Source organism: Cajanus cajan, chromosome 1, assembly GCF_000230855.2.
Source record: "Cajanus cajan strain Asha chromosome 1, NIPB_CcT2T_4, whole genome shotgun sequence".
Classification (NCBI taxonomy): domain Eukaryota; kingdom Viridiplantae; phylum Streptophyta; class Magnoliopsida; order Fabales; family Fabaceae; genus Cajanus; species Cajanus cajan.
The window spans coordinates 43,841,866-43,913,693 of record NC_138517.1 but is presented as its reverse complement, the minus strand read 5'-3'; the positions used below and the strand labels follow the sequence as shown (position 1 = coordinate 43,913,693).

Genomic DNA, 71,828 nt, shown 5'->3' with positions numbered 1-71,828 from the left:
GGAATGCTGTTGAGGTCCCGGTGCCTCCAAGGTCAGATGCGCCAGGCTTGGATCCTTCCACTGCCGAGCAGGGGGCGCCTGCTTCTGCTTCTGCCGAGGTCCACGGTAAGGGGCCGAGTTTTGAAGTCCCAACCTCTGTCGCCACCGGCCCGAAACGGGCTTTCGGCACTCGCGAAGGATGGTTGGACTCTTTTATTTGTTTAAAAATATGGATTGCTAGAATGACTTATTCTCAAACTGAGACCTCGTCAAACGAGCAATTTTATTAAAAGGCTCACCAATCCATGTTAATCCCAAGCGGGACCCTCCATGGACTAGCGGTTTTCATAAAAAGGAAGGGTTCATGGAGTCGCCACCAATGTTTTACTCAAAACATTGGAAAAAGAGATTTAAGGCAATCGATTCAAAAATCGACTTCGGCCATTACAACCAGAGTCGGGTAAGGGAGTCGGTTACGCGTGGGGAAGGTGTTAGCACCCCACAGCGCCCCTTTCGGGTTCCCTATGACAAGATTATTTAAAAATAATAGTGCGAAATTACTAAATTACCCCTATTTATTCTAAGCAATTATAAATTAACTATCTACATGATGACAGTTAAATATACACACAGAAAGCAGTAAAAGGAAGGTCTTAAGAAGAAACCTTTGAAGCGTGCTTTTTATATATCAAGTAAAACTGGGAAGCTTTTTGGCGTTCCCTCGCTCTACAAGCCCGCTCGCTCCCTCCTAGAAAATTTTAACTATGGAAATCCGGAGGATTTCCCTTCGACTAAGTTCGAATCTCCAAGCTAAATGCTCGGAATTCCAGAACTTCGTCGGATCGACTCCCAGAGAGATTTCTAGGGCAGAACACTGCTCAAAAACCCCAGAATACTCAAGGAGGGAGTCAAAACTCAGTGTAAAAGTGTGAAATGACGTCCCATTGACGTCATATTTATAGGGATGAGGCTCAATACGGTTTATGAGGGTCAATACGGTCCGTATTGAAGTTTTGAACTACAATACGGCCGTATTGAATTCAATACGGCCGTATTGAAGTTCAAAAACCTCAATACGGCCGTATTGAAGTTCAGTGCAGCCGTATTGAGTTCAAAAACCTCAATACGGCCGTATTGAAGTTCAGTGCAGCCGTATTGAGTTCAATGCAGCCGTATTGAAGCTCAGAAACTTCAATACGGCCGTATTAAACTTCTGGGAGGTCGTATTGGGCTTCATTCCCTCCACTTTCTTATTTTTTGCTACTCTAAGACCTCTAAACCTACAGATTGTCATCCTAGGGTCTTCCAGGGTCTTCCAGGAGTCCTTCCGGGTGACTTTCCTTTGATCTTCGAGAGTCTTCGAGTCTTATTTCCGACCCGGACAATTTTAGGGGTCTACAGCTGCCCCCCCTTTACTTAGTCGGACGGCCTTTTGGTGTACCGGCTGACAAGTAAAGGAGTTGACCCAATTGTCCGGGTGATGTGCCAACCTTCTGACTTGTAGCGTCTTCCGGTGGAAAATTGTTGAGTAGCCTCTCCAGGTTGTTGCATACCTCGGCGCTTCTGACAACCTCGGTAGCTAAGTTTACCCTCTCCAGGGTCAACTTCACTCGACGCCCGAGCCGGAAGTTGAACACCAACGTGCCTCTGACGACGCTGATGGTTGAGTACCGCCTCTCCAGGCCTAGCCTCACTCGACGCCCGAGCCGGAAGCTAGACACCAGTGTTAACATTACCGATGATTGAGTACTGTCTCTCCAGGCTCTGCTTCGGTTGTTTCTGACGACCTAGGCAGCTAAGTTTACCCTCTCCAGGGTCAACTTCACTCGACGCCCGAGCTGGAAGTTGAACACCAACGTGCCTCTGACGACGCTGATGGTTGAGTACCGCCTCTCCAGGCCCTGCCTCTCAACATGAGGTAGTTGAGTATCGCCTCTCCAGGCCCTGCCTCTTAACATTCGGCAGTTGAGTATCGCCTCTCCAGGCCCTGCCTCTTAACATTCGGCAGTGTGAGTTTACCCTCTCCAGGGTCTGCGTCTTAACATTCGGCAGTTGAGTTTACCCTCTCCAGGGTCTGCGTCTTAACATTCGGCAGTTGAGTTTACCCTCTCCAGGGTCTGCGTCTTAACATTCGGCAGTTGAGTTTACCCTCTCCAGGGTCTGCGTCTTAACATTCGGCAGTTGAGTTTACCCTCTACAGGGTCTGCGTCTTAACATTCAGCAGTTGAGTTTACCCTCTCCAGGGTCTGCGTCTTAACATTCGGCAGTTGAGTTTACCCTCTCCAGGGTCTGCGTCTTAACATTCGGCAGTTGAGTTTACCCTCTCCAGGGTCTGCGTCTTAACATTCGGCAGTTGAGTTTACCCTCTCCAGGGTCTGCGTCTTAACATTCGGCAGTTGAGTTTACCCTCTCCAGGGTCTGCGTCTTAACATTCGGCAGTTGAGTTTACCCTCTCCAGGGTCTGCGTCTTAACATTCGGCAGTTGAGTTTGCCCTCTCCAGGGATTTGAGATGATTTTTTTGTCTCCACAGTCCACGATGCTGCTTCGACGGTTTTTCTGATTTTGTGCCACTGAGGGCTGGATAACGCAGGGATCCGTCTAGGGGATGTGCAGTCATTCATAGGTTCCTGTGCCCCAACTTGCATTGCATTGTTGGTACCCATGGGGAATTTCTGACTCCTTGGGGTGTAGACACAGATGCTCTCTCTCTGAGTTGAGCGATGCCTTATGTTTGGCTGACGTCCTTTTGACGTAGGTGGAGTATCCCGGTTGTCCTTATTCAGGCGACTCTTTTTGTTTTCCTGGTTTTGTTGCCTCTGTGTAGGCTATTATCCGCTGGGGATTTTGTCATTAATTTTGATTAGCCTCTTCTATTAGGCAGATCATCTTGACGCTTGATGTTTGGCTGAAAAGCCAGATTCCGCTTGGGGAATTGTTATTGATCTTTTGGATTTTTGCTTTTTGTAGGAATGCCTCTGAGTAGGCGAGTGGGGATTTAAAGTTTATATATCCCAGAGTATTATTTAGAAAGCCTCTTCAGGCTTAGCTTCACTCATCGCTTGAGTTGGAAAGCTACCTTCCACTGAGGAAGTCTAAGTCCTTTGACTAGACATACTGCTTGGGTGATCGTGCTTCCATTGGGAATTTTGTCGATCTTGCTTTGATAGCTTTCACTGGGGAATTTGGCCCGTGAGTGGAAGCTGAGATATCTCTGGGGAGTATTATTTCGGCGAGCCTCTCCAGGCTCAATTATTCTGATAGAGTATTATTTAGGCGAGCCTCTCCAGGCTCAGTTATTCTGAGAGAGTATTATTTCGGCGAGCCTCTCCAGGCTCAATTATTCTGTACGATGAGTTGCTTTTCTTGTTCAGCCTAAGAATGCAAGCTGAGATGTCCTTTGGTGAGTATTATTTTGGCAAGCCTCTCCAGGCTCAGTTTTGTTGGATTTTTCTGTATTTTGCCTTTTTGTTGGCTTTTTCTGTGTTTTTGCCTTTTTTGCTGGTTTCGGCTTTTTCTGTATTTTTTTTGTTGATTTTGGCTTTTTCTGTATTTTTGCCTTTTTGTTGGTTTTGGCTTTTTCTGTACAGAAATGTCTCTGAGGAGTATTATTTTGGCGAGCCTCTCCAGGCTCAATTATTCTGTATGATGCTGTTGATTTTCTGAATTTCTTCATTTTGTTTGCTGCTGTCATACACAAGCAATTTTTCCTATTTTCTATTTTATGTAATTGCCTCATGGTAAGGTCTTTAAATGTGCAACTAATGTGTGTGATGCACGCGATGCAAGTTTTTATTTTTGTTCTTTTATTTAGAAAAGTGAATGGCTCTCCCTATCCTCTTCTTCTTTGGAGGAGTTTCTGTCATCGACGCGAGGGAGGATTTTTGTGAGCCTTTTATGCAGAAGATTATGGATTTTATAGGAACCCCTCCAATTTTCTTTATTGACCGATTATTAAGGAATTTCATACAATTTTTTAGAAATACCAATTTAGAGGCATAATCACATGGTCAAGAGAGGAAAGAAATGAATAAATATTTTATTAATATTCACAAGTGTTTTTACAGAAAGATATACAGAAGGAATTTCTGAAGAATGGCTGGCCAGGGTAGGCTATATACATTTTTTGGCTTAAACAATTATATCTGTAATTGTCGCTCTTCCCGTTCCCTTAATCGCTTCGGGTGAGATGCCTGAGCCAGGAGTGTAGATGCTGCAAGACGCTCGCTTCTAGAAGATAATCACTTGAACCGCCTTTCGGTTTTCGATTCAAGTGACCGTTGCTTGCTTATCTTATACATCTTATTCTTTTGCCCCTAACTTTTGCCTAGGACGTGTCCTAGCGGGGATAATTTTGCCTTTATTTTGCCTAGTACCCTTGTACTGGCGGGCTTTTTATTTTGCCCTAACTTTTGCCTAGGACGCCCTTCTTGGGTTTTCATCCTAGCGGGCCTATGCAAGCAACATCTTCAAGCATAGTACTTCTTTGCCACGTCAGTGTTGACTGGGTATCGAAGTTCTTCTCCATCCATGTCTGTGAGGATCAATGCTCCTCCTGAGAAGGCTCGTTTTTCCACGTATGGTCCTCCGTGATTTGGGGCATACTTTTCGATTTTGTCCTTTTGAGTTGGTAGCAATTTCTTCATTACCAACTCTCCCTCATGGTAGACTCGAGGGTGGACTTTCTTGTCAAAAGCCTTTTTTGATCTTCTTCTGATAGGCTTGACCATGGCATATGGCGTTCAGCCGTTTTTCTTCAATGAGGTTCAACTGGTCATACCGGCTTTGAACCCATTCTGCTTCGGAAAGTTTTGCTTCCATGATTACCCTTAGGGAAGGTATTTCGACTTCGACGGGTAGCACTGCCTCCATCCCATAGACGAGGGAGAATGGAGTAGCTCTTGTAGATGTGCGTACAGAAGTCCTATAACCATGGAAAGCGAAGGGTAACATCTCGTGCCAGTCCTTAAATGAGACAACCATCTTTTGCACTATTTTCTTGATGCTCTTATTGGTTGCCTCGACTGCCCCATTCATCTTTGGCCGGTATGGGGAAGAGTTATGGTGTTGGATCTTGAATTCTTGGCACAGTTCTTCCACCATTTTGTTGTTCAGATTAGATCCATTATCAGTGATGATTTATTTCTCCGTGCTTCCACTAGATTATCCTAAAATCTTTTGGGACAAGAGAGAAAAGAAAAGAAAAATATTTTTGTTCTGAAGTTTGTGTTTTAGAGGAGATTTATTTTTCAAAAATGGTTTTTGTAAGAATGGATGGCCAAGGTAGGCTTATGTGTTTAGGCTTGTTTGATTAAACACTTATGAAGTTAAAAAGTCGTGTTGTGATTCGACAACTTGGATAGCTTTCCTTGAACCTTTCTTTTTGAATTCGGTTCATGGTACCATCATGGATTTATTTTTGTTTTTTGATTGTCCTTATTTTTGCCTAAAACACCCTTTTGTGGCGTTTTAGCGGACCTTTGTTTTTGTTTATTTTTGTAACCCTAACTTTTGCCTAGGTCACCCTTTCGTGGGATTCCTAGCGGGTCTTTTGCTCTTATTTTTGCGCAGTCCCCTTTTTTGAGTTTCCTGCCGAGCTTTTTTTATTTTGAAAAATTTCTTTTTACCCATGATGGCACTTGTCAAGGCCAAGGGAAGGTGCTCCAAGTTGTCACACACACCTCCACATAAAAATGATGTGGGTTTATTATTATTAAGATGATTTTAACCTCATTCATGTTTATTCAAACAGGGTTAAAAATAATGTGGTTTAGAATTTTATTATAAGCAAGAAAAGAAGCAATGAAGAATGATTTTATTATAATCATAGCGGAAACATGTGTCCTTATTTCATCACTGATATGGGTCCCAATGTTGACCTCTTATATCTTTCGGCCATGCCCCAAATTCACAGTCTCTAATTTCTCTTGACGAGCTTCTTAATGTAGCAATCTTTGCAGATCCGGAGAAATGGTCTCCTCATCACTGTCCAACTCAACCCATTTATCCTCAACTTTTGGATCCCGGTCAGAGCGAACAATTACAGACACAATTATTTTATTGGTTCTGTTTAGGTTTAGAATTATTAATGTTAATGGGGAAAGAGAGAAAAGAACAAAAAAGAGAGAAATGTGAAAAATGCCTCTTTATTGATATGTATTAAAACTGTACAAAAACCCTTATTTACATGAAAAGGTTCTCATGATCTCGGGTACTGATCATGAGTCCCTAAAAGAAAAATATGAAGGGGCCCTATCGTGGCTTATTCTTCTCTCTAATCCTGCTTTGGCCGAGGATTCTTGCTCACGTCGGGCGCTGTCGAATCGAAGGTGACCCATCCGGCATCAATAAGGTCTTGGACCTTGTATTTGAGAGCTAGGCATTTCTCTGTTGAATGCCCTGGTGCCCCCGAATGGTATAAACATTTGTCTTGCGGTTTGTACCAATAGGGATGAGGTGGGTCAACCTTCTTTAGTGGAACGTAAGCTAGAAGACGTGCTTCCACTAGCTTCGGCAGGAGGTCGCTATATGTGGTCGGAAGTTTATCAAACTTCTTCACAGGGTTGAATTGCGACTTTCCTGACTTCGAAGTGGAAGAAGATGAGGAAATGGTTATGGCGCTGACTCTTCTCTCCTTCTTCTTCCCAAAGGTCTTCTTAGCTTTAAATGATTGGGAATGTTCAGCTAGCTTCCCACATTTCAGCTCTTGTTCCACTCTTCCTCCAACATGATGGGACTCATGGTCATTGTGCTCAGCCCCGTGTATGTTGTGGTGACGCATGAGTTCCATCATTTGCGCCATTTGCTCCTTGAGCTGTGAGAGCTCGGCTGTAAGCTTCTTAATTTGTTCCTCCAATGCGTCCATCTTCTTGATTTTCTGCGCGCGCGTGAGGACAGAGAGATGACCAGCCACTTTCTAAAAATGAATATTTAATCTAATTAATTTATGGGATGAATACGCTCTTGACATGAGCTTGATAACCCTCCATTTTTAAGGTGCTGCCCTTTTAAAATGGAATGTTACCACCCTCCTTGACTTATGATCTCTCCTTAACGGAGAATCTCGATAATTATGGGTCTCTTTTACTCATGTCAAGAGGTATTGGTGAACCTAGAATGCATGGTTTATGAGGATGCATGATATCTTATTGGTAATGATGCACATGCTCCTCACTTTTATTATATTTTCACACATGGTTTTTCCTCTCATGTCATGGTTTTTTCATGCATGGGGATTATTCTTTAGACCTTATCACGAGGTTATTTATTAATGCACAAACAATTGCACATAAGCATTTACACAAACAATTCACTCATCCACGAACAGTCACGAGCGAATCACGAGGTAGGGGTTTCCTGCAGAAAGGTGCATATTCAAGGTGGTTCTAACTGTTCTCACCGGTCTGAGGCCCCCAAGGTGCCCCCATTATAGGGACCCAATTCCTCTCGTCGTAAGCCGATGGAAAGCTCCAACGCACTGTCGGACTCGAGTTCATGGTTATCACCTTGAGTGATGTTTTCCGACAACGGTCTACGGGCACCTATAGACCCATTCGACAACCGGCCGTACTAACATCCACTCCCTATGGCTTACCACTCATGCCCCCGGGTATAGAGGGAACTGTTGTGTGCAAAGGTTTGTGTGCAGTTTTTATTTCAAACAATTGCAAAAATTTAAACATAAAACAGTTATTTAAAGCCAAATAGGTAAAACGTGTTATTATACAAGCAAGGGGTAATAAAGTAATTTTAACTATTATTTGTTAAAAATAATCTGTCACTAAATGGGACTGACTCTCGAGGCTTCCCCAGTGGAGTCGCCATCTGTCGCCACCGGCCCGAAGCGGGCTTTCGGCACTCGCGAAGGATGGTTGGACTCTTTTATTTGTTTAAAAATATGGATTGCTAGAATGACTTATTCTCAAACTGAGACCTCGTCAAACGAGCAATTTTATTAAAAGGCTCACCAATCCATGTTAATCCCAAGCGGGACCCTCCATGGACTAGCGGTTTTCATAAAAAGGAAGGGTTCATGGAGTCGCCACCAATGTTTTACTCAAAACATTGGAAAAAGAGATTTAAGGCAATCGATTCAAAAATCAACTTCGGCCATTACAACCAGAGTCGGGTAAGGGAGTCGGTTACGCGTGGGGAAGGTGTTAGCACCCCACAGCGCCCCTTTCGGGTTCCCTATGACAAGATTATTTAAAAATAATAGTGCGAAATTACTAAATTACCCCTATTTATTCTAAGCAATTATAAATTAATTATCTACATGATGACAGTTAAATATACACACAGAAAGCAGTAAAAGGAAGGTCTTAAGAAGAAACCTTTGAAGCGTGCTTTTTATATATCAAGTAAAACTGGGAAGCTTTTTGGCGTTCCCTCGCTCTACAAGCCCGCTCGCTCCCTCCTAGAAAATTTTAACTATGGAAATCCGGAGGATTTCCCTTCGACTAAGTTCGAATCTCCAAGCTAAATGCTCGGAATTCCAGAACTTCGTCGGATCGACTCCCAGAGAGATTTCTAGGGCAGAACACTGCTCAAAAACCCCAGAATACTCAAGGAGGGAGTCAAAACTCAGTGTAAAAGTGTGAAATGACGTCCCATTGACGTCATATTTATAGGGATGAGGCTCAATACGGTTTATGAGGGTCAATACGGTCCGTATTGAAGTTTTGAACTACAATACGGCCGTATTGAATTCAATACGGCCGTATTGAAGTTCAAAAACCTCAATACGGCCGTATTGAAGTTCAGTGCAGCCGTATTGAGTTCAAAAACCTCAATACGGCCGTATTGAAGTTCAGTGCAGCCGTATTGAGTTCAATGCAGCCGTATTGAAGCTCAGAAACTTCAATACGGCCGTATTGAACTTCTGGGAGGTCGTATTGGGCTTCATTCCCTCCACTTTCTTATTTTTTGCTACTCTAAGACCTCTAAACCTACAGATTGTCATCCTAGGGTCTTCCAGGGTCTTCCAGGAGTCCTTCCGGGTGACTTTCCTTTGATCTTCGAGAGTCTTCGAGTCTTATTTCCGACCCGGACAATTTTAGGGGTCTACAACCTCTACACCAGCAACCTCGGCACCGTCGTCTAGCCAGGCGAAGGGGGCTCGAAGAACCTAATACCTCACCCAGCGCTTCGTAAAGGGCTCTTCCCAGGTGCAGTTAGACCATGTGAGCGCCTCGGAGGACGTCAGTTCTTTGTGGAGTGCGGGGGTTGTCGCCACCCGCCGAAACGGACCTTGGCAATCGCGACGATGGTCATGACTCGTTTTAATGTTTTGAAAGTGGTGGATTGCTAGAACGACTTATTCTCAAACTGAGACCTTGTCGAGCTAACAATTTTATTAAATGATTCACCAATCCATGTTAATCCCAAGCGGGACCCTCCATGGATTAGTGGTTTTCGTAAAAAGAAGGGTTCTTGGAGTCGCCACCAATGTTTTACTCAAAACATTGGAAAAAGGGATAAGGCAATTGATTTTCGCAAATCAACCTTGGCCATTACAACCAGAGTTGGGTAAGGGAGTCGGTTACGTGTGGGGAAGGTGTTAGCACCCCACAACGCCCCTTTCGGGTTCCCTATGACGGATTATTTATTAAATAATAGCGTAAAATTACTAAATTACCCCTATTTATTATAAGCGATTATATATTAAATATCTACATGATGACGAATTTAAATATGCAACAATCAGAAAGCGGTAAAAGAAGGGATTTTTAGAGAAGAAACCTCTTGAAGCGTGCTTTTTATATATCAATGAAGTTTAGGAGGCTTTTTGGCGCTCCCTCCCTCTACAAGCTCGCTCGCTCCTTCCTAAAAAATAATTTTTACTATGGAAATCAAAAAGATTTCCCTTCGACTAGTTCGAATTCTCAAGCTAAATGCTTAGAACTCAAGAACTTCGTCGGATCGGCTCTCGGAGAGATTCCTAGGGCAGAACACTGCTCAAAAACCCCAGAATACTCAAGGAGAGAGTCCAAGAAGTGTGGAAAAGTGTGGAATGACGTCCAAATGACGTCCTATTTATAGGGATGAGGCGCAGTACGGCCCCTGGGTTCAATACGGCCCGTATTGAGTTTTTGTACTTCAATACGGCCGTATTGAATTCAGTACGGCCGTATTGAAATACAGAAACTTCAATACGGCCGTATTGGTTTCAGTACGGCCGTATTGTAGTACAAAATGTGCAGTATGGCCGTACTGAACTCCAAGGAGGCCGTATTGAGCTCCAAACCTCCCACTTTCTTATTTTTGGCTACTCTAAGACCTCTAAACCTACAGATAGTCATCCTATGGTCTTCTGGGAGTCCTTCTGGCTGACTTTCCTTTGATCTTTGAGAGTCTTCGAGTCTTATTTCCGACCCGGACAATTTTAGGGGTCTACAGCTGCCCCCCCTTTACTTAGTCGGACGGCCTTTTGGTGTACCGGCTGACAAGTAAAGGAGTTGACCCAATTGTCCGGGTGATGTGCCATCCTTCTGACTTGTAGCGTCTTCCGGTGGAAAATTGTTGAGTAGCCTCTCCAGGTTGAGTATTAGTCGTCGCCTCTCCAGGCTCATGCATACCTCAGTGTTTCTGACAACCTCGGTAGCTGAGTACCGCCTCTCCAGGCCCTGCCTCTCAACATTCGGCAGTTGAGTATCGCCTCTCCAGGCCCTGCCTCTCAACATGAGTCAGTTGAGTATCGCCTCTCCAGGCCCTGCCTCTCAACATGAGGCAGTTGAGTATCGCCTCTCCAGGCCCTGCCTCTCAACATGAGGCAGTTGAGTATCGCCTCTCCAGGCCCTGCCTCTCAACATGAGGCAGTTGAGTTTGCCCTCTCCAGGGTTTTGCCTCTCAACATGGGCAGCTGAGTTTGCCCTCTCCAGGGTTTTGCCTCTCAACATGGGCAGCTGAGTTTACCCTCTCCAGGGTTTTGCCTCTCAACATGGGCAGCTGAGTTTGCCCTCTCCAGGGTTTTGAGATAAGTTTGTCTCCACAGTCCACAATGCTGCTTCGACGGTTTGTTTTTCTGATTTTGTGCCGCTGAGGGCTGGATAACGCAGGGATCCGTCTAGGGGATGTGCAGTTACTCATAGGTTCTTGTGTCCCAACTTTCCATTGCGTAGTTGGTACCCATTGAGGAATTTCTGTTTCCTTGGGATGTAGACACGAAGATGCTCTTTCTGATGTGAGCGATGCCTTATGATTGGCTGACGTCCTTTCGACGATGGTGGAGTATCCCGGTTATCCTTATTCGGGTGACCCTTTTGATTTTCCGGTTTTGTTGCCTCTGCGTAGGCTGTTATCCACTGGGGGATTTTGTCGTTTTGTTGTGATTAGCCTCTTCTGTTAGGCAGATCATCTTGACGCTTGATGTTTGGCTGAGAGCCGGATTCCACTTGGGGAATGATTATTTGTCTTTTGTGATTTTTCTTTTTGAAGGAGTGCCTCTGAGTAGGCGAATGGGGATTGAAGATCTTATGTATCCCAGAGTATTATTTAGAAAGCCTCTTCAGGCTTAGCTTCACTCATTGCTTGAGTTGGAAAGCTATCCTCCACTGAGGAGGTCATAGTCCTTTCGACTCGGATATTCTGTTTAGACGATTAAGCCCTCCTTGGGGAATCTTGCTGATCTTGGTTTGATAGCTTTCACTGGGGAATTTGGCCCATGAGTGGAAGCTGAGATATCTCTGGGGAGTATTGTTTCGGCAAGCCTCTCCAGGCTCAGTTATTCTGTACAATTGGGGGAGTATTATTTCGGCAAGCCTCTCCAGGCTCAATTATTCTGTACGAGTATTATTTCGGCAAGCCTCTCCAGGCTTAGTTATTCTGAGAGAGTATTATTTCGGCAAGCCTCTCCAGGCTCAGTTATTCTGAGAGAGTATTATTTCGGCAAGCCTCTCCAGGCTCAGTTATTCTGTGAGAGTATTATTTCGGCAAGCCTCTCCAGGCTCAGTTATTCTGAGAGAGTATTATTTCGGCAAGCCTCTCCAGGCTCAGTTATTCTGAGAGAGTATTATTTCGGCAAGCCTCTCCAGGCTCAGTTATTCTGAGAGAGTATTATTTCGGCAAGCCTCTCCAGGCTCAATTATTCTGAGAGAGTATTATTTCGGCAAGCCTCTCCAGGCTCAATTATTTTGAGAGAGTATTATTTCGGCAAGCCTCTCCAGGCTCAATTATTCTGTACAATTTGTTGGGTTTTCTGTATTTTTCCTTTTTTGTTGATTTTTGGCTTTTTCTGTTGGAGGGATCTCAAACACACTCACAGATGAAGTATGCAGAGGAATGAAGATGTTGTGATGAATGAGAATGGACCAATACGGGCCGTATTGAATTCAATACGCCCGTATTGGTGTGGACGTTATGGCCAATGCTGCTGTATTCATTTCGGTACGCCCGTATTGAGTTGAAAATTTGTTCATAACCCTGATTTTAGTACGGGTGTACTGAACATGATACGGGCGCATTGTTTTTTCTGAAGTTTATATTTTTTTGTTTTTTTGTTTGTTTGTTTTGTTTTTTCAATAAACAGAGAATAAGTGATCTTCCAGTACACCTATCATCTGTATGCATGTATGCGGTATGATGCACCTAATTCTATTTGATTCATTTTTCAAAAGAATTAACCGATGCGTTTCTCTGTTTGAGTTTTGCCATTCCTCCAGACGGGCTGTGCGCTGCCGATTTACATAACCGAGGAATGATGCGTGTTATATCAAGATGGGCGTCATCAACCCAGTGATTCTTCCCTTCCTTTAGAAGACATGTCAACCCTCCTATTGACCACTATATCTCCATGTTTCCACTAGATTATCCTAAAATCGTTTGGGACAAGAGAGAAAAGAAGGGAAGGATATTTTTCGAAAGTTTGTGTTTTAGAGGGGTTTTATTTTTATTTTGAAAAATGGTTTTTGTAAGAATGGCTGGCCAAGGTAGGCTTATGTGTTTAGGCTTGTTTGATTAAACACTTATGAAGTTAATAAAATCTTGTTTATTGACGTTGTGATTTTGACAACTTAGATAGCTCCCCTTGAACCTTTCTTTTTTGAATTCGGCTCATGGTACCATCATGGATTTCTTTTGTTTTTTGATTGTCCTTATTTTTGCCTAAAACACCCTTTTGTGGCGTTTTAGCGGACTTTTGTTTTTGTTCATTTTTGCAACCCTAACTTTTGCCTAGGTCACCCTTTCGTGGGATTCCTAGCGGGTCTTTTGCTCTTATTTTTGCGCAGCCCCCTTTTTGGGTTTCCTGCCGAGCTTCTTTTATTTTAAAGGATTTCTTTTTATCCATGATGGCACTTGTCGAGGCCAAGGGAAGGTGCTCCAAGTTGTCACACACACTTCCACATAAAAATGATGCGGGATTATTGTTATTAAGACAATTTTAACCTCATTCATGCTTATTCAAACAGGGTTAAAATAATGTGGTCTAGAGATTTATTGCAAGCAAGAAAAGAAGCAATAAGAAATAATAAAGAATGATTTTATTATAATCATAGTGGAAACATGTGCCCTATCTAGGCTCGGGGGTCGGGCTGTCCCCGAGGAGTAATCTCTAATAGTCATCAGGTCTATACATCCCTATTGGAAGGAGAAGAGCACTTGATGACGACGACCGGCCTTGACGCTTGTGAACCGGCCTTCCTAAAGATCTGGCTTAAAGAACGTCGAGAAGGATCTTGGTTCCTCTTCGTCCTTTGATCTTTATTAGGGTTGTATCCTAACCCTTGTTTCCCCGGATTATCCTTGATAATGGGTAGCTCGGGAATTCCTTGGGAATCCTTGCCAAGTCCTTGTCCGGGCAAGTATCCGTTCTTGGTGAGCATGGAGGCTACCTTTTTCATTTCTCGGGGAAACGTTTCAACATTGGCAATTTCCAATGCTTGGAAGGCGGTTTCTAAAGCTTCCTCCGCTGTATCCACATAAGGTATGATGGATGGCTTGCTGATGAGTATATCGTCTTCAGCTTGTACAGTCACCAGCTTGTCACCCACAATGAATTTGACTTTCTGGTGGAGCGTAGAAGGAACAGCTTTTGCGTCATGAATCCAAGGTCGGCCGAGGAGACAACTGTATGCGGGAGTAATGTCCATCACTTGGAATTCGACATTAAAGATAGTGGGTCCAATTTGGATTGGAAGATTGATCTCTCCCACCACTTCTCTTTTAGAACCATCGAAGGCTCGAACGATCATGTTGCTCGGGCGCATTTGGACTCCCTTGATTGCCACTTGATCAAGAGTTCTTTTAGGCATCACATTCAAGGAAGATCCATTATCCACCAAGACTTTTGCGATGTGATATTCCTTGCACTTTACAGAGATGTGCAAGGGCTTGTTGTGATATGGTCCCTCAGCGGGGATCTCTTCATCGGTGAAAGTGAGGTGATCATTAGCCGTGATGTGACTAACGATCCCCTCAAACTTGTCTTGGGAGATAGTGTGCGACACATATGCCTCGTTCAAGACTTTCAACAGAGCTTGCCGATGCGGTTCGGAGCATAGGATCAACGACAACAGAGTAATCTTTGATGGCGTCTTATGAAGTTGATCCACGATGGAGTACTCGCTCTGTCGGATATACTTTAACAGCTCGTCAGTCTCCTCCTCGGATTCTTTATTTTCCTCGGTTTTCTCCTTTTCTTTTCCTTTATTCTTGGGAGCTTTATCATGAAGATCTTCGGGAGTGTAGATCCTGCCACTCCTAGTCATGCCCCCAAGTCCAGCGATGTTAGAGATATCGCTGTCGGCAGAAGAATGGATGTCGTATATCCATGGCACAGCCTTATTTGATTCGTAGGGAAAAGGCCTTGGAGTAGTGATCCTTAACGGTGTTGGACCTTCCCCTTTGTTCGTCTTGATTACCAACAACGGAGTTGATGTGCGTTCACTTGGCGCGGTTGTTGGCTTACACTTAATAACAAATGGCGTGCGATCCATTCTGAACATACGCATCGCTTAATTCTTTCTTTTTATTACTGTTATTAGTAAATTACTAGGAGGGATGTATGAAATGCAAACCTAGATCCCTCCATGATCTTTGATAAGAATGCATGATATGAGATGATGGCGATGAATATGCATGCATTGTGTTTATTCAACTAAGCATTATCATGTTTTTAGGATGTCCCTAAGATGATGCATGATATTGCTTGGTTTGGATAAATAACCCTTTTTTTCTTTTTTTTTGGGTATTTTGTTTTTTGTATTTTTTTGGGTGAAAAGGGAAACTACCTACATGAATGTGATGATGGTAGATGTTAACACCATGTAATGGAAGATTCTTATTCCTATTTATTCTTTTTTTTTAAAAGGAAATGTTGTATGTTTAAAGAAATGCAATGTATGCTCAAACAATTTCACATAATCAATGCACAAACAATACACTCATCCACGAACAGTCACGAGCGAATCACGAGGTAGGGGTATCCTGCAGAAAAGTGCATATTCAAGGTGGTTCTAACTGTTCTCACCGGTCTGAGGCCCCCAAGGTGCCCCCATTATAGGGACCCAATTCCTCTCGTCGTAAGTCGATGGAAAGTTCCAACGCACTGTCGGACTTGAGTTCATGGTTATCACCTTGAGTGATGTTTTCCGACAACGGTCTACGGGCACCTATAGACCCATTCGACAACCGGCCGTACTAGCATCCACTCCCTATGGCTTTCCACTCATGCCCCCGGGTATAGAGGGAACTGTTGTGTGCAAAGGTTTGTGTGCAGTTTTTATTTCAAACAATTGCGAAAATTTAAACATACAACAGTTATTAAAAGCCACATAGATAAAACATATTATCATACAAGTGAGGGGTAATGAAGTAATTTTAAACTATTATTTTAGAAATAATCCATCACTAAATGGGACTGACTCTCAAGGCTTCCCCAGTGGAGTCGCCATCTGTCGCCACCCGCCGAAACGGACCTTGGCAATCGCGACGATGGTCATGACTCGTTTTAATGTTTTGAAAGTGGTGGATTGCTAGAACGACTTATTCTCAAACTGAGACCTTGTCGAGCTAACAATTTTATTAAATGATTCACCAATCCATGTTAATCCCAAGCGGGACCCTCCATGGATTAGTGGTTTTCGTAAAAAGAAGGGTTCTTGGAGTCGCCACCAATGTTTTACTCAAAACATTGGAAAAAGGGATAAGGCAATTGATTTTCGCAAATCAACCTTGGCCATTACAACCAGAGTTGGGTAAGGGAGTCGGTTACGTGTGGGGAAGGTGTTAGCACCCCACAACGCCCCTTTCGGGTTCCCTATGACGGATTATTTATTAAATAATAGCGTAAAATTACTAAATTACCCCTATTTATTATAAGCGATTATATATTAAATATCTACATGATGACGAATTTAAATATGCAACAATCAGAAAGCGGTAAAAGAAGGGATTTTTAGAGAAGAAACCTCTTGAAGCGTGCTTTTTATATATCAATGAAGTTTAGGAGGCTTTTTGGCGCTCCCTCCCTCTACAAGCTCGCTCGCTCCTTCCTAAAAAATAATTTTTACTATGGAAATCAAAAAGATTTCCCTTCGGCTAGTTCGAATTCTCAAGCTAAATGCTTAGAACTCAAGAACTTCGTCGGATCGGCTCTCGGAGAGATTCCTAGGGCAGAACACTGCTCAAAAACCCCAGAATACTCAAGGAGAGAGTCCAAGAAGTGTGGAAAAGTGTGGAATGACGTCCAAATGACGTCCTATTTATAGGGATGAGGCGCAGTACGGCCCCTGGGTTCAATACGGCCCGTATTGAGTTTTTGTACTTCAATACGGCCGTATTGAATTCAGTACGGCCGTATTGAAATACAGAAACTTCAATACGGCCGTATTGGTTTCAGTACGGCCGTATTGTAGTACAAAATGTGCAGTACGGCCGTACTGAACTCCAAGGAGGCCGTATTGAGCTCCAAACCTCCCACTTTCTTATTTTTGGCTACTCTAAGACCTCTAAACCTACAGATAGTCATCCTATGGTCTTCTGCGAGTCCTTCTAACTGACTTTCCTTTGATCTTTGAGAGTCTTCGAGTCTTATTTCCGACCTGGACAATTTTAGGGGTCTACAGGGGTTACCTTGGAGAAGTTCTTCTCCCGTTCCTCGCTGAGCACGACTGATCAAGCTATGATCGAGTCGGCTGGGACGGTGGAAGGTCTGGATGTCGCTGAGGTATTCTTGCAGAGAAGCATGGCCATTGTGGATCACTGGAAGCACAAGTGGTCCAAGCAGCAAGAGGACTTGGCGAAGCTGAAGGGCCGGGTTCAACCTTTGAAGGAGGAGGCCAAGGCTTTGAGGGACGAGAATAGGTCCTTGGAGGCTGCCCTTGGGGATGCCAAGCTGCAGAGTGAGGCCGAGCTCCAAGCCACCCGGAGGGAGGTGGAAAGAGTCCAGAAGTCCTTGGAGATTGCTCTGAGGGCCAATGAGACCTACGCTTCCCAGGTGCGCGAGCTGCAGGATCTTGCCAACTCCTCTCGAGCTCGGGTACGTTTTTTGGAGAACGAGGTGCGTCTTTGTGACGAGGTGCTTCTTAGTGGCCAAGTAGAGGAGAATGCCGCTTTGAGGGTGGACCTCGCAAAGCTGGAGGAAGAAAAGGCGGGGCTGGAAAAGAAGCTTGAGGAAACCGAGCGGGCTGTTATGGTCGAGCATAAGAGGGGTTTTCTCAAGGCAACTCGTCAGGCGAGGCTACTTGCACTGGGGTTTGACTTCTCTGCCATGCATGTGGAGAAAATGGCCCGCTTTGGGAAGCTGGTGAAGGAGGACGACCTCGAGGACAGCTCAAGTGAGAATGCCTCTACTTAGGCCGCTTTTGTAATAGTTTGGCATATTTTTCATTCCTTTGAATTCGCGTACTGAACTTATAAAAATGTTGTGTATACATTGTTTTCTTGCAATTTCGACAGTTATTTTGTTTTTCGAACTTGTGTGTTTTGTGCTTGTGCATTTTGCACTTTTCCGGGGCTCAAATTTGGCCTGATGTGACTGATTTGTTCTTAGGCTCGAACTCAACCTTTAGAATGTCGTAAATTGTACCAAGGTCCGAATTCGACCTTGGCTTTCAGGAGAGATAGACCGTGTTAGGGTTCAAACTCGACCTCGATCTGTCGTAGGGTAACATTTATTAAGGTTCAAACTCGACCTCGAGCTGATGATACCGAGGTTCAAACTCGACCTTTGGTTGCTCATACCGAGGTTCGAATTCGACCTCGGGTTCTAGTGTGATATAAATATCATTGCTCATACCGAGGTTCGAATTCGACCTCGAATTTTAGTATAATATGAATAACATCAAGGTTCATACTCGACCTTGGGTTTTGGTGCAGCGTATTCAGGGTTCGTACTCGACCTTGACTAAAAGCGAGATAAATTGTACCAAATTTTGAATTCGACCTCGGTGTGAAGTAAAATAAGTTGTGTCAAGGTTCGGACTTGACCTCTGTTTAGCATAAAACATAAAATGATGCGAGACTAAGAAAATGTGAATGGAATAGAATGAGTCATTTTATTGATTATTTGTATGTGCCTCGTTAAAAACCCTCTAAGCCAAAACCCATTTTTCTGTTTCTTGGGATAAAAGACTGAGGCGGGAAAAGAGTGCACAGCTCATTCGTACAAAACTAACTGAAGTAAAACTTGAGATGCGTGGCATTCCAAGTTCGCGGTATGGACTTTTCGCTGAGTTCCTCCAGTCGGTATGCTCTGTTTTCCAAGTCTTCTACAACTCGAAATGGGCCACCCCAGGTGGGTGCGAGCTTTCCATCTGATGTGTCTTTCCGAGCTTCACCTAGCAAACGCCACACCAAGTCGCCAACTTGGAAAGAGCGAGGCCGCACTCGCGTATTGTATCTTTTGGAAGCTCGGAGCTTGTAGGCTTCTTCGTGGATTTGAGCTTCGTCTTTGAGCTCATCAACTAGGTCGAGGTCGGCTGCTAACTCTTGAGCATTCTGTTCACTGTTGAAGGCTTGGCGTTGGTGCGATGTCTCTCTGACTTCCACTGGGATCATTGCGTCAGCTTCGTAAGTTAGCCTGTAAGGCGTTTCTTGCGTTGTTGACTAGGGGGTACAATGGTATGCCCAGAGGATGCTAGGAAGTTCCTCAGCCCATTGCCCCTTGGCGTTCCCGAGGCACTTTTTGAGTTCTCGGAGTATCACCTTGTTAGCTGCTTCGGCTTGGCCATTAGTTTGCGGATCTTCCACTGAGGTCGGAAGATGCTTTACTCCGAGTTCCCGAAGAAAGTCTTCGAAGTCCTGTGCGATGAACTGTTGGCCGTTATTAGTAACAAGGGAATGGGGTATCCCGAACCTGCATACGATATTCTTCCAAGTGAATTTCCGTATGTTCTCAGTGGTGATCTTAGCGAGTGGGCATGCCTCGATCCACTTGGTGAAGTAGTCGATAGCCACCAGGAGGAACTTGAGCTGACCCTTTGTTGGGGGGAATAGTCCTAGGATGTCCATTCCCCACTGGGAAAAAGGCCATGACGACATCATCTGGTGAAGAGTTTCGGGTGGTTACCGATGTGAGTTGCCGAACTGCTGGCATTCTTTGCACCTTTGTACATAATCTTGGCAATCTGATTTCAAAGTGGGCCAGTAGTATCCTGCTCGGAGTACTCTGTTCGCCATTGAACGTGCCTCGAATGCATGCCACATATGCCTCGGTGGATCTCCTCGATGACATAGGCTGCCTAGGGTGCAGTCAAGCACTTGAGTAGTGGGGTGGAGATGCCGTGCTTGAACAATTCGTCACCAACGATCACGAATTTGGCCGACCTCAACCTCATCTTTCGAGCTTCATCCCTATCTGTGGGCAAAACTCCTGCCTTCAAGTAGCTCTAGATGCCTGTCATCCATCCCTGTTCCTCACTGTCACTAGTGTTGACGATCTTTTCGTCTAGACTAGGTGAGTGTAAGGTCTCCTGGATGATGGTCCAATGTTGTCCAGGGCATTTGGTGCTGGCGAGCTTTGAAAGGAGGTTGGCTCTGGTGTTTTGTTCTCGCGGTACATGCTGTATGGTGAACTCGTCAAAGGACGAGATCTGCTGTGATGCCATGTGGAAGTACCGTTGTAGGAGAACGTCCTTGGCCTGATACGTTCCGCTGAGCTGCTCTACCATGAGTTTCGAGTCGCTGTTGAAACTCACTCTCCGAGCTCCGAGGTCATGAGCCAGCCTTAGCCCCGCGAGAAGCGCCTCATACTCAGCCTGGTTGTTGGTCACCTTGAAGCTAAACTTGAGGGATTGCTCTAAAGTGACTTGGTTTAGTCCTTCCAATATGATACCTGCACCGCCACCCTTAGAGTTGGAGGACCCGTCAACGTGTAAAGTCCATACTTGTGGTTCCTTGGCAGAGGTGGGCGTGAGCTCGGCTACGAAGTCGGCCAGGCATTGAGCTTTCAAGGCGCCACGACTTTCGTACTGGATGCCAAACTCGGATAACTCGACCGACCATGCAATCATTCATCCGGCGAGCTCCGGTGATGGAAAATTTGTTGGAGACCCGGATTGATGTTGAGTTTCCTTCAAGCTCCTCCCTAGATCTTGAACTCCTTGATTCTTCCTATGCTTGATTAAGGTCTCCTATGGAGGAGGAGGCCTTATGACCACCACGGTTGGTGGAGAAACTCTCCCAAGAGGCGCCACTCCTTGTTGTAGAGATAAGCCCCTTCAATTCTCACCACACTCTTCTATGAAGGGATAAGAGAATTGGATGCACTCAAAGAGGTTTAGGGACTTTTGGAAGAGATAAATCTGAACTCTATTCAGAATATACAATCTCAATTACATCAAAAGTGTTTTACAAAGAAGGAAAAACGAAATTATAGGAGTAGGAAGCTTAGAGAGTAAGCTAGTCTTAACCATGGTTCACTAGGAACCATGGTAAGTTCTAGCTAACTACTCATGGTCTAGAGGCTTGGAGAGCAAGCTTCTCTCTTAGCTTGCTTGGTAAGCTTGCTAAGGAGAAGCTTGTGCTTCAAGCTTCCAAGCTTGAGAAGCACCAAGCTATTTGGCCAAGTGTGAACACAAGTGTGAACACAAGTGTGAACACAAGTGTGAACACAAGTGTGAACACATCTAGGTGGGCGGCTCTTTGGAATTATTTCACTCCAATCACGTTTTAAAATTGTTAATTTGGTTTAGTTAGGTTCATCCAATGTGAATGGAACCTAGCTAAATCAAATCTATGAAAAATTAGGAGTAAAATGAGTCCAATATGTAAATTTTAGCCTAGGACCACCTTTTGGCTAAATTGCTAGGAACACTCTCTAGCTTACTAGAGACACTCTCTAGTTTGCTAATGCCACTCCTATTCCTACTACTAGAAAACTAAGAAAGAGTGTATTTCTAGGTTAGGTTAAATGGAGTCAAAGTGCCCAAGTAACCTACCCTAGAAACAATATACAATAGCTACTAGAAAGGAAATAAAGTGTCTCACAAATACAAAGGCAAAAATACACCTATACAAGTATCTACTATATACAAGGTACAAGAAAACAACTATACAAGTATGTACAATGGAAACTTAAGAGACTAATAAGAGGAACTATAATCAATGCTCATGATGAGCAAAGGTCTTTGAAGCACCTCCTCTTTAGAAGTCTCCTCTAGCTTCCTAACCATGGACCTAGTTAAAGGCCCAATGGTCTTCATAGGTGAGCCTCCTTGGATCAACCTTCGCCTTTCTTGGTCTTACCTCTTCCAAATGGATCCTTGGGGATTAGATTTCCATCATACCCTCCCCCTTCGAAAGGATTTGTCCTCAAATCCCGTGGCCCTTCCACAAGGATAGCATCACCTACAAAAATAAGAAGCAAAGCATTAGTAATAAAATATGCATATAATACATGTGGAAAGTGCACCCTGTGAGGAATCCCTTCTATAGTCCTACCAAGGGTTCTTAGACTTGGATGGATGGGTTCTCTAAGCATAAGAATAGGATCCTCACTATAGTGTAGTCTAAGTGTAAAACTAAATCCTAAAAATGTTAAAGTACTAAAACTATAAGAAACTAGTGAAGTACTCCTACATACTAAGGTATCTTGCCTAAAGTACCCTATGTAGTAACCTAGGCTTCTACAAGAAAATAAAGTGAATATAATAAGGAAACTACCTAGACAACCCTTGATCATATTATATGTTAGATACATCAAGGAAGAGGGTGTAAAGAGTTTAGAAAAGTCATAGAATCTAATTTGGTCTTGAAGGGAAGTAGTAAAATTAAGTTCAAAGAAGTTTGAACTTCCCTTAAGATCAAAAGTAGAAAATAAGACACTATGAGATGTATCTAATAAACAATATAAACCAAAGGTTGGGTGCTTTATTAGAACAACTAAAGTAAGAGAAGTCCTAAATAGACAATGGCTGTCTACTTTGGGCACCACCAAAGTAGTAGCATAAGAAGTAGAACTAGGTGAAGTCCACTTCTTCTTCACAAGACTAAGAACTTGAGATCCATTATTTTCAAAAATATTTAGGTTGTGGATCTTAAGCTCTAAGGTTGTGGCAGCAGTAGGAAAAGAGCTAAAATCTTTATGAAGAAGAAAAGTCTTTTTGCAATCATTTTGAATTAAAAAGTGACTTTCCTTTTGCATAAAATTTTTAGAGGAGACACTATCCTCCTTACTCTTTTCCAAGAGTAGTGTCTTTTTTGTATTGAGAAGGTAAAGAGGTTGTTCATGATTTATTGAAAATTGACTTCTAGGAACAACTTCTTTGGAAGGGACACTTTCTTCCAACTCTATAACCTTCCCTCCCTCCTTCTCAAGACTTAAGAGGTTTTGTTTTTTTTCTAATTTTTCCTTTCTTTTTTCTTCCTCAAATTTCTTTTTCATGACTTTTTGATCCTCTAACACTTGGGAAGGTGTAAGAGGAATCAAAGTATGTTTCTTGCCTAGATGGACTAGGCGAATTTTGTTGCTAACACCATCATGAATTGCTTTTCTATCATGTTGCCATGGCCTTCCAAGTAGAATGTGACTTGTATCCATTGGAATGACATCACAGAAAACTTCATCTTGGTATTTTCCAATGGAGAAAGGCACACTTACTTGTTCCTTAACTTTTATAGGTCCATCCTTATTAAGCCATTGAAGTTTATAAGATTTAGGATGGGCTATAGTAGTTAAGTTAAGTTTATCAACCAACCGTTGACTTACAAAATTGTTACAAGACTCACTATCAACAATGAGAGAACATGTTTTCTTGAAAATTTTGCATCTAGAATGAAAAAGGTTCTCTCCTTGTGATTGATCTTGTTCTTTTAATTGGTTGGTTAATAACCTTTGGGAAATTAATAGATCACCCTCACATGGTGTTTCATATTTATGTTTATGGGACCTAGAAGGTCCATGACCCTTATTGGCATGGGGTTTGCTAGTCTCACCCCCCACCATAAGCTTATTCAACAACTCTTTTATGGTTTCATTGTTTTTTTCTTTTTTGATTTCTTTTCTCCTAATATATTCCCTAAGTTTTCTAAGCTCATCTTTAGTGCTTTTATGACTCTTAGGAGAATATTTACCATGCACACTACTATCATGATAATGATCACTCATTTTTGCAAGAGAAAAGGTTTTCACAAATTTTAAAAGAATTTGCAAAGTGAGTGATAAAGATTTTCACAAAGAGTTTTTCTTTTTGGTGTAATACTAAGTACTTGGAGGTCTAAGTATACAAGTTGCACTATCAAGGGAGGTGAGCTACAAGGAGCCACTTAATAACCAAGCCTTTTCAAGTGGAAATTACTAAACCTCCTTATACTTTTCTTACAAAACAAATTTTTCACACAAACAAGTTAAGTAGTTGTGTGTGTGTGCACGAAACCCCTAGTAGGCAAGGAAGCCTTCTAAAACGAACTTAGTAGCTAAACAAGTAAAAATGAAAGCAAGTAAAGCATATACTAGTCGTAGGGTCCTAATGTGGAAGTCCAAGTGGCACTTGAAGCTTTTTGGGACACTTCCACAAGTCTAAACGAATTATGAAAGCAATAAAGCTAGGCGTGTCCTAATGGAAGCCCAAATGGCACTTAAAGCCTTTGGGGACCCTTCCACATGTACTAACCGAGTATATTAGACTTTATTTAGAACTATTTAGGAAGTGGTGGAACTTAAACAATGTTCCAAACAACCACTCCTAAATGTAGGTTTGTATACAATAGCAAAATTAAACAAAACTAACCCAAGGTAGGGTTAATGAGTTACAAGACAAGGAAACTAAACAAAACAAAATCTTCTTGAAGAATTTTCCACCAAGGGCAGCTAGGACAGGTTTGGAACAGCCTTGAAGTCAAGGGGAAGCTTCCCAAATTGGTCTCCACCAAGCCTTCACCAAGTTAGCCAAATCCGTCACTAATGGCTTCAAATCCGTCACTAGTTTTGTTTACAAATCCGTCTCTAATTTGTGACCTAAAATAAAAACAAGTCTTGGCTGCAAAACAACAAACAAATTAGCCTATCCAAAGGTGTTTCACTCAGGTTGGGTGTACCTCAATCTCCTTCAAGTATAAACTCCTTTGAGATGATCCAATATGTCTCAATTAAGCCTTCCTTCCAAGTGTGATGGCTTGAAGAAAAATTATGTCTCACAAGGAATAGCAACCAAACAAGAGAGAATAGAGGCCAATGAATGAAAACTGAAAAGCACAATTTAGAAAAGGCTATACTCTAATAGGAATTAGTGTGACAAAACAAAGAGAGCCAAGAAGACACAAAGCAACAAATAAAGGCAAATTTCAAAGGCTAGCACACAAAGGATTAAACCTAAGAATGGTACTAGAATGAATTACAAAAACCAAAATAAAATTTGTGCAATTGTTTTGATGATTTAAAAGTCTTTTTCCAGCCACTGGACAGCAAGCAAACCTCACAAAAATTCACACAAAAATTCAAGGCCAAGTGCTACAAAATTTGTTTTGTTTTCACTTTGATTTTTCTAGGTTTTCTCTTTTGTTTTCTTTTCTTTTTCTTTTCTTTTTGTCTCTTTTCTTTCTTTCTCTTCTTTTAATACAGAGAATAAGCACTTCAAACAGAGGCCAAACAATTAATAAAGAGGTTTCCAAGTGGTGGAGAAAAGAAGAACAAGAAGAGTAGAAGTGTAAGTGTACTAGTCAAAAATTTCAACACAAATTGTTACTAGTTTTAGTACTAGTTTGTTCACTTTTTTTTTGTACACTTTAATTTTCGTTTTCAATACACTTCTACCTCTATTTTCTTTTGTCAAAACAAGCACAAGACACACAAGGAATTGCTGGTCACAAATTGCTAAGAAACTATTAGCAAAAGAAGTTCACAAAAATTGACTCTAGAACATGTTAGGTCTAATAACATGCATTGGAATCTTTTATGAGCACACTAAGATTTATTTAATGTTCAACCAGCAATGACACAATTCAAGAACAGAGGTTAACACATTAATATTCAAAAAGAAAAAGGCACAACAAGGATTTAATGACAAGTAAAAGAACTACACATGACTCTAAGACAAAACTAGTAGATTAAGAAATGTAAAAAAAAGCTTGTAATCTTGTTTCTTTTTAGGAATTTCTTTTTGACCGAATATTATAGGAGTCCAAAGGAAGATATAAGCAGTCCTAAAACAATCAAAAAGACATACAAAGAACACCTAAAGGCACATACAAAGATTGATTCACAAGAAATTATAAAATGAATCAAGAAAAGCAAGACAAAGTGAGTGTGTTCTATAGATTTATAGTTGTGACACAAGAACCACTCAAGGCACACAAACACAAGACTCAAAAAGGAAATACATGGAGGAACAGTACAGACACATATACAATATGATATTGACCGAACAAACACAAGACAAAAAGCATAGGAACGAATTTACCAAGGAGACCTAGCTCTTGATACCAAATGATGGAAAACTTGTTGGAGACCCGGATTGATGTTGAGTTTCCTTCAAGCTCCTCCCTAGATCTTGAACTCCTTGATTCTTCCTATGCTTGATTAAGGTCTCCTATGGAGGAGGAGGCCTTATGACCACCACGGTTGGTGGAGAAACTCTCCCAAGAGGCGCCACTCCTTGTTGTAGAGATAAGCCCCTTCAATTCTCACCACACTCTTCTATGAAGGGATAAGAGAATTGGATGCACTCAAAGAGGTTTAGGGACTTTTGGAAGAGATAAATCTGAACTCTATTCAGAATATACAATCTCAATTACATCAAAAGTGTTTTACAAAGAAGGAAAAACGAAATTATAGGAGTAGGAAGCTTGGAGAGTAAGCTAATCTTAACCATGGTTCACTAGGAACCATGGTAAGTTCTAGCTAACTACTCATGGTCTAGAGGCTTGGAGAGCAAGCTTCTCTCTTAGCTTGCTTGGTAAGCTTGCTAAGGAGAAGCTTGTGCTTCAAGCTTCCAAGCTTGAGAAGCACCAAGCTATTTGGCCAAGTGTGAACACAAGTGTGAACACAAGTGTGAACACATCTAGGTGGGCGGCTCTTTGGAATTATTTCACTCCAATCACGTTTTAAAATTGTTAATTTGGTTTAGTTAGGTTCATCCAATGTGAATGGAACCTAGCTAAATCAAATCTATGAAACATTAGGAGTAAAATGAGTCCAATATGTAAATTTTAGCCTAGGACCACCTTTTGGCTAAATTGCTAGGAACACTCTCTAGCTTACTTGAGACACTCTCTAGTTTGCTAATGCCACTCCTATTCCTACTACTAGAAAACTAAGAAAGAGTGTATTTCTAGGTTAGGTTAAATGGAGTCAAAGTGCCCAAGTAACCTACCCTAGAAACAATATACAATAGCTACTAGAAAGGAAATAAAGTGCCTCACAAATACAAAGGCAAAAATACACCTATACAAGTATCTACTATATACAAGGTACAAGAAAACAACTATACAAGTATGTACAATGGAAACTTAAGAGACTAATAAGAGGAACTATAATCAATGCTCATGATGAGCAAAGGTCTTTGAAGCACCTCCTCTTTAGAAGTCTCCTCTAGCTTCCTAACCATGGACCTAGTTAAAGGCCCAATGGTCTTCATGGGTGAGCCTCCTTGGATCAACCTTCGCCTTTCTTGGTCTTACCTCTTCCAAATGGATCCTTGGGGATTAGATTTCCATCATCCGGCTTCCTCAAGATCTGCTTGATTGGGTAGTCGGTCTTGATGACTACTTGGTGACTCTGGAAGTAGGGTCGAAGACGCCGAGCCGCGGTAACGAGTGTCAGTGCCAGCTTCTCGATCATTTGGTACTGTTTCTCCGTGTCTTGACTCGGCTGATGAAGTAGATTGGCATTTGTACTTTCTGGTGTTCTTGTACTATGACTGCACTGATGGCGTTTTCTGCCACGGCCAAGTAGAGGAGGAGGTCGGTTTTGTGATCCGGCCTCTGCAAAATTGGTGGGGTCGTGAGAAAAGCTTTGAAGCTCTTGAAAGCTTCTTCGCATTGGTCTATCCTCTTGAAGTTTTTTGGCTAGCGTAGCAGGGTGAAGAAGGGCCCTGCCTTGTCTGCCAACCTGGGGATAAACCGGGAAAGGGAGACCAACCTGTCTGCCAGACGCTGGACATCTTTCACGGTCTGGGGACTCTGCATCTGAATGATGGCTTTACACTTTTCTGGGTTGGCCTTGATCCCCCTGCTAGTGATCATGAAGCCGAGGAACTTACCTCCCTGGACACCGAAGACGCATTTTTCTGGGTTGAGGCGCATGTTGTGTTTCTTGATCTGGTTGAAGACCTCGGCGAGGTCGGCAGCATGACCCTCGGACGAGGTGGTTTTGACCACCATGTCGTCAACGTAGACTTCCATGTTCCTTCCGATCTACTGGTGGAAAACCTTGTCCATCAGCCGCTGGTAAGTAGCCCCTGCGTTTTTGAGACCGAATGGCATCACTCGGTAGCAGTAATTGGCGTGATCGGTGATGAAGGATGTATGCACCTCGTCAGGTGGGTACATCATTATCTGGTTGTACCCGGAGTAGGCATCGAGGAAACTGAGGAGGGCGTGCCCGGATGCTCCGTCGACCAGCCTGTCAATGCTCGGCAAGGGGTATGAGTCCTTGGGGCATGCTCTGTTCAAGTCGGTATAGTCGACGCACATCCGCCACTTCCCTGAGTTATTTTTTACCAGCACCACATTTGCCAGCCATGTGGTGTACCTGACCTCACGGATGAAGCCAGCGTTCAACAACTTTTGTGCTTCGGTGATGATGGCTTCCCACCTCTCGCCATCAACTTTCCTCTTTCTCTTGGCCACTAGCTTTGCCTCCTTGTGAATTACTAGCCTGTGACTGATGAAGTTGGCATCTATGCCTGGCATGTCGGCACTGGACCATGCAAAGAGGTCGACGTTCTTGAGGATCTCAACTTTCGTGCATTGCCCTGGGAGTTTTCTGATCTGGAGATCATCGAGCTCGTCGATGGGACTCGGTCGTTCGTCGTGGGAATCGAACCTCGGGTCGAGGTCAATGATCTCCCCGTGGGTGATGTGAGCCACTATAGGAGGATCACTCTTGCATCGCTCGCCAAACGAAGAGATTTTTAGACTCTCGGTGTAGCACTGCCGAGCTGTCTTCTGGTTTGCCTTAACAGAAATAATGTTCCCACCACTCCCTGGGAATTTCATAGTGAGGTGTGGGGTGGACACCACTGCTCCGAGTTGATTCAAGGTTGGCCTCCCGATGATTATGTTGTAGGAAGTGTTGGCTTCCACGAGGAGGTATCGGACCATAATCCGCCTTGTGTCTGGAGAGGTCCCAAAGGTTGTTAATAGGTCCACATATCCCCGCGTGTGCACTCGCTCTCCTGCAAAACCGACTAGGGGCTCTGTGTGAGGTTGAATGAGAGAGTGAGGGATGTCTAACCTGAGGAACGTCGGCCAATATAGGACGTCAGCCGAGCTCCCTTGGTCAATCAGTGTCTTGTGGACCTCCAAATTAGCTACCTCCACGGCGATGACCATGGGGTCATCCTGGTTGGGGCTGATGCCAGCGTAGTCGTCGTCGGTGAAGGTGATCAGCGGTGAGCTTTGGTGCGAAACCACCTGCAATTGTATTGATTACTCCCCGTAGGGGAGCTGATCATGTTTCCTGGCTTACCTCGGCTTGCACTGCTCCGTCGGCATTTTGCTGAGAGCTAGAGGGTTGGTCCATGCGAGCTCCCGAACCACGTACTTTGCCTCGTCCTCGCCCACCATAGCCTCCTCGGTGACCCTGCTGACGTTGGACATATTGGGCGAGGTGGCCCGCCTGGATGAGTTCCTCAATGCGGTCTCGGAGTGTGCAGCACTCTTCAGTGGTGTGACTGTGGTTCCTGTGATACCGGCAGTGTTTGGACTTTTCCGCGCTGTTGGGAGTATGACCTAGTGGTGGCTGGGTGAGCAAGTTGTTGTTACTGGCCTCCTCTAGGATGTGAACTCTGGGCGTGTTCATAGGAGTGTAGAAGTCGTATCTCCCCCCCTTTCCTGTCCTAGCTGTTTTCTTGAATTGGCTGTCATTGGTGACCTTCATCTTGTCTTTGTGGCCACTATCAGGCTTTGCTTGTGATTTCCCGCGAACCTGGTCGCGGAAGGCAGAGTGTTCCTCCATTTGAATGTACCCAGCATCACAGGCGCGGAGCTCGTCCATGTCGCGAGGAGCCTCACGGCATAGGCTGTCGACAAACAGTCCGGGCTTGAGAGCAATGAGCATGGCATGCAGGGCGACTTCAGGGTTTAGATTTCGGATTTTGACCGAGATGTTGGCGAAATGCTCCATGAATTCTCTTAGTGACTCATCGTCACCCTGGCAGAGGCTAGCCAAGGCGGCCGATGTGACATGGTGGGGTCAGCTGGTGGCGTATTGGGCCGTGAACTGTCTCACCAGAGTATGGAAGTTGTCGATGGACTCAGCTGGCAATTGGGTGTACCAATTAAGTGCGGCCCCTTTGAGCGAGGTCGAAAAAACCCTACACAGAATAGCATCATTGTTAGTGTAGAGGTTTACCTGTGTTGTATACAGGTCGATGTGCTCATCCGGGTCCGTCGTGCCATCGTAACGGTTGAGGTGGAGAGGCTTCCATCCGTATGGGAGTGGCACCTCCATGATGCCATCCACAAAAGGATGACGACGGAAGGTTGCTTGACCCCCCGTGACATGAGTAGGGGCCTTGCTGACTTCATGGGCTGACTTGTTCGTCGGTGCATGAGACCGATGTGTGGCAGGTCGTGGAGTCGGTGCCCTAGTCGTAGTCCAGGGTTGAGAGACCGAATGCCCTTCTTCCTCGTGAAGGTTGCTCGCTTGAGGAGGGTGATCAGAAGGGCGTCGAGGGAGTTGGGCGCGAATCTGCTTATTTTCGGTGCATAGTGCCGCTAGGTCAGCTTCATTAGCGGTTCGCATCGCTGCTAGGTCGGTTTCGTGCTTGGCACGCATGTTTTGCAGATCAGCGTCGTGTTGTTGCCGCATCTGTTCGACCTGGTTGATCAGTCTTCTCAATGTGGCTTCGTTATCCATGGTAGTCGTGTGATCTAGGTCGTCTATTGTGCGTCTGCTATGGCTTCTAGTGCAAACCATAAGCGTGGCCGATAACAGTTGTCTTGATCGGCCCCACGGTGGGCGCCAAATGTTCTTACCGGGGATCTGAGGTAGAGTTGATCCGCTGGGTAAGGTCGGTGAGCCTCCTTCACTAGTACGCTTGATGTTCCAAGGTGAGGGCGGTACCTGCAAAAGAGACTCCGATGTTAAAGTTAGGGTTTGTGTGAATATGAGTCTCGTATAAGTAATGCACGTACCTTGGTGTGAATTAGGGTTTCGTTGGGCCTTGGGCTTGAGATCAGTTATGATCTGATTAGATAGCGGATCTTGTCTAGACCGAGATCTCCCAGCGCATGTCCGAGGTCGTTCTGCGCTGTGATACCGAGCTCGAGCTCGGCATGGCGGTATGGATAGTACAATTTCATATTTTGATGGATCCTATATGTCTCATGAGAAGTAATTGATTCATATTTTGCTTGTTTACAATTCTTGTGAATCAATTCTGTTTGTGCTTTTAGGACTCTTGTTCTTGTGCATTTTTTTTTGTTTGTTTGAGTCTCTCAATTCCTTAACATGTGTCCGTGATTGTACAACATTCATATTGCATTAGTTTTATTTTTGAATCACTTGTTTTGTCATAGAAGTCATGTGTAGTCATTTTCATGTTGAAAATTCCTAGACTAGCTTGTTGACCTAATTTTTTGTGTGTTGTTTGTGTCCGGAATTTTTTGTGTATTTTTCTTTTTGAATCTGAACCTTACCTATATGTGCTTTTGTTTTACATATTTGTGTTCATAATTTGCTATTAGTTCTAGCAAATTTCCTAGAGTTAGGTTTCTATTATGTCTTGTTAAAAGTTTTGTCAAAAAAATTACTAAACACTAATTCCTATTAGGTTTCCTTGAGTCTTATTGTGTGGCTGAAACTTTTAACAAATTTTATGCATTAGAAACAGAGGCAAAACAGAGGTGTATGTGTTCCAAATGCATGAGAAAAACAAAAGAAAATAGTGCCTAAAAATTTGACCTAAAAATACTATAAAATTGTGATGCACTAGTGAAAACATGCTTGTGAACACCTCTTGTTTTGTGAAAATATTTTTGCTGCAGTTTTTCTAGCCTAAGGCCGAGACCTATAACTGCTCAAAAGGCATTTAAACTCCTGATTAATCAAATAAAAAGAAGTGAAAAATATTTTTCAAAAAGAAAAGAAAGAAAATAGTAAAAGAAAAAGCCAAAAGGAGTGAAAAATTTGTGTGAATTAGCTCTCGGTTTTGGTGAAATCTTTGCCTATTAATTTTCAGTCCAGCCACATATTTTGTGTCTTAATTTTATTTCTAATCTTAGCTTTGTTTTTGTAATCCATTTTAGTGCCTTTGATAGGTTATCCTTTGTGTGCTAGCTTTCTAAATTTGCCTTAATTTTTGCTTGTCTTTTTGTGGAACTCCTTCTAGTTTGTCTCATTTCATTCTACCAATTGGTATAGCCATTATAAATTGTGCCTTTTCAGTTTTAGCACTAATATTCCAGCAATTGAAGGTGGTTGAGTGCTTCTTAAAAGGTGTAGGAGGCAAAGTCAAAGGAAGTCAACTTGAAGGCTTTGGTGGTTGCTTAGGGAACTTGTTCTCTCTTGGTGGAAGGTCTCTTGCAAACACCTAGAAGTAACCAAAGTCAAGGTTGCTTCTAAAAGAAGAGTAATACACTTGTGAGGGCTGCATGCTTGGTGGCTGAAATTGGAAGAGAAGGAGCACCAAAATTTTGAAAATTTTGTGAACTTTAGAGACCAATTTTAGTGACGAAAATTTTTGTTACTAAATCTATTTTCCTTACAAAATCTGTCTCTAAAATTTGTTTCTAATTAGTGGTTAATTTATTTTCTTTGAAATTAAGTGCAGTCACTAAATTTCATTTGATTGTGAATTTACACTTCATTTGGTGTGAATTTACATTTCACTTAAGTGTGAATTTGCATTTCATTTGGTGTAAATTTGCATTTCATTTTTCTTGTAAATTTTCAATTCTCCTTTTTTTTTTTGTACAAGGCCTTTATTAAGGAGTGTCTTGGAGTGCCTTTGGTGTATCTCCACCTCTCCTTAAGTGTTCTAATATTAAAACCGTGTAGTACTTGTGAGAGGGTCCTTGAAGGTCTTTGGTGCCTTTTAAGCTCTCACATAGGTTTAATTGCTTTCAACGCCTAGTTTATGTTTTCTTGTCTTTAAGATTTCAAGCAATTTATGTTTTAAGCAATTTTTGTTTTCAGCAATTTAAGTTTTCAAGCAATCTATGTTTTCTTTCCATTTATGTTTTCAAGTATTGATTAATTGTACACTTTAGGCACTTGCTTGTTATTTTTCTTTGAAAAATATATTTGTGAAAATTGTTTTGTGCAAGGCAAACGTACAAGGGGGTTTAGAGATTTTTACTTGAAGAGGCTTGGTTATTAAGTGGCTCTTTAGTAGCTCACCTCCCTCCATAGTTTAATTTGTACTCTTAGACCTCTAAGTGCCAAGTCTAAGCACTTCAAAAATATTATTTTCTTAAAATCTATTTTTGTGTGAAGAGAAAAATCTTGTTGTTTAAAATGTCTCAACAATCCAACTATAGTGGAAGTGATAGCTCTCCTAAAAGCATTTCTTACTTAACAAAAGAGCTAAAATCACTTAAACTATGGAAAAAGTAAGAGGCCTTTCAAAAAGAGAAGGAGAAAATTGAAAGAGAGGCCAAACTTGCTATCCTAGATGAGAAGTTGAGAATTCTTAAACAAGAAGAAGAAAAATTGAAAGAAGACATGAGAAAACACAAAAGAAGAAGACAAATGAAAATCAAAAGAAAAGAAGAAATAGAAAAAAAGAAAGAACTTTGTGCAGGGAAGAGTAAAGAGGAAGAAATATCCTCTAAAGGATTTGTGACTAAAGAGAATTGTTTTAGTACTAAAAATCCTATGAAAAAAATTCTCTTTATTCATAAAGATCTTAACTCTTGCCCTCATTCTGCCACTAGCCTTGAGGAGGAGATTCATAAATCCATTATTTTTAAAGAAAAACAGTCTCAACTTCAAGATTTGGTGAAGGAGAAGTGGACTTCACTTAGTTCCACTTCTCATGCTACTTTCTTGGTGGTGCCCAAGGTAGATAGCCTTCCTTTGTGTAGGAATTTTCCTACCTTAGTTGTTTCAATAATGCACCCAATTTATGGAATATATTATTTGTTGGATATAAAATATGAACCTTCAAGGTTCCTTGTGACAAATTCTTTTCATAACTATCCAACAAATAATATAATCCAAAATTGTTTAGGAAATTTCTTAGTAGTATTTTCCTTATTTTCTAGGAAATGCCTAGGATACCACATAGGGTATTTTAGGCAAGATGTTCTAATTTTTAGGATTAACTCTTTAGTGTGGTATAGTTTTAGTTTTAGCACATTTTTAGGATTTAGTAATATATCTAGTATATGTTTAGGAGAGGATCCTAATCATCATATTAGAAGGTCTAGTATAATTGATTTCTTTAGGTTCCATGAAAGGATTCCTTCTAGGATATACCTTTCACATTTATTTGTTGAGAATATCACCTCTCATGAATTTTATTATATATTTGTAGGTGTGGCCAATAATCATGAAGACCCTCGAGATTTGAGGTCAAATCCTTTTCAAGAGGGAGGGGATGATAGACTATGGCCAAGGCCAAGGAATCCAAGAAGTGATATCTTAAAAGAACCAAGAGGAATGAGATGATCTTAAAGACCTTTTTCATATATTTTGTACATAGTTCCTTTGAATAGGTCTAATTTTACCTTTGTATTTGTGAGGCACTTTACTTGCTTTTAATTAGTGATTGTATATTGATTTTAGGGTGGGTTACTTGGAGAGTTTAACTCCATTTAACCTCCTTAGTTGATACATTCATTTTCTATTTTTTCAGTAGGGAAAGGGGGTGACATTTAGCAAAGCTAGGGAGTGTGTTTAGAAATTGGGCCTGAGTTGGGCTTAGGCAAAATTTTGCATATTAGACTCATTTTACTCCTAATTTTTCATAGATTTGATTTAGCTAGGTCTCATCATCATTTGATGAACCTAACTAAACCAAATCAACAATTTTTGAAATAATTCAAAGGAGGAAATGGAGCCTTGGCCGCCTAGCTCACTTGTTTCTCTTTGGCCGAAATTTCTATGCTACTCTTCTTGGTTTTTGAAGCTTCTCCTCCAAGTTTCTAAACCTTGGTAGGTTAGGCTGACCTTACCATGGTTCTTAAGTGAACCATGGTCAAGGTTAGCTTCTCCTACAAGTTTTAGAAACCATGGATGGTTAGCTACACCTTACCATGGTTCCTAGTGAACCATGGTTAAGGTTAGCTTCTCCTAGAAGCTACCTCTCCCTGTAAATTCGTAAATCCTTCTCTTGTAATCACTTTTGACATATTTTGAGAAATAGAATTTAGAATTATCTCTCATTTCAAGAGTCCAATTTCGTGGAGAATCTCCTTCTCCTAGAAGCTTCACAAAGGAACTTCTCCTTTGTGCTTGGTTCCTCAAGTTTCTCTCCTTCAAGAGAAACCGAACCACCTTGGGAAGCATCTTCAAGCTTTTGAAGCTTAAACTCATCCAAATCTTCCATTGGCGTGAAGAACCTCAAGAGAAGAAGGGACTTAGCATGGTTCAACTTGAAGAACATCAATCTTCTCCAAGTAGTTCCATCAAGGTAGAACGAGGCCAAACTTCAAGCCACTAGGAGAGATCTGGTGAGGGTCCAGAAGTCCTTGGAGATCGCCTTGAAGGCTAATGAAGTCTACGCCGCACAAGTTGGCAAGCTTCAGGAGCTCTCCACCTTCTCCCGAGGCAGAGTTCGTTCCCTTGAAGACGAGGTGTCGATGCTGAAGGCCGAGCTGGGGCAGGCTGCTGAGAAGCGTCTCTACGAGGAGGTGCTTCTCAGTGGCAAAGAGGAGGAGGTTGCGACTTTGAAAGCAGACCTTGACAAGATGGCTGATGATAAGGCGGACCTGGAGAGGAAGCTCGTCGAGACTGAGCGAGCTGTCTTGCTCGAGCACAAGAAGGGTTTCGTCAAGGCAGCTCGCCAGGCACGGTTGCTTGCACCCGGAGTCGACCTCTCCGCTATGCATGTGGAGAAAAAGGTGTGTTTCGGGCGACTGGTGAAGGAAGACGACCTCCCGGACAGCTCGAGAAATAACGCCTCTACCTAAGCCGCTAGGCTTTGTAATAGCGTAGTTTATTCTGCTTATTTCTTTTTTCCTTTTGGATTTATGTTTTGAACTCATGGAGTTGTTGTGTATATATTGTTTTGTTGAGTTTGTGTCTTGTGCTTTTGATGGTTCGTCTTTGACCTTCATTTTTGCACTTATGTTTTTGTGCTTTTTGGGGCTCAAACTTGGCTTAGCGTAAAATACTTCGTAATATGGTTCGAACTCGACCTTGGCATAAGGTGATCTGTACCGAGGTTCGAATTCGACCTCGACATAAGGTGATTTGTACCAAGGTTCGAATTCGACCTCGGCCTAAGGTGATCTGTGCCAAGGTTCAAATTCGACCTCGACCTAAGATAGAATAATTCGCATCAAGGTTCAAACTCGACCTCGGCTTAAGATAGGATAATTCGCACTAAGGTTCGAACTCGACCTCGTGTAAGATAGAACAATTTATACTGAGGTTCGAACTTGAGCTCTGATGGAGTTCACTTGGAGAAGGTTGATGTTCTTCAAGTGCTCCATTCTTAGGACCGTGAATGTTCTTGAGGTCAAGACTCCAATGAATCTTTGAAGCTCCTTGAAGTGTTCTTCAATGGAGAAGAGGCCTTGAAGTGGTTCGATTTTCCTTAGCTTGCATAGGAAGCTTGAGGAACCAAGTCAAAAGTAGAAGAACTTTTGAGAGAAACCTTAGAGTGTGGGTTCTCTTCGGTTTTGGAGACTCTTGAGTGAGAGAGAAAATCTGATTTCTATTCTCAAAATATTCAAAAGTGAGTACATGAGAGGTAATTACAAATATATAGGGAGAGGTAACTTCTAGGAGAAGCTAACCTTAACCATGGTTCACTAGGAACCATGGTAAGGTAAGCTTGTAGGAGAAGCTAACCTTGACCATGGTTCACTTAAGAACCATGGTAAGGTAGGCTTAACCTACTAAGGTTTAGAAGCTTGCAAGGCAAGCTTCAAAAACCATGAAGTGTAGCTAAGAATTTCGGCCAAGGAAGACAAGTGAGCTAGGCGGCCTTGGTTCACAATTTGCTCCATGAATTAATTTGAAAATCCTTGATTTGGTTTAGTTAGGTTCATCATATGATGATGAGACCTAGCTAAATCAAAGCTATGAAAAATTAGGAGCAAAATGAGTCCAATATGCAAAATTTTGCCTAGGCTCAACTCAGACCCAATTTCTAAGCACACTCCCTAGCTTTGCTAAATGTCACCCCTTTTTCCCTACTGAAAAAAAAATACAAAATGAATGTATCAACTAGAGAGGTTAAATGGAGTTAAACTCTCCAACTAGCCTACCTTAAAATCAATATACAAACACTAGAAAAAGCAAATAAAGTGCCTCACAAATACAAAGGCAAAAATAACCTATACAAGAGACTATGCATAAACTGTACAATATACACAAGTAGAACTAGGCCTTCTCTTTATGATAGAGCATTCCAAGTGAAGAATACCTTGGGCTTGACAAGCCCACTAGTCTTCACAAGGTCCAACTCTTCCTGTATTCTTCTAGCCATAGCTCTGGTAACTGGACCCTTGGCCCATGGTCTATCATCCCCTCCTTCTTGAGAAGGATTTGTCCTCAAATCTGTAGGTTCATCTTCCTCATCATATCCTGCAAAGGGAATAAGATCACTCACATTAAAAATGTTACTTACTCCATAATCACTGGGAAGATCTAACCTGTAAGCATTATCATTGATTCTTTGGAGGACTTGAAAGGGACCATCTCCTCTTGGGTTGAGTTTAGACTTCCTTTGAGAAGGAAACCTTTCATTTCTCAAATGAAGCCAAACCCAATCCCTTTCCTCAAAAATGAGGTTTTTCTTTCCTTTGCTTCTATCCAAAGCAGTTCTCTCATTTTGTTGTTGTATATGAGTTTTAACCTTCTCATGCAGTTTCTTAACAAATTCAGCCCTAGATACCCCTTCTTTATGAAAATAATGAGAAGAATCTGGTAGGGGTATTAGGTCTAAAGGAGTAAGAGGGTTAAAACCATACACAACCTCAAAAGGTAAGATTTTGGTAGTCTTATGGACTACCCTGTTATAAGCAAATTCAATATGTGGCAAGTACTCATCCCAAGACTTATGGTTACCCTTAAGGACTGCCCTTAACATTGCAGATAGGGATCTATTAACTACTTCCGTTTTCCCATCAGTTTGTGGGTGACAAGTAGTAGAGAAAAGTAGTTTAGTTCCTAGCCTACTCCAAAGAGTTTTCCAGAAATGGCTAAGGAACTTGGTATCCCTATCTGAAACAATTGTTTTGGGTAGACCATGAAGTCTAACCACTTCCTTGAAGAAGAGCCTTGCTATGTTGCTTGCATAATCTATTTTGTGGCAGGGTATAAAGTGGGCCATTTTACTAAATCTGTCCACTACCACAAAAATCGAATCCATGCCTCTCTGGGTCTTGGGCAAGCCCAAAATAAAATCCATACTAATATCAACCCATGGAGAGTTAGCAACAGGTAAGGGTGTATAGGTGCCATGAGACATTACTTTAGACTTTGCTTGTAAACAAGCTATGCATCTAGAGCAAAACCTCTCAGCATCCCTTCTCATATGGGGCCAAAAGAATTTTTCTTTTAGAAAACTTAGAGTCTTTTCAACTCCAAAGTGCCCCATGAGTCCACCCCCATGACTTTCTCTTATAAGGAGTTTCCTAATAGATCCTTGGGGTATGCAAATTCGTCCTTCCTTATATAAGTACTCCTCAGAAATATAGAAACCTCCTTGTGGCTTAACCAAGCATTGGGTATAATTTTCACTAAACTCTGAGTCATTGGAATATAATTCCTTAATGTGATCAAATCCCAAGATTTGAGATCCAAGGGAGATCAACAAAGTGTGTCTCCTAGAAAGGGCATCAGCCATAATATTATTTTTCCCTTTCTTGTACTTGATCACATATGGGAATTGTTCCAAAAACTCTACCCACTTAGCATGCCTTTTATTAAGTTTGCCTTGACCCCTCAAATAATTAAGTGACTCATGGTCACTATGAATGACAAACTCCTTGGGAATAAGGTATTGTTCCCAAGTTTGAAGGGCCCTAACCAAAGCATAGAGCTCTTTGTCATAGGTAGGGTAGTTAAGAGAGACCTTTAAGTTTTTCACTAAAATAAAAACTGGGTGCCCACCCTGTAACAAAACCGCCCCTATGCCAACTCCAGAGGCATCACATTCTAACTCAAAAGTTTTTGAAAAATCAGGTAGAGCTAGAAGTGGTGCATGGGTAAGCTTATGCTTTAAGGTTAGGAAGGCATTTTCTTGTTTCTCTCCCCATATAAATTCCACATTTTTCTTGACTAAGTCATTTAATGGGGAGGCAAGTGTGGAGAAATTAGGAACAAATCTCCTATAGAAGCTTGCCAAACCATGGAAGCTCCTAATATCTCCAACACTTTTAGGAGTGGGCCATTCTTGGATGGCCTTGATTTTCTCGGGGTCCACATGAACCCCTTTTTTACTAATGATAAACCTTAGGAATACAACACTATCTACACAAAATGTACATTTCTCTAGATTTCCAAAAAGTTGATTTTTTCTAAGAATATTGAAAACTTGCCTTAAGTGTCTTATGTGATCACTTAGGCACCTACTATATATGAGAATATCATCAAAATATACTACAACAAATTTACCTATACAATCCCTTAGAACATGATTCATGAGACGCATAAAGGTACTAGGAGCATTGGTGAGTCCAAAGGGCATCACCAACCATTCATATAATCCAAACTTGGTCTTGAAAGCGGTTTTCCATTCATCACCCTCTTTGATTCTTATTTGATTATAACCACTTTTAAGATCAACTTTAGAAAATATAATGGCTCCATGAAGCTCATCTAACATATCATCAAGTCTAGGGATAGGATGTCTATACTTCGCAGTGATGTTGTTGATGGCTCTACTATCACAACACATTCTCCACTTGCCATCCTTCTTAAGAACCAACAACACTGGAACAGTACAAGGACTTAAGCTTTTTCGAACCCAGCCCTTCTCCAACAATTCTTGGACTTGAGACTCAATTTCTTTTGTTTCTTGGGGGTTGGTCCTATAGGCAGGCCTATTAGGTAGGCTAGCCCCAGGCACCAAATCAATTTGATGTTCTATTCCTCTTGAAGGAGGAAGGCCCATTGGACCCTCAAGAGGAAATAAATCATCAAACTCTTTTAAAAGTGTTTTTACCCCCTTAGGTAAAGTCTCATGTCCACTAGATGTGGCAGTGCAAGAAAGAGTTTCTTTACAGAGAAGGATATAAGAGGGTTGTTGAATCAAGAGGGTTTGTTTGGAAATTAAATTCTCTTGAGTAACAACCTTTAGGGAGGGAACTCCTTTCTCCCTAGATTCCTCTCTACCCTTAATTTTCACGGACTTTTTTTCTCTCTATTTTCCTCTTTTTTTAAAATCTTTTTTCTCTATCTCTTTTGAGTTTCATTTGTGCTTGATCCTCAGCCACCTGTTGAGGAGTAAGAGGATGAAGCACAAATTTATTTTCTTTATGTGTAAAGGTAATCTCGTTAGTAAGGCCATTATGCATGGTTTTCTTATCAAATTGTCATGGCCTTCCTAATAAGATATGACAAGCTTCCAGTGGTACTACATCACATAGCACCTCATCCTCATAATTCCCAATGGAAAGCTTGACCTTTACTTGTTGGTCAACTGCTAAGTCACCATCCTCATTAATCCAATGGAGTTGATAAGGTTTAGGATGTGGACTAGTAGTTAAACCCAACTTCTCAACTAGCCTAGTGCTACAATAGTTGCACTATGAACCATTATCAACAATGAGAGAACATGCATTGTTTGAAACTTTGCATCTAGTGTGAAAGATGTTCTCCTTTGTGATAGAGTATCACTAGGTTGGTTGTTGAGGAGTCTCCTAATCATTAAGAGCTCCCCTTCATAAGGAAAAGTAGACTCTACACCTTCATCTTGCTCACTTGCTTCTTCCTCACTATTACTAGAGGAAGTAGTAGCCTCATCTTGGCTACTATAAATGTCATGCCCCCTCATGATCATGACCTTCTTTGTGGGGCATTGGGAGGCAATGTGGCCTCTCCCTAAACATTTGAAGCATTTAATATCACTAGTCCTAGAACTAGTGTGTGTAGTGTCCTTCCCCTTTCCCTTATCTTTTTCTATTGCTAGATTCTTGGAGGGTTCAAAAGTTTTCTTTTTCTCAAAAAATTTTCCCTCCTTCTTGGAATCTTTCTTTAGAAATGAAGAGTGGGAGCTATCCTTTTTATAAGATTTTCTCATTTTTTGTTGTTCTACCCTTACACAAAGTTGGACCAAGTCATTTAGGTCCCTGTAGGGTAGTAGCTCCACTTGATCTCTTATTTCTAAATTAAGACCACTTAAGAATCTAGCTACATTTGTAGCTTCCTCTTCCCTTATGCATGCCCTCATCATTAAAAGCTCCATTTGTTGCCTATAGTATTCTACAGACATATCCCTTTGTTGGAGCCTTTGGAGCTTATTCATAAGCTCCCTCCCACAGTAGGTGGGAATGTGCCTCCTTCTCATAGCACTTTTAAGATCATTCCAATATTAAATTGGAGGATCATTGTGGAGGCGTCTCTCTCTCTCTAGAGCTGTCCACCAATACATGGCATGCCCTTGGAAGCTAAGGGTAGCCAGAGGGACTTTTCTCTCTTCACTTACCCTGTGGAAAGCAAAGAGTTGCTCAACCTTCATTTCCCAATCTAAGTATAACTCCACATCATCTTTGCCAAAGAATTGTGGGAGGTTAACTTTGACTTCCCTTGGCCTAGTAGTTCTCCTAGGAGTATGTTGGTAGTGATCCCCTTGATTCATGCTTTCATTAGGGGATGCGTATTGGGAATGTGAGCTCCTACTCTTTTTTCTATGTTTTCTCATATCTTCTTTCAATTTTTCTTCCTCTTGCCTTAAAATTCTCAATTCTTCCTCTAAATAAGCGAGTTGTCCTTCTCTTTCAATCTTTTCTTTTTCTCTTTGAATGGACTCTTGCTTTTTCCATAGCTTAAGTGATTTGAGCTCTTTAGGGATATAAGAAAGACTTTTTGGAGAGCCATCACTTTCACTATTGGAGGAATTTTGAGACATTTTAATTCAAGAAGATTTTTCCACACAAAAATAGTTTTTATGAAAATAAGATTTTTTTTTTGGAGTGCTTTAGACTTGACACTTGGAGGGAGGTGAGCTACTAAAGAGCCACTTAATAACCAAGCCTCTTCAAGTAAAAATCTCTAAACCCCCTTGTACTTTTGTCTTGCACAAAACAATTTTCACAAAGATCTTTTCTTAAAGAAAAATAACAAACAAGTGCCTATGTGTTCAATTATATGATGCTTGAAATCATAAAGGACAAGAAAACATAAATTGCTTGAAAACTTAAATGACTGAAAACATAAATTGCTTAAAACATAAATTGCTTGAAAACTTAAAGACAAGAAAACATAAACTAGGCATTGAAAGCAATTAAACCTAGGTGAGAGTTTGAAAGGCACCAAAGACCTTCAAGGACCCTCTCACAAGTTCTACACGAATTTTACTATGGGAACTCTTAAGGAGAGATGGAGTTACACCAAAGGCACTCTAAGACACTCCTTAATAAAGGCCTTGTTCAAAAATTACAAGAAAATGAAATTCAAATTTTCTTCAAATGAAATGCAAATTCACACTCCAAATGAAATGTAAATTCACATTCAAATGAAATTAGTGGCTGCACTAAATTTCAATGAAAACAAATTAGCCACTAATTAGAGATAAATTTTAGAGACGTATTTTGTAAGGAAAAACAAGTTTTAGAAACAAAAATTTCCGTCACTAAAATTAGTCTCTAAATTTTCACAAAAATTTTCACAATTGATTTAGCTCCTTCTTGCTCCAATCCAGCCACCAAGTTGCAGCCTCACAAGGTGTTTCACTCCTCTTTTAGAAGCAACCTTGACTTTGGTCACTCCTAGGTGTTTTTCAAGAGTCTTGCCACCAAGAGAGAACAAACTCCCAAAGCAACCACCAAAGCCTTCAAGTGGATTTCCTTTGACTTGGCCTCCTACACCTTTTAAGAAGCACTCAACCACCTTCAAGACTAGAATATTAGTGTAAAACTGAAAAGGGACAATTTAGAATAGCTACACCAATTGGTGGAAGAAAAATGAGACAAGACTAGAAAGAATTTCACAAAATTGACAAGCAAAAATTAAGGCAAATTTAGAAAGCTAGCACACAAAGGATAACCTATGAAAGGCACTAGAATGGATTACAAAATCAAAAGCTAAGATTAGAAACAAAAACAAGACACAAATGATGTGTCTGGTCAAGAAATTTATATGTAAAAATAGTACCAAAACCGAGAGCTACACTTAACAAATTTTCACTCCTATTTGGCTTTTTCTTTTGCTTTTTCTTTCTTTTATTTTTTGGCAAAATATTTTTCACTTCTTTTTCTTTTAATGTTCAGGAGTTTAAATGCCTTTTAAACACTTATATGTCTCAGTTTTAAGGTAGAAAAACTGCAACAAAAATTTCACACAAAACAAGAGGTGTTCACATGCATTTTGTAGCTAGTGCTTCACTATTTTGTATTGTTTTTAGGTCAAATTTTTAAGCACTCATTCCTTTGTTTTTCTCATGCATTTAGAACACTTACACCTCTGTTTTGTCTCTGTTTTAAGGTTAAAAAAATTGCAATAGGTTTCAGCCACACAACAAGACACAAAGAAACCTAATAAGAGAAGTGTTTAACAATTTTTTTTTGACAAAACTTTTAACAAGACATAATAGAAGCCTAAATCTAGGAAATTTGCTAGAACTAATAGCAAATTAAGAACTTAAACCTGTAAAGCAAAAGCACATATAGTAAGGTACAGATTCAAAAAGCAAAAGACACGCAAATTTCGGACACAACAACACAAAACAAAAATTAGGTCAAACAAGCTAGTCTAGGAGGTTTCAACATACAAAGGACTACACATGACTTTCTAAGACAAAACAATTGATTCAAAAACAAAATCTAAACTCAATGCATTTTGTCCAATCACGGACACATGTGAATGAATGGAAATACTCAATCAAAACAAAACGCACAAGTATAGGAACCTAAAGCACAACAAAACCGGTTTGATTCAAGAATTAGAAGAACAAGCAAATATGAATCAAACTATTATTATGTGACATTTTGGATCCATCAAAGTGTGAATAAAATCTAGATCCATTCAGCAAACATAAGAAGACATGTAATAGGAGGAAGATACAACACAGATTCAAGTAAAACAAGTTAGAAACAAAACCTCAAGAACACTAGGCTCTAGATACCAAAAATGATGGAGTTCACTTGGAGAAGGTTGATGTTCTTCAAGTGCTCCATGCTTAGGACCGTGAATGTTCTTGAGATCAAGACTCCAATGACTCTTTGAAGCTCCTTGAAGTGTTCTTCAATGGAGAAGAAGCCTTGAAGTGGTTCGGTTTTCCTTAGCTTGCATAGGAAGCTTGAGGAACCAAGTCAAAAGTAGAAGAAATTTTGAGAGGAACCTTAGAGTGTGGGTTCTCTTCGGTTTTGGAGACTCTTGAGTGAGAGAGAAAATCTGATTTATATTCTCAAAATATTCAAAAGTGAGTACATGAGAGGTAATTACAAATATATAGGGAGAGGTAGCTTCTAGGAGAAGCTAACCTTAACCATGGTTCACTAGGAACCATGGTAAGGTAAGCTTGTAGGAGAAGCTAACATTGACCATGGTTCACTTAAGAACCATGGTAAGGTAGGCTTAACCTACTAAGGTTTAGAATCTTGCAAGGCAAGCTTCAAAAACCATGAAGTGTAGCTAAGAATTTCGGCCAAGGAAGACAAGTGAGCTAGGCGGCCTTGGTTCACAATTTGCTCCATGAATTAATTTGAAAATCCTTGATTTGGTTTAGTTAGGTTCATCATATGATGATGAGACCTAGCTAAATCAAATCTATGAAAAATTAGGAGCAAAATGAGTCCAATATGTAAAATTTTGCCTAGGCCCAACTCAGGCCCAATTTCTAAGCACACTCCCTAGCTTTGCTAAATGTCACCCCTTTTTCCTACTGAAAAAAAATACAAAATGAATGTATCAAATAGGGAGGTTAAATGGAGTTAAACTCTCCAAGTAGCCTACCTTAAAATCAATATACAAACACTAGAAAAAGCAAATAAAGTGCCTCACAAATACAAAGGCAAAAATAACCTATACAAGAGACTATGCATAAATTGTACAATATACACAAGTAGAACTAGGCCTTCTCTTTATGATAGAGCATTCCAAGTGAAGAATACCTTGGGCTTGACAAGCCCACTAGTCTTCACAAGGTCCAACTCTTCCTGTATTCTTCTAGCCATAGCTCTGGTAACTGGACCCTTGGCCCATGGTCTATCAAGCTCAGTGTAAGGTAAAATAATGTGTTCCAAGGTTCTAACTCGACCTCGGGTTGAGATCTCGTGTCAAGGTTCGGACTCGACCTTGGCTTGAGAGAAAACTATTCGTATCAAGGTTCGAACTTGACCTTAACTTAAGCTAATGCATTTTATAATAAAGCAGGGTAAAATGAAGAAGTAATGATTGGAATGAGTCATTTTATTAATGTTATGGGTGTGCCTCATTAAAATCCCTCTCAGCCAAAACCCATTTTTCTATTTTTTGGGATAAATTAAAGACAGAGTCGGGAAAAGAGTGCACAGCTCATTCGTACAAGTTTAACTGAAATAAAACTTGAGATGCGTGGCATTCCAAGTCCGCGGGATGGCTTTGCCACTGAGCTCTTCTGGACGGTACGCCCCATTGTCTCAGTTTTCGGTGACTCGGAATGGGCCATCCCAGTTAGGCGCGAGCTTCCCTTCTGACGAATCTCTGCGGGCATATCCTAGTAGTCGCCACACCAAGTCGCCGGCCTTGAAGGAGCGAGGTCAGACTCGAGTGTTGTACCTACTAGAGGCTCGAAGCTTGCAGGTCTCTTCATGAATCCGAGCTTCGTCTCTGAGCTCGTCAACCAGGTCAAGGTTGACTGCTATCTCCTGAGCGTTCTACTCATTGTCGAAAACTTGGCGTCAATGAGATGCCTCTTCAACTTCCATTGGGATCATGGCGTCAGCTCCATAGGTTAGCTTGTAAGGCATTTCCTGCGTCGTTGATTGGAGGGTGCAATGGTACGCCTAGAGGATGTTGGGGAGCTCGTCGGCTCATTGTCCTTTGGCGCTTCCCAGCCGCTTCTTGAGTTCTTGGAGGATCATTTTGTTTGCGGCTTCAGCCTGGCCATTGGTTTGGGGGTGCTCCACCGAGGTCGGGAGGTGTTTGACGCCGAGCTCGCAGAGGAAGTCCTCGAAGCTCTGTGCGATGAACTGTCTGTCATTATCGGTAACAAGGGAATGTGGGATGCCAAACCTGCATATGATGCTCTTCCAAGTGAAATTTTGTATGTTCTCGGTGGTGATCTTGGCGAGTGGGCATGCCTCGATCCACTTGGTGAAGTATTCGATTGCCACTAAGAGGAATTTGAGCGGACCCTTTACAGGGGGAATGGTCCTAGAATGTCCACTCCCCACTAGGCGAAAGGCCACGACGACATCATCTGGTGGAGAGCTTCGGGCAGCTGTCGATGTGTATTGCCGAACTGCTGGCATTCCTTGCATCTTTGCACGTACGCTTGGCAGTCCGACTTCAATGTGGGCTAGTAGTATCCAGCTCAGAGTACCTTGGTCGCCATTGAGCATGCTCCAGAGTGCATACCGCATATCTCTCGATGTATCTCCTCAATGACATACGTAGCTTGAGGCTCGGCCAGGCATTTGAGCAATGGGGCAGAGATGCCGCGTTTGAACAGTTCGTCTCCGACAATGACGAACTTAGCTGACCTTACCCTCAACTTCCGAGCTTCATCTTTATCCTCGGGCAAAGTTCCCTCCTTTAAATAATTCCAAATTCCTGTCATCCATCCGTGGTCTCTACTATCACTAGTTTTGACGACCTTGTCGTCTAAGTTGGGTGAATGCAGGGTCTCCTGAATGATGGTTCGATGTTGCCCAAGGCGTTTGGTACTGGCGAGCTTCGATAGGATGTTGGCTCTGGCATTTTTTTCTCGTGGTACATGATGTATGGTGAACTCGTCGAAGGACGAGAGCTACTGTGATGCCACATGAAAGTACCTTTGCAAAAGGGTGTCCTTGGTCTGGTATGCCCCGCTGAGCTGCTCTACCATGAGCTTTAAGTCGTTGTTACAACTCACTCTCCGCGCTTCGAGGTCGTGAGCTAACCTTAGCCCTACGAGAAGCGCTTCGTATTCTGCTTGGTTGTTTGTCACTTTGAAGCCAAACTTGAGAGATTGCTCCAAGGTGACCTGATTTGGCCCTTCCAAAATAATACCTGCACCACTGCCCTTAGAGTTGGAGGATCCATCAACATGTAAAATCCATACCTGTTTTTCGTCAACCGAGGTTGGAGTTAGTTTGGCCACAAAATCTGCCAGGCATTGGGCTTTCAGGGGGCCGCGACTCTCATACTTGATGCCGAACTCAGACAATTCTACCGACCATGATATCATCCATCCGGCGAGCTCCGACTTTCTCAGGATTTGTTTGATTGGATAGTCGGTTTTGACGACCACCTAGTGGCTTTGAAAGTAAGGTCGGAGACGTCGAGCTGCGGTGACAAGTGCTAGTGCGAGCTTCTCAATCATCTGATACCGTTTCTCCGTGTCTTGGAGAACTCGGCTGATAAAGTAGATTGGCGTCTGCACTTTCTAGTGCTCTTGTACTATAACTGCGCTGATTGCGCCTTCTGCCACGGCCAGGTAGAGGAGGAGGTCAGCGTGGTGATCCGACCTCTAGAGGATTGGCAGAGTCGTGAGGAAGGCTTTGAAGCTCTTGAAAGCCTCTTCGCACTGGTTTGTCCACTCGAAATTCTTCGGCTTTCGCAGCAGGGTTAAGATGGGCCCTGCTTTCTCCGCCAACCTGGGGATGAAACATGAAAGAGAGACCAACCTTCCTGCTAGGCGTTGGACGTCTTTCACAGTCTGGGGTATCTGCATCTGGATGATGGCTTTGCATTTCTCCGGGTTGGCCTTAATGCCCCTGTTGGTGCTCATGAAGCCAAGGAATTTACCTCCCTGGACACCGAAGACACACTTCTCTGGGTTGAGACGCATGTTGTGCTTCCTGATCTAACTGAACACCTCGGCTAAGTCGGCAGCATGACCTTCGGTGGAAGTGGTTTTGACCACCATGTCGTCAACGTAGACCTCCATATTTCGCCCAATCTGTTGGTGGAAAACCTTGTCCATCAGTCGTTGGTAAGTGGCCCTTGCATTTTTGAGACCGAATGGCATCACTCGGTAGCAAAAATTGGCGTGGTCAGTGATGAACGACGTGTGCACTTTGTCTGGTGGGTACATCATGATCTGGTTGTACCCAGAGTAGGCATCTAGGAAGCTGAGGAGGGCGTGCCCGGATGCTCCATCGACCAGCCTGTCGATGCTTGGTAAGGGGTACGAGTCCTTGGGGCATGCTTTGTTCAAGTCGGTGTAGTCGACGCACATACGCCACTTCCCCGAGCTCTTCTTCACCAGTACCACGTTTGCCAACACGTGGTGTATCTGACTTCGCGGATGAAGCCCGCGTTTAGCAGCTTTTGTGTCTCGGTGATGATAGCTTCTCGTCTTTCACCACCGACCTTCCTCTTTCTCTGGGCCACTGGTTTTGCCTCCTTGTGGATTGCCAGCCTGTGACAGATAAAGTTAGCGTCGATACTTGGCATGTCAGCGTTGGACCAAGCAAAGAGGTCGGCTTTCTTGGAAATTTCGGCTTCAATTTGCCGTCGTAACTCCGGGTTTAGCTGCCTGCTTATTTTGGTGCATTGCCTAGGGAGTTTGCCGATCTGGAGGTCATCGAGCTCATCAATGGGACTCGGCCGTTCCTCATGGGAGTTCGACCTCGGATCTAGGTCAGTGTGTCCACGTGGTTGATATGAGCCACTGTAGGAGGGTCACTTTTGCGGCGCTCCTCGGATGGTGAGACCTTCAAACTTTCAACGTAGCATTGTCGAGCTGTCTTCTGGTTCGCCCTGACGGAGATGACCTTACCACCACTCCTTGGGAATTTTATTGTGAGGTGCGGGGTAGACACCACTGCCCCGAGTTGGTTCAACATCGGCCTTCCAATGATTATGTTGTAAGACGTGTTGGCTTCCACGAGGAGGTATCAAACCATGATCCGCCTTGAGTCAGGAGAGGTCCCGAAGGTTGTCAGCAGGTCCACATACCCTCGAGTGTGAACTCGCTCTCCTGCAAAACCGACTAGGGGTTTTGTGTGAGGTTGGATGAGGGAGTGAGGGATGTCTAACCTGAGGAACGTCGGCCAGTATAGGACGTCAGCCGAGCTGCCTTGGTCGATCAGCATCTTGTGGACCTCCCAGTTGGCGACCTCCACAGCGATGACCATTGGGTATCTTGATTTGGACAGATGCCAGTGTAGTCATCGTCGGTGAAGGTGATCGGTGGTGAGCTTTGGTGCAAGGCCGAGGTAGCGGAGTGGACATTGTTGATGCTGCGCAGGTATCTTTTTCGCGTCGAGCTGCTGGAGCCTCCCCCTGTGAAACCACCTGCAATTGTGTTGATAACTCCCCGCAAGGGAGCTAAACCTGTTTCTTGGCTTACCTCGGCCTGCACTACGTGATGGAGCTAGGATGAAGAGGATTGAAGTTCTCCATTAGTTCCATGCTTAGGACCGTGAACTCTTGAGGTGTTCTTAGAGACTTTGAAGCTCCATGAAGAAACCTTCCATGGAGGAGAAGTCTTCAAGGTAATTCGGTTACTCCTAGCTTTGTGTAGAAGCTTGAGGAACCAAAGTGAAGGTTGAAAACCTTGGATAGAAAACCTAGGAAAGAACTCTCTACGGTTTTATGACTCTTGAGTGGGAGAGAAATTCAGATTTTATTTCTCAAATTTGTCAAAAGTGAGTACAAGAGAGGTATTTACAAATATATAGGGAGAGGTAGCTTCTAGGAGAAGCTAACCTTAACCATGGTTCACTAGGAACCATGGTAAGGTAAGCTTTAACTCCCACGATTTAGCTAGCTTGTAGGAGAAGCTAACCTTGACCATGGTTCACTTAAGAACCATGGTAAGGTAAGCTTACCCTACTAAGGTTTAGAACCTTGCAAGGCAAGCTTCAAACCTTGAAGAGTAGACATGAGAAATTCGGCCAAGAACAAAGGTAGTAGGCTAGGCGGCCTTGGGGTCATTTGGCTCCATGAATTAATTCAAAAATATTTGATTTGGTTTAGTTAGGTTCATCATATGATGATGAGACCTAGCTAAATCAAAACTTTGAAAAATTAGGAGCAAAATGAGTCCAATATGCAAAATTTTGCCTAGGCCCAGTTCTGGCCCAATTACTAGTCACACCCTCAAACATTGCTAAATGCCACCCCTTTTTCCCTACTGAGAAAATACAAAATGAATGTATCAACTAGGGAGGTTAAATGGAGCTAAACTCTCCAAGTAGCCTACCTTAAAAACAATATACAATCACTAGGAAAAAGCAAGTAAAGTGCCTCACAAATACAAAGGCAAAATAACCTATACAAGAGACTATTTACAAAATATATGAAAAAGGTCTTTAATATCATCCCATTCCTCTTGGTTCTTTCAGTATATCACCTCTTGGATTCCTTGGCCTTGGCCATAGTCTATCACTACGCCACCAGTGTTTTGTTGAGATCTAGAGGGTTGGTTTGTGCGGTTGGCCGAACCGCGACCTCGCCCTCATCCTCGTCTATTGTAGCCTCCTCGGTGACCTTGCTGTCGTTGGACGTATTGCCCGAGGTGACCCGCCTGGACGGGTTCCTCTATACGGTCTCTGAGTGTGCGACATTCCTCGGTGGTGTGACCGTGGTTTTTGTGGTACCTGCAGTGCTTTGACCTATTTGCGTTATTGGGATTGTGCCCGGGTGGTGGCAGAGTGAGCAAGTTGTTGTTGTTGGCTTCCTCCAGGATGTGCACTCGGGGCGCACTCAGGGGGGTGTAAAAGTCGTACCTCCCTCCTTTATTTGCCCTAGCTGCCTTCTTGAACTGGCTGTCATTGGTGACCTTCATCTTGTCTTTGTGACCATGATATGGCTTTGCCTGTGTTTTGCCACGAACCTGGTCACGGAAAACGGAATGCTCTTCCATCTGGATGTACCCTGCTGCTCGGGCACGGAGTTCATCCATGTCAAGGGGAGCTCGTCGACACATGCTATCCATGAAAGGTCCAGGCTTGAACGCCATGAGCATGGCGTGTAGGGCGACCTCGGGATTCAGATTCCGAATCTTGACCGAGATGTTGGCGAAGCGCTCCATGAACGCCCTTAGTGACTCGTCATCGCCCTGCCTAAGACGGGCCAAGGCGGCTGATGTGACATGATGAGGCCGACTCGTGGCATACTACGCCGTGAATCGCCTTACTAGAGTGTCGAAGCTGTCAATCGACTCAGCTGGTAATTGGGTGTACCAATTGAGTGTGGCCCCCTTGAGCGAGGTCAGGAAAACCCTACACAGAATAGCATCTTCGTTAGTGTAAAGGTTTACCTATGTAATGTACAGGTCGATGTGCTCGTCTGGATCCGTCGTGCCGTCATAGCGGTCAATGTGGAGGGACTTCCAGCCAAAAGGTAGAGGCGTCTCCATGATGCCATCCATAAAAGAATGGCGACGAATGCTCGCCTGATTTCCAGAAGCCAGGGGAGGAGCATTGCTGACTTCATGGGCTGACCTGTTCGTTGGTGCGTGCGACCGATGTGTGGCAGGCTTGGGAGTCGGTGCCCTAGGTGCAGTTGGTGGTTGAGAAACCGAGTGCCCCTCTTCCTCGTGTTGATTACTCGGTTGAGGGAGTTGATCAGAAGGGCACTGAGGAAGCTGGGCGCGAATACGCTCATTCTCGGTGCGTAGCGCTGCTAGGTCAGTCTCGTTCACGGCTCGCAGCGCTGCCAGGTCGGTTTCGTGCTTGGCACGAATACTTTTCCGGTCGACGGCGTGCTGCTACCGCATCTGTTCGACCTGGTCGATCAGTCTTCTCAATGCTGCTTCGCTGTCCATGTTTGTCGTGCGATCGACGTCATCTGTTGGCTTCGAGTGAAAACCATAAGCGTGGCCGATAAGAGCTTTCTTGATCGGCCCCACGGTGGGTGCCAAATGTTCTTACCGGAGATCGGTCGTAGGGACGACCTGCTGGGCAAGATTGGTGAGCCTCCTTTGCTAAGTACGATTGTTGTTCCAAGGCGGGAGTGGTACTTGCAAAAGAGACTCCGATGCTAAAGTTAGTGTTTGTGGATGTATATGTCTCGTATAAGTAATGCACGTACCTTAATGTGAATTAGGGTTTTGCTGGGCTTTGGGCCCGAGGTCAGTTATGACCTGTTTGGATAGCGGTCCTTGTCTTGATCGACGTCGCCTAGCGCGTGTCCGAGGTTGACTTGCGTTGTGATGTCGAGTTAGAGCTCAGCATTGCGGTACGGATAGTACAAACCATAATACGTAAGTCTTTTTAAACATTTCAATTTATTAAAAAATTACAGTAAAAACCATTTCAAATTATTTCCAGTAAAAAATTCTATATGTTGTAATTTAAACCCTAATATTTATTGATATAAAAATATAAGTTAATTTGATAAATTTACGTAAATTTTGTTGTAAAGTTTAGAAAGATGTCCTTGATATAAGAACTAATTATTATATGAATTAATCATCTATACATTACTAGTGTAAAGTTTTTTTACACTGATAACTAATCATATCTTTTAATAGTAACATGTCAGTTGCTTATTTAATGAAATAATAATAAAATAAATAACTTTAAAAGATATGATTGATTATCAGTATAAAAAATTTTAAACTGATAATACAGAGATGATTAACTCTTATTATATTCCATTGTTTTAGTGGGTTTGAAGTTCACCACCTCTTATGGCCATTATTTTGCCACTAACACACAGCTAGTATACCTTATTTTATTTTTCATTTAGCAATCTATACAAAACGTCAAAGTCATAAACGTTTTTCCTTTGTTAATCTTTTAAGACAAAACGTGAATAATTTTGACGTTTTCTTATTCTCTCTTTCATATGCGTCAACGTCATATGTAATCACGTTTTTTTTTTTCCTTGTCCCAGAATAATTTATTTTAATAAATAGTTTTTTTTAATTTATTTTGATAATTTTTATTTTTTTTATTTATTGCGGCCAAAAATGCCGGATCTCGATGATAAGCAAAACAGTGCAAAGAAATTCAAAAGAATCACATAACCGGTAAAAGCACAACAATGACAGACCCACGGAGCGGCTTCAACCGCGCTTCCAGAACCTTCCACAGCCTCGAGCCCCCTCTTCTCCTCCCTCCGCCCAATGCCACCGTCTCCGCCGCCACCTACGCCATCTCCCTCCGACGCAACTCCCCCTGGCCGGACTTCACCACCGCTCTCATCGACGCCGCCACCGGCCACCGCATCTCCTACGGCGAGCTCATCCACCGCGCCCAAACCCTAGCCTCCAACCTCGCCTCCGTCCTCAAACTCTCGAAAAACGACACCGCACTGATCCTCTCCCCAAACCTTCTCCAAGTTCCAATCCTCTACTTCGCGCTCCTCTCCCTTGGCGTGGTCCTCTCCCCGGCGAACCCTCTCTCCACGCGCTCCGACCTCACGCGCATCCTCCACCTCAGCAAGCCCTCCATTGTCTTCGCAGCAGCCTCCGCCGCGGAGAAAGCGCGCGAGCTTGGCCTCCGAGTGGTGCTGCTCGACTCGCCCGAGTTCGACTCGCTCATCAGGACTCGTACGGACTCTCCGAGTGAACCGGCGCGGGTGAGTCAATCCGACGTGGCGGCCATCCTTTACTCGTCGGGGACGACGGGGATGGTGAAGGGCGTGGCGCTGACGCACCGTAACTTGACGGCGTTGGCGGTGGAACACGACGCCGTTCGCGCGAAGAGAGAGGAGCCCGTGGTTTACCTCTTCACGGTGCCGTTTTTCCACGTGTACGGGTTCACGTTCACGGTGAAGGCGATGGTGACGTTGGACACGGTGGTGGTGATGGAGAGGTTTAGTCTTCGGGGAATGCTGAGCGCCGTGGAGAGGTTTGGCGTGACGCATGCGGCGGTGGTGCCGTCTCTGGTGGTGGCTCTGACGAAGGACGGCGTCACCGACGGGTACAGTTTGAAGTCGTTGGAATCCGTGGTGTGCGGTGGGGCTCCTCTGGTAAAGGAAACTGCTCATGCTTTCAACGCCAAGTTCCCCAACGTCGCCATCATCCAGGTTTTCTTTTCGTAAATTTGTTTATAAATACTTTCAATAAAAGTTAATAAATTCATTATAAATAAATAGCGGAGCGGAAACCCTTCCTATATTTCATCTTAGATATAAAGTAATAAAAGAAAATTATATTATAAATGTATACATTATCTACCGGTATATAAATCTATCGGTTGTTTCATCTTGGAAATGAGTCGAGCTCGAGTTATGATGATTTTTTTATTTATTTTTAGTTTGAATGCAATTGGATTTAAATTTGTTGCAGCAGTTTGAATAACGTGAATTAAGACTTAAATTTTTTGAATTTTGTATATTTTAAAATTAAATTTAATAATAAAATTTAAATAAAATAATTATTTATTTTTTAAAAAGATAAAATATAAGTTATTTTATTAATTTTATAAGGTTACAAGATATAACTCTAAATAAAAATTACTACAACTAAATTTATAAATTAAAATTACACCATCTTATAGAAAATAATAAAATTTTCAATATGTAGTTATAAAATTTTAAAGTGTTTATTTTATTACTGAGGCACTTTATACTTCTAATAATTATACACAAACAAATATTAGAAATTATAAAAGATAACTTTTTTTTACATTCAAGGATATAAAGATCTACTGAAAAAGAGTGATTATTAAAATATATCCATTTATAATAGGTATAAATTATTAAATTATAATTATAATTATTTTTTAAAAGTTTTTTCAAATTTTAATAAACTAAAATTAAACATAAAGTTAGTTATATAAATTATATAGTTACATGTTGTAATCACCTGTCGTGATCACTACATTATGTGGAATTACTACTACTAGTGTAACGGCTCGCCGTGACCGTCACACTACGAAATAACACTACACACTACTAGAATATATATACTAAAATAGTATAATAAAATATTTATAACACAAGTTGCTAATCAAGCAACCAACACATACCAGTTATATACAACAAAATATGCTATTATAAGGTAGCCTACAAAAAATATCCATCTCCAGACACCTTCTGTGGCCTCTAGCAGCTATCTCACAGCCTATCTCTGTCCTGCTCCCATACAACGTATGATCATCGCAGTCCAAACCACATGGAAACATGCAAGGGTAAGCTAGAGACAATAAACAACTCATAATAATTTAATATGCAATACAACAACTATATAATCATCTTCGCATCCGACACATAAGACAAACAACATATATATTATACATCTTAACATCATTTCAACTTGATTCCACATATCAACGTTGTATCAACACTTCAACGCAACTACTGTACAAACTATTAAAATAGTTACCATACTCATCATAACAGCAACCAACCAACACATGAATTACACACCTCTCAACAACACATGTTTAAAACAACTTACAACACAGGTAATCTAGCGACACTAGTATCATCATCAACTTGTATACAATTAAGCAACTTACAACATAACAACACTATCATCATCTTCAACATACAACACAATCACAGCTTAACAACACAACAACATATGTACAGCTCATATTAATAACAAATCAACTCATCAAAAACTTATGCGTCGTCACGGATTTCAACTCGAAAATCTCCTACAACGTGGTAAGTAGTCTAAGTGGCTAGGTCCTACCGAACCGACAACACATAACACTAGTGCAAAAATAGGCTTTTACGTCACCTAATTTACGTCGGAAACACGAAAACCCGACGTTATAAAAGTGCGGTGGCACGGAGCGTAATTTTGTTGAATTATTTACGTCGGCCCTAATTGGGTCCGACGTAAATTTTAACATCTACGTCAGTTAAGCATTGTGTCCGATGTAGATGTTAAAATTTATGTTGGACCCCTTTAGGACCGACGTAAATAATCCTCACCCATTAATTAAAAGGAGGTTCACGTAGTGAAGATTTCAAATCTGGAAAAGGTTCTCCCGTGCCTCGCCTCCTCAAATCGTGGTGGAAATTTCAAATTTGGAAAAGGTTCTCCCGCGCCTCCTCAACTCGTAGTGGAGATTTCAAATCTGGAAAAGGTTCTCCCGCGCCTCCTCAAATCATGGCTGCTCCTGATTTTTGGAGCAAAATCTATTCTTGATTTTTGGAGCAAATCTGGAGCAAATCTGGAAAAGGTTTTACTTCTTGCATTTTGAACCTTGTAATTTTTTGGTGTAGTCGTTTTACGAAATAGGTAATGGAGTTATTGCCCTTAATTAAAAGGTTCTAATAGTTGTTCCTAGGTTCACTTACGGGTGTATTTGTGAAGTATTTTGGCAAATCTTTTAGCAATTCTGAGTTTTTATGCGTTACATTTTGAGTTTTTGAAGTTGGAGAAGGAAGTGGCCAAGTCCAGGTTGGAGAACGGGCCGTTCTCCAAGCAAAATGGGCCGTTCTGCTCGGAGAACGGGCCGTTCTCCAACCAGAACGGCCCGTTCTGATTGAAATCGTTTTTCTTTTTTTTTTTTTTAATTTTTCACAATTTTTTACGTCGGACCTTGTAAGGTCCGACGTAAATTTACGTCGGTTTTCGCACCCCAACGTAATTTTACGTCTCCCGCTTCTACGTCACAGCTTTTTCCAACGTAAAAGCCCTAAAATGACCGACGTAAAATGTATATTTTGTACTAGTGTAACCTTTTTGGGCTTGCTAGGTAAACAACAAATTTGGATATAAATCCACAACACGATAACAATTTCTCAGACTTTGCCACTTAAACAAGAAAGTATAGTACTCGGTTAGGAACTAAGTTCCTGACTTTGTACTTTACTCAAATTGGTCGCTTTGTAATCGGTATAGCTCGACCTTGCCCCTATACCGTGGTTGTTTTGTACATGTATGCCTCGACCTTGCCCACACACGGGATCAACTAAATCCTAGAGGAGAACAACACAACATCCACTCCAAGGGACAACTTCCCAATGAGGGTTTTTCAACAAATTGGGCTCTCAAAGCACCACAACTATCTCAATCCACACAATGGGATGAGCAACTTCGAAAATATCTCCCTTAGTCCTAGTGATCAACAACTCATCATCACAGCTTAACCAACTTACAACTTAACAGCACAGCTCAACTCAACAATTTAAACAACGTACAATTTTTCAACCCATCATCTCAATCAACTTTCAACTTAAACAACATGGTATATTAGCACAACAACTCATCAACGCTGTTTAACAACACATTTTAACAACACAACATCTCATTTCAACTTTAAACAACACAATCAACTCAACAACTTATTAGCTCAATTCATAATTTACAACTCCATCATCATAAAATAATATCTTTTCAACACATAGTATACAACATACAACTTTAAAGCAACATACAACTCTTCTCTAACAACATGGTCTACTAATAAATTTTGTATAAATCTCAACATGTCTACATATTTCACATCATGCTTTTCACAACTCACAACATTATCATTTCATCATATTTTACAACATATAAATAATTCACACATAAATATAGCAACTTTAGCAACATACCATGTATTCAACGCATTTTCTATTTGGCACAACTACTCATTTAGTTTACAACACTATACTCAATATGCATCTCTTCTTTCACTTTCTACTCATCATACATCTCAATGTAATTATACAACTCCATATGAGTTCCTAAACTCACATACAACCAAACAACATACAATCTAGCTTCCCTTACCTAAAGATTGGCTCAAAATAGCCAAGAACTGAGAAGAAGTAAAATTTCCTTTCCGAAGCTCAACCCGGAACTTCAATCCACCCAAGGCAAGCTTTCTAGTCCAGAGTCCTTCTCTCTAAAACTTCTCTCTAAAAACCTCTCCTTCTCCTCAATTGCACAACCTCTATTTATAGAAGTCTGAAGTGGCTAGAATGGCTCGTTTCAAATCCGAAACGGCCCGTTCTAGGCTCCTTCATCATGGGTAAAATTCACATGCAGAACGGTCCATTCTGAAACCAAAACGACCTGTTCTGGCACGTCTAGAACGACCCGTTCAAAAACCAGAATGGCTCGTTCTGGAGTTGAATTTAACTCACAATGACCATTTTGGAACGGCCCGTTCCAGTCCAAGATTCATAGGCCTATTTAGTAGTTTGGAACAGTCCGTTCCAGTTTGGGAACGACCCGTTCTAGGCTACTAAATCACCCATGGCCTTCTAAAATACTTACTACGTTACAACTAGCATGTGGAGTTAAGTTATTAGAACGTACAAGATTAGTAGAGGAAATATACCATACACACACACACACACACACATATATATATATATATAATTATACAGTCATTCCAAAATAATCTTACATCCTAATAACTTACCTTTGAATGGAGTGATATCGAAAAACTTCGAGGTAGAAGAAGAACACGGGACGAATTCAATGACTTGATTTGAGGTTTCCATTACCTAAATCACAACAACACCACTTAAAAGAGAATTGAGAAGAAGAGAAGAAGATTGAGAGAAAAAGAGCCCAGAAACCTTCTCTCTAGAAAGTTGAGGAAAAGAGTTTATGAGGTTTTATTCAAAACATAAACCTTATATATTATTTTCTCTATGGTCAAATCGAGTGTTTGCCCGAAAAACCCCTTCAAAGTCATATCTCATATATGTTGAGTTGAGTCGATTCATAAAATCAATCTTTAACTTAAATTTAACTTATTTGATTTATGAATGAATTAATTATCAAATCGAACTTCAAATTTAATGAATTAATTAGCACATTGAGTTTCAATTTATTTTTGAATTGGTCTGATTTATTGCAACTTTTAGTTCCAATAAAAATAATTCTGTCATCTACTTGTAAAAGAGTAAAAGACACTGATATTTTTCTTTCTTTTTTTCATAAAGACACAGATGATAACCAAAGTATTTTTTTAGTTTATTATAGAGTAATTTTTATGCTTTCAATTAATAAAAATATATTATTAATTTGAATTTTAAAATGATTATAATAGAAAAATAAATAACCTATCTATATAATAAGTTGGGACGTAATTTGACGGTAAGTTTGTAGATATAATTAAGACCACACATATTTTCTCTTTTGAGGTTTGATGAATTTTGAGAGGAGGGTGTTTATAACTTTATATATTACCCTCCCATACTCTTAAGTAATCCGAGATTTTTTAAGCGTATTAGGTAAAAAAATTGTTTCTTAACACTTTTTGAAAAATTATATATATATTTTTTTATAGATAAAGGGTGCTTATAGTTTTTTCATGAAGAAACTATAGAAATTGAATTTTTGATACGTAAATACCGTAGGGATACGGTTTAACGGAATCTGCAATAACCCGAACCGCTCCAGAGGATGCTAATCGAACGGGAACAACAGGTAGATTGTTAGCAGAGATGGAAGCCAAAATTGTGAATCAAAACAACGGGGAAGCCTTGCTTCCTGGTCAACAAGGAGAACTTTGGGTTAAAGGACCCTACGTTATGAAAGGTAATTATTATTTATTTGAATATTTTTTTTAAAAGTATTTTATAAAGTACATTTTTTATAAATTAAAGTTAGTTTATTCTTAAGTCAATTTGTAATTTTTATGGAAAAAGTTATATGATATTTTTTTTTGCAAATTAGTTAATATATAAGCTTATTTTATTTTATTTTCTTTGTATTTTGCTCTCTTAAATGTTAATAAACATTATAGTTTAATGCGAGACTTTGTGAGGTTTTCATCCATTACTATATTTTGTTTTGTAAATTAAATAAAGTTAAATCATAATTAATTGTTTGTTTGCATGCACACATGCAAATGCATTGACGATGCTAGAGTAGGTTATGTGGGTGACCCAGAAGCAACTTCAGCAACTTTGGTGGATGGGTGGTTAAGGACTGGGGACCTCTGTTATTTTGACAATGAAGGTTTCATATATGTTGTGGACAGGTTAAAAGAAATTATCAAATACAAGGGCTACCAGGTATCATATAGTTATTGAAAATTTGTATAATAATATTGATGCAAATTCTTATATGCTTCAAATGTTGGTATGTAATCAGAATTAAGGGGTTTGTATTGAAATTAATCCAACCAGTGAAATTCCAATTGTGATAATAGAACAAAATAACGCAAGTTTCTTAAAGAATTGCTTTTAATTTTTGTCATTATACAAATATTTATTATTATGAATGATATTTGTTGATATATTATTATTTGTACATTGCAGGTTGCTCCAGCAGAGCTAGAGCAGTTGCTCGTGTCTCACCCAGAGATAATTGATGCCGCAGTTATTCCGTAAGATCAAAGATTCTTCATACCTAAGTTACCTAACGACTAATTAAAAGTATTATTTTGTAATATTTTTTTTCTGCTTTTTTTAACATTTAATGTAGAAAATAATTTTATTGAATACGTTTTTCAAGTGAAAATAAATATAAAAAAAAGCTTTTGTTGTACACTATAAATGTAGTCAAGAAATATTTTTCATAGTGATCAATTTCATTTTTGACAGCCATATATAGTGATCAGTCGTTAAAACGTACAAATATTAAAAAGGAAAATAATTTCTCAAATCAGAGTAAAGACTCAAAATTTTATGACTTCTATTAAATTTAAGTAATAATAAAAAAATGTGTTAATATGTTAAAAGCATTTCTTATTTTTGAAATATATCTAAAAAAATACTTAAAATATGCTAATATAAAAGGAAAATAACTTCTTTTAAAATCAAACGATGAATATTCAAAATAAACATAGGTTTTATAAATAAATTTGCTTTTTTTTTCCTCTCAAATATATGTCATTGTTTTCATTTTATATATTTGACTACCTTTACCAAGTATTTTAAATAATTATATATATATATTTTTTCCAAATGAAATCAATTATTTTTTCACACTATTATTCAATTATGCATTATTATGTAATGGAAAGTGGTTGTTCTCCATTGTCTCATTGAAATTCATACTAAAACTGGACGTGGGAACTCAGAATTCACAAAGACACTAGTTTTTACTTTTTATATTGTATCTAACGAAGATTTAATGATCTTAACACGCCATTAACAGTTACCCTGATGAAGAAGCTGGCCAGGTACCTATGGCGTTTGTGGTAAGACAACCCCAAAGTTCTCTTCACAAAGCACAAATAATTGATTTTGTCGCCAAACAGGTGCTTGCTTTTCCCTTCTGGGTTTTCAGTTTTATTCAATGATGCATTTCAGTTGTAGGTTTTTTTTTTTGGTATATAGTTGTAGGGTATGTTTGATAACTTTCTCTGAAAATATATGTAAGAAAATAAAAAATCAAATTAGTTTTCTCATAAATTAAAATAATTATACATAAGTTAATTTATAAAAAATCATATTAATTTTATATTTTTAATTTATACACAAATTAATTTTAACTTTTAAAAAGATTTCAATTTTTTTTTCTCATGTAAGGATTTCTATAAAAAAATAAAAATTGTTCTAACATACCTTTATTTTACAATGTCAATGTGTTATTCGATGTATATAAATATTATTGATAATTATAAAATCATTATCATCATCATGAATCTAGGTATATCGTGTCTTTATAAGATAATGTGTGTTATTAATGTTTAGAAGTGTTCAAAATATTTAATTAGTATTGTGTTTGGTCTTCAAATTTTTGTAAAAATAATTAATTTTTAATATTATTTTTAATAATTTAAAAATTTAAGAATAAAATCATGAAAAAAAAAATGTAGATCAAAATGAGTAATCCCCATATTATATAGAATAGAGTAGATATAGATGAATAGATGTTATAGATTATTGGTGTGGTTTTGTTGGTTACAGGTTGCACCGTACAAGAAAATAAGGCGTGTAGCATTTGTTGATTCCATACCAAAGAATGCTGCGGGAAAGATACTTAGGAAGGACTTGAGTAAACTTGCGCTCTCCAAATTATAATGCTCATTTTTACCATTACGGGAGTGGCGTTGGAATCAGTCTTTTGTTCGGGTAAATACGACAATTTATCTTCATTCAAATTAAGAGTTTATATTTATGTGTAGAGATTGAAGAAATTTTAAAAAATGATATCCAATCTGTGACACCCATTTATCTTCAAGAATAAAACCAATTAAATTCATAAAATCTTAAATACATCTTCATAAAAATTATAAATATAATAATTCAGTTCATTGAAAGGTAAATAAATAGAGTAGTGATAAACAAAATATAATTCAATGATACTGAAATGACAAGTAAGTAATATAGTTCTTAAATTACTCCAATCCTCGGTGTCATATTGGCATCAGAGTTTTACATACACTCAGACCACTCCCTGCTCTTCTGAGAATTGAGGATCCTTGTTTGTAAAACATACAAAAGATATACCAATAACAAATAAGGAATCAGAACAATTAATAACAATTAATACTTTGAAATATAATTAATAACAATTAATATTTTGAAATATAATAATAACAATTCATACTTCAAACTATAGTAATCACGATTCATACTTTAAACTATATTAATCATAATAACAAATTCAACTTCAATTATAAACAACATCAATTTCATTCATTAACACACATAAATGCAATGCAATGCGCACTTACATCTAAATGCATGAAGTACTCGGTCATCATCATCAAGAATATACAGTTGGTACGTAAGTCTCAAGTTAACCTTAGGTTACCAACACAAAAGTGTTCCCATCAGAACACCGACAGGTTCTCACCAGAACTACAGAAAACAGGTTTCCACTAGAACCACATAATCATGCAAGAATGAACCACATAATCATCCAAGAATGATGCATGTCACAACCATGCAAATGCTTCTATATAATTTCATTGTGATCATCATATCATCCATTAATCATCAACACATATACTCATCCACATCAATTATCATCTATCATTCATAAAAATCTATACTCATTCACATCAATTATCACCCATCAAGATAGAAATCATCATTCATCAAGCATATATATATCTGTGTGTGTGTGTGTTCCTTTGTCTGTGTGTGTGTGCATTCGTGTGTGCGTGTATGCGTGTGTGTGTGTGTGGGCGTGTACGTGTGCGTGTGCGTGTGCGTGCTCTTACCCCTTACACTACAAGAAATATTAGTATTACAGACAACCAAAATCTGTAGGTAATCCAATAAATTAGTCGATAACTTACTTTTTTCGACGGATTACTAATAGACAATTATTCATCGATAAATGGCTTGTATGAAACTTTTATCGATGGATATTAAGTTGTCGATAAGTTTTTGATGGAATTACCGACTAATATATTTGTCTGTAATTATCGATAGATATGTCTGTCTGTAATTACCGACAAATATATCCGTCTATAATTTCAATTAGTAATTACAGACCGACATATTTGTCGATAGTTACAAACGGACATATCCGTCTATGATTACAGATAGACTTATTCGTCTATAATTACATATGGACATATCTATTAGTAACGTTCATATTACTTTTAAAAATCATTTTTAAATTATATTAGATTGATTATAACCCTGTTTAAAATTTTGCCAAATTAAAAAATATAAATATATTAAATCAATCATAATAATTTAAATCCAAATATGTTTAATCATTCATATAAGAAATCGTTTGAACATAGTTTAGTTATAAAAGTTGACAATAAATAAAAACATAACAAAGTAAAAGGACAACATAATATAACAGTACGATCCATAGAATTATAAAATGATGTCTAATAATTGGTATATCTAGGCGAATGTTGTTGATGTTGGTCATTAGTTTGTTCATCCTCTATTAGTTGTCAATTGCCATTATCATGTTGTTGTTGCTTTGTTGGTGACTATTTGATTATTGTTGCAGAATGTTTGGTTGTTGCTGCTGAAAAATAGTTTGCATGGTAGGTGGTAAAAATGGAAGCACAACATGACAAATGTGTTAAACTGAGTTTGATACTGAGAGTGTAAGGATTGAAACTGAGTTTGATACTAAGAGTACATCTGACATATCTGTTCTTCATTAGCTAAATCTTGTGTCAATTGAGTAATCTCCTATGTATTTTGAGGCAAACTTGAAGATTCCCCCACAAAGCTATTATCCTATTCTCATAAAAATCTCCTATACCATAACAATGTCTCTTATATTTTCCACCAACAGCTGCATTCCAACATCGATTCCTAAGTCTTTCCTCCTCAATAGGGTCTAAAGGGGTGCATTCTAAGGTGCCAGTAGTGGATCCAAAACATTGTGTAAAAATATAGTAAACATTAATAAAATTGAAGACAAATAAAAATAATTGACATAAAACACTCACATATGTTCGCCTAAATCTATCATGAGGTCAGCCACCTCCGGATCTGCATCACCTCTGAACTGAGGAGGACTACACTTCCTGAACTCAGCCATATCCCTGCTCGCATGAGACCTAGTAGGACCTGTTGCACCAGCTGCAACTCTCTCAGCATCCTCCCTAGCAAAATGTGTAGTCTGATGTTGCATCGCCATGGCCATCATCTCCGTGGCCCTGGCTATTTGATCATACTGTGGCCTCACCATACTACAAGAATTCAAACATCCTTTTAGTAACATAATACTACCACAAATCACCAAAGACCAACACATATCAGAGATATGACACAATAAAAACCTAAAGGGATCACTCTCCACAGAGTATCCATTAGACTCGACTTGCTCTGATACCATAAAAGTGTAACGACCCGCCGTGGCCGTCACCCTACGAAACAACACTACACATTACTGGAATATATATACTAAAATAGTATAATAAAATATTTACAACACAAGTTTCTAATCAAGCAACCAACAACAACTAGTTATATACAGAAAAATATGCTACTATAAGGTAGCCTACAAAAAAATATCCATCTTCAGGCACCTCCTGTGGCCCCTAGCAACTATCTCCCAGCTTATCCCTGCCCTGCTCTCATACAACGTATGATCATCGCAGTTCAAACCACATGGAAACATGCAAGGGTAAGCTAGAGACAATAAACAACTCATAATAATTAAATATGAAACACAACAACTATATAATCATCTTCACACCCGACACAAAAGACAAACAACACATATACTATACATCTTAACATCGTTTCAACTTATATTTAACATATCAACACTGATCAATACTTCAACACAACTACTGTACAAACCATTTGAAATAGTTACCATATTCATCATAACAACAACCAACACATGTATTACACATATCTCAACAACACATGTTTAAAAGTAACTTACAACATAACAACACTATCATCATCCTCAACAGGGTCAACATACAACACAATCACAGCTTAACAACACAACAACATATATACAACTCGTATCAACAACAAATCAACTCATCAACAACTTATGCGTCTTCACGCATTTCAACTCTAAGATCTCCTACAACATGGGTGAGCAGTCTAAGTGGCTAGGTTCTACCGAACCGACAACACAGAACCTTTTTAGGCTTGCTAGGTAAACAACAAATTTGGATACCAATCCACAACACGATAACGATTTCTCAGATTTCGCCACTTAAACAAGGAAATATAGTACTATGTCAGGATAGAACAGTTGGGTTTAGGCCTACCACGGCATTAGCTAGCTCAACTAAGCCACCTATGGGATTAGCCTATCGACTATCCTCCAAATACTACAACCCTCCGATACTCGGTTAGGAACTAAGTTCCCAACTTCGTACTTTACTCAAATTGGCTGCTTGTAATCGGTATAACTCGACCTGGCCCCTATACTGTGGTTGCTTTGTACACGTGTGCCTTGACCTTGCCTACACACGAGATCAACTAAGTCCTAGTGAACTTACGCTTAGGTGCTTGATCTTTGGAAAGGATCATAGAAGTAAAACTAATATTATGGCAGATACATTGATTATGATGATCATTGATCTATCATTTTTGATGATTTAAGAGTTGGATTTGATTGAAGAATTTAGAGACTTAAGCTTGGTGTGTGAGATTACCCTTAGTAGCATTGAATTGATTATGCTGAAAGTGACTAGTGAATTAATGGACGAGATAAGAGAATCCTAGGATTTAGATCCTTTCTTAGTGAACCAAGTGGAGAGGATTGGTAGAGGTATAAATAGCCTTACGAGTGGAAGTTGATGGTGTTTTGGGGTTCAAGGATAGAATTTATGTGCCTAATAATCCTGAATTAAGGAAGGTGATCTTAGAGGAAGGACGTAAGAGTACTCTTAACATTCATTTAGGAGCTACTAAGATGTATCTGAGTGGCATAGCAGAAGTGTGGTGGCCTAAGGTGAAGAGAGGAGTAGAGGAATTTGTGTACTCGTGTTTAGTATGCTAGAGTCTTTAGGACTCTTGCAACCTTTAGACATCCCATTTTGGAAGTGAGATGGTGTGTAGATAAACCTTGGTTGTAGGCTTGCCTAAGACGATTACGAAATTTGATTCTTTTTGGGTTATAGTGGATAGACTCACCAAGTTTACTTGTCTTACCCTCGTTAATAATAGACATTCCTTGGTGAGATTGTTAGAGTTGTACATCAGTAAGGTAATGAGGTTGCGTTGGAATTAAAAAGCAAGATGCAAGGAGCCTACCTATTTCTGTTTTCAGGTGAATTTCGGGGATGAAATTTCTAAAAGGAGGGGAGAATTGTAATAGCCCAATTTTCACATATTGTACGAGGGCCCAAAGCCCAATAGAGGTGATTTAGTAGCCCAGAACGGGCCGTTCCAAACTAATAAAACGAGGGTGATTTAGTATCTCAGAACGGGCCGTTTCAAAATACTAAAATTTCCTATAACCCTAGTTGGGAATGGGCCATTCCAAACATGGCCGTTATGGGTTAATATGTAACCCCAGAACGGGTCGTTCTGGTTTTAGAACGAGTCATTCTGGATGGAAAATTTTACACATGACAAAGAGTCCAGAACGGGCTATTCCAGATTTGAAATGGGCCGTTCTAGCCACTCTTGATGCCTATAAATAGAGTGCTCCGGCACTCCCAAAATTACACTTTTCAGTTCTGACTTCTTTCAGTTCTGATTTCTTTCTTTTACATTCTCTTCTTTTCCTTCTACACTCTCTGAAGACCGAGGGGCACTCAGAGGAGGAGACCAAGGAGGTCTATTTTAGTTTTAGCTACTACTTATCGAGGTACGGGGGAAAAGGGGATTATTTGTATGCAGAGTTACATGAGGGAATTGGGTAGAGAAAGAGTCCCTTAGAATTATGGGTAATTTTATAATTATTTCTGTTTGAGAAATTAATGATCCCATTAGATATTGTATGTATTGAGGATTAGAAATATATATTTAATTCGCAAAAATGATGATCTAGGAGAGAGAACGAAATTGTAGAAAAGTGCCTATGAGTTAAGTTTTGCAAAAATTGGAGGTTTTACTATTTGAGTTAAAATTCTACTAAATTGATGATTTCATCGAGTTTTATATTAATTTATAAATGTGATTGTTATATTATTTGGTAAAACTGGTGATCTAGATATGGAATGTGGTGTGATGCCTTTCTATATACATTATATCTACTATCTTATTATTGAATTGATAACATGATGTGAGTATGTTGACATGAAATGAGATGTGTGGAATGTGAATGAGATGTGATTGTGGATCCTCATACTGATGACCAGGGGTGAGCACAACCCTGGGCTGTTAAAAAGGTAGCGTGACCTTGGCATAGTGTTATGTCAGGGGTGAGCACGACCCTAGGCTGCTACAAGGATAGCATGACCTTGACATAGTATTAATTGTAAGATTTGTGATGATTGTGATTGTGGTTCCTCACACATATGACCAGGGATGAGACGACCCTGGGTAAGTGATGCTACAAGAATGGCGTGCCCTTAGCATAGTGTGGGATGAGTGAGGCAATTAATACGTATCACTTATTTCTAGAGTGGCACGACCTTGAAGTGGCGTGACCATTGGCATAATGTTAATTGCATGATTTGTGATGGATTGGTGTGATTGTGAAGTTGTGATGTGAAGTTGATGCATGATTGATAGAATTATGATATGTAGAAATGATTGTAAATATTTCATTATGTAATGAGTTATGATGAGATTACATTGTGGTGTGTTTGTATGTTCTTTACATATAGATGTTTTCTTTTCTAACCGTACAATTTGTGGGTGTTTTAGGTGAGGAAAACCCAGCTTTGAGTGGCATCTAGAATGCCAACAATTGAATTGTGGGTGTGCTCTGATATTGTGACATCGGGGCAGAGAATTCTAGGATATGAATTTTTATGTATTTGGAGTTCTACCTTTTCTTTTCAAAATAATTTGTAAACTCTTAAGTTTTACTTTTCAAGTTTTATTTTCAATTATTTTGGTTATTGAAGAAAAATTATGAAGGTTTTGTGTGAACCCTTTTACTAACGTTGAAAATTTTACTCTTTAGTTTATTACATTATTACAATATATATGTGTTGTGGTGGAAATCTAATCCCCAAGGATCCCCTTGGAAGAGGTAAGACCAAAAAGGGTGAAGGTTAATCCAAGGAGGCTCACACTTGAAGACCATTGGGCCTTTAATTAGGTCCATGGTTAGGGGACTAGAGGAGGCTTCTACAGAGGAGGTGCTTCTTAGACCTATGCTCAATATGAGTATTGAGTATATTCCTCTTTTTAGTCTCATAGTCTCTATTGTACATACATTGTATAGTTTGATTTCTTGTACCTTGTATATAGTAGATATTTGTATAGGTGTATTTTTGCCTTTGTATTTATGAGGCACTTTCTTTTCTTTTATTTTAGGTTATCCTTTAGGAATTTAGGGTATGTTACTTGGAGAATTTTGCTCCATTTGACCTTGTATTTTGGGTCATTCATTTTTATATTTTTTAGTAGTAGAAGTGGGGTGACAAATAACAAGGTGTATAGGTGCAACTAGTAATTGGGCCAGAATTGAGTCTGGGCCAAATTTTACATATTGGGCTTGTTTTACTCCATATTTTCCAAGGAATTGATTTAGCTAGGTCTCACCGTCATATGGTGAACCTAACTAAACCAACTCCAATATTTTGGATTGGATTAAGTATAGAGAAAGACAAGTGGGCCGCCTAGCTTGGAGTCTTGGCCGAATTACTTAGTTCCTCTTGCACAATTGGGAAGCTTATGCTACAAGCTTCTAACTTAGCTTGCTTCCCAAGCTTTTAAGTTAGAAACTTGCTCTAAAAGCTTCCTAAGCTAACTAGACCGGTCAAACTAAGCTAACCATGGTTCTCTTGAACCATAGTTAGCCTAGCTTGCACCACAAGTTTCCTTCACCCTATATAAACCTTTTTTTTTACATTTGTAATCACTTTTTTAACATATTTGAGAGTGAATTTCGAAATTGATCAGCAATTTTCTCTCTTCTAAAAGTCTCAACCTCTTTGATATTCATCCAATTCTCTTATCCCTTTCATAGAAGAGTGTGGTGAGAATTGAAGAGACTTATCTTTCTTCCAAGGAGTGACGTCTCTTGAGAGTGTTCCTTCACCAACCGTGGTGATTCCAAGGCTTCTCCATCCATTGGAAGCCTTGGAGAAGCTTGAGAAGAATCAAGGAGGCAAAGATCTAGGGAGAAGCTTGAAGAGGAATCAACATCAATCCGGTTTCTCAACAAGTTTTCCATCATGTTGGGGTAGTAAGGGTGTCACAAAAGCAACACACCTGAAGTAGTCTAAGAGGACATGCACGCTTAACCCTTTAATTTTACTATCAACTAGAAGGATGTACTACTAGGGTCTCATCAGGATAACGAAGCCGCAAGTTACATCCCTTGCTCACAAATAGGAAGAACTAGGACATCCAAACCACATTATCCCCCAGGAGTCTCAGAAGTTATTATATAAGGAAGGTCTTTCCTAACGGTGTACTCCATATCGTACCTCACACATAAATGCAATGATACATGTCACATAATCACAATGTCATAAACTCATCACTTCATGTTATTCATCACTTTATCACATTAGACAATTTTCACATTTATACATATAATCACACTACTTATTCGGTACAATACTCCAATATACATCCAGAATACGAACCAACACTCAATTTAGTCTTAAACACGTCAATTCATGCCAAATAATCATATTCCTAATTATTTCCCATAGGAACCCATAAAGCATTCTAAATCAGATCAAACAAATCAATTAATGAAATTGAACACATATACACACTTAGAATCACACAAGGAACGCAACAGAATAATCAGAAAGTAAAATAGAAAATATTCATTAAGTATTCATTCCTATAGGTACACATCAGGTAAAGCATTGGGGTAAATCCTACAATCAATTATATCAATGATTGAAATTAAACATGTAGCCACACTCAGAACCACACAAGGAACACAACAAAACAATCAAAAAGCAAAATAGAAAACATTCATTAAGTACTCGTTCCTATAGACATACATTAGGCAAAGGATTGGGGACCAATCCTGCTACCTAACAACTATCTTTGCACCCCGAGGAAGGTTTCTCACTCCCCTTACCTTGATGAGCAGAAGAAGACACATGTGTGGTTCCTTGGTGATCTCCTTCTCCTAGTTCTCTTAGGTCGTGGTTCCTTGATGATCTCCTTCTCCTAGTTCTCCTGGGTCTTTAGAGTACGTAGAAGAGAAAATGAGCAGAAAAGTGAGAAAGTAAAATAACTCCTAAAGCCTTATTTACTTATAATAATAATAATAATAATAATAATAATAAAATTACCAATAACAACCTTCCTTTTCCTTTTTATAAAATAATTAAAATAATCAATACACTTCCTTCTTTTTAATACAAAATAACATACGCTTAATCTTTAATAAAATACATTTCATAAAAATATATACTACATCAAATAATCAGAATACTAATTAAAAATCATACTTTATATTAAAATATAGTTCATATATAAAATAGATAAATAATATCAAAAATCATTCTAAAAAAAAATTAATCATTAAAATAAATATAACATATTATTATTATTATTATTTATGAAAATTGGGAGTGTTACAATATTAATTATGTTACAATATTAATTATGTTAAATATCTTTAAATAAAATTGTATTAAATGATAAATGGAATAATTTTTTTATATATAGACATTAAAATGTTAGAATATTTAGGAGATGGATTGGTTTAGGATTTTAAAAGACTCTTTTGAGTAAAAAAATTTGTTGGTATTTGATCAGGATTTTATGTCACTTAAACCCTAAACTTAAAAATAATCAATTGGTATTCAATCTAGATTTTCAATATTCTTTAAAAGAGTTCATTAAAATCTATCCGTATTCATTTGCGACTTTTTACAACTTAAAAATAATTCATTGGTATTAAAAAATATAGAGATTTTAAAAAATTGTTGTATTAGAGGGATTTTGAAGAAATTTTTAGTGTTATCTATAAATACCAAATTCATAAAACAACTCATCCAAACCCATCATATTTTAGAGGATTGTTTGAAGTGACTTTTCAAGGGCTTCAAGATTTTCCAAGTAAGTTTTTCATCTTTTTTTTTTCTATGCTCATATCTTCTCCATTTTTTTTCTCTTGCTAATAATACTACATTACTGCTCATATATAATGTTGTATTACTATTCTCATTCCATTCCCCTATTTGTTGAAACTTTTATACGTAAATGAGAGTGTTGTTAACTTGTTCTATATTTCTTTTCGTTCTCTTTAATTGACTTACTCTATTTTGCTCTCTTTAGGTGAGATTATTCCTCAGTTATATAACACAGAAAATACTTGAAATTTCAATTTTTAAGTAGTAATTTTTTTATAATACGCGTCAAGAAAAGGGAAAGGTGAGAACTAAAATTAATATCATAATCTCTATAATCAACTGTAGATCTTCAAGACCTTATAATCAATTTAGATTTATTAGAACATATATATATATATGTGTGTGTGTGTGTGTGTGTGTGTGTGTATAAAAGATGAACTTGAGTTAGGGTTTTTGTGAGAAG

General features: G+C 40.3%; 4 protein-coding genes across 5 annotated transcripts; 1 reads left to right on the top strand and 3 right to left on the bottom strand.

The window, feature by feature from the left end:
* Positions 1-19,803: 19,803 nt before the first annotated feature.
* LOC145954570 (uncharacterized) lies at positions 19,804-20,427 on the bottom strand. The gene has a single exon (XM_083069113.1). The coding sequence runs from the start codon at positions 20,425-20,427 to the stop codon at positions 19,804-19,806; it is 624 nt and encodes a 207-aa protein (XP_082925239.1).
* Positions 20,428-46,371: 25,944 nt separating this feature from the next.
* LOC145954569 (uncharacterized) lies at positions 46,372-47,226 on the bottom strand. Its single transcript, XM_083069108.1, has 2 exons — positions 46,832-47,226; positions 46,372-46,750 (listed from the first exon to the last, which is right to left on the bottom strand). Exons 1-2 carry the CDS (start codon positions 47,224-47,226, stop codon positions 46,372-46,374), a joined length of 774 nt encoding a protein of 257 aa, XP_082925234.1.
* Positions 47,227-47,508: 282 nt separating this feature from the next.
* Positions 47,509-47,829, bottom strand: LOC145954567 (putative mitochondrial protein AtMg00860). Its single transcript, XM_083069107.1, has one exon. The coding sequence runs from the start codon at positions 47,827-47,829 to the stop codon at positions 47,509-47,511; it is 321 nt and encodes a 106-aa protein (XP_082925233.1).
* Positions 47,830-52,890: 5,061 nt separating this feature from the next.
* LOC109788437 (4-coumarate--CoA ligase-like 9) lies at positions 52,891-69,229 on the top strand. 2 transcript variants are annotated; one of them, XM_083060737.1, is made up of 7 exons: positions 52,891-53,966; positions 59,202-59,382; positions 59,719-59,861; positions 60,108-60,175; positions 60,949-61,051; positions 61,704-61,868; positions 63,721-63,971. In XM_083060737.1, exons 1-6 carry the CDS (start codon positions 52,980-52,982, stop codon positions 61,815-61,817), a joined length of 1,596 nt encoding a protein of 531 aa, XP_082916863.1. In that variant the 5' UTR covers positions 52,891-52,979; the 3' UTR covers positions 61,818-61,868; positions 63,721-63,971. The 2 variants fall into 2 exon arrangements, with proteins under 2 accessions (XP_082916863.1, XP_020202750.2); XM_020347161.3 differs by lacking the exon at positions 63,721-63,971 and adding an exon at positions 68,013-69,229 and having other exon boundaries at positions 52,892-53,966.
* Positions 69,230-71,828: the final 2,599 nt, after the last annotated feature.

Excerpts from the sequence above, each read along its gene's own strand:
- LOC145954567 (XM_083069107.1), bottom strand. The coding sequence starts at position 47,829 with ATGCGTCTCAACCCAGAGAAGTGTGTCTTCGGTGTCCAGGGAGGTAAA.
- LOC145954569 (XM_083069108.1), bottom strand. The coding sequence starts at position 47,226 with ATGATATCATGGTCGGTAGAATTGTCTGAGTTCGGCATCAAGTATGAG. Across the intron at positions 46,751-46,831 it reads AAGGACACCCTTTTGCAAAG|AGCCAACATCCTATCGAAGC; the intron begins GTACTTTCATGT and ends AAAAAATGCCAG.
- LOC109788437 (XM_020347161.3), top strand. The coding sequence starts at position 52,980 with ATGACAGACCCACGGAGCGGCTTCAACCGCGCTTCCAGAACCTTCCAC. Across the intron at positions 59,862-60,107 it reads TCAAATACAAGGGCTACCAG|GTTGCTCCAGCAGAGCTAGA; the intron begins GTATCATATAGT and ends TGTACATTGCAG. Across the intron at positions 61,052-61,703 it reads TTGATTTTGTCGCCAAACAG|GTTGCACCGTACAAGAAAAT; the intron begins GTGCTTGCTTTT and ends TGTTGGTTACAG.
- LOC145954570 (XM_083069113.1), bottom strand. The coding sequence starts at position 20,427 with ATGATTGCATGGTCGGTCGAGTTATCCGAGTTTGGCATCCAGTACGAA.